Below are 72,089 nucleotides of genomic sequence, written 5' to 3'. Positions count from 1 at the left end.
TCGTGATATTGAGAGAGGAGGAACTTGAGTAAGTGTTATACATGGTACTACAACAGGTGGATGGATCAATAAATTAACAGGGAGACCTGAGCTATGAATTTGTTTTGGCTCTAAGAGCCCAGGCACAAGTTGAGCCATTTGGCAAGGAAATCATGAAACAAATATTATGCAACATATGATAAGGTCTATTCAAAAGTTGAAAAAGTATATTTATTCAAGAATTGTTTCACCTTAGTCCATCAAATTATATCACTGCATTAAGAGGAATTTTTAAAGGTGATAGTTTTTAAACATGAACTTAGAAACGTAGAACCTTGAAACACTCACCCCAACCTCACTAACGATACCATTAGTGAACTAAGAGGCAAGTCAGTTGTCATATGCACCCTATGTGTGGGTTATATTCTTATTTTGCACAGAGCCATATAGTAGTCCATTGAGTCAAGCACAAGAGAGATTTTTTAACAGCACAAATCTGGATGTATTTCAAGGGTTCTCATATGTCATAATGAATAAAATAGGAGGCACAATAAAATAAAATATTTGCCTAAGATTACACAATTTGGTTAAGTGATCAAATCTTGATTCCTGGCGTTGTGGTTTCACATTGTGTAGTTTAGCTACTAGATTCGTATCCCGTTCGTTCTCCTATTTGGCATCAAAGTTTAAGGGGCAGATTTATGATAACTGGCGCATCCCCAGGGATGCGCCAGTTATTTTGCGCCGCACCATGGTGCAAAAACGGCACAGATGCGTGACGCATCTGTGCCATAAAGGTGGCGTATTGCTGGAGCTGCGTCGCAAGTGCGACGCAGCTCCAGCAAGGCTCGGGGGTGCCCTATCTGTCCAATGCTGCCTCAAGCCTTACGCCTGCTTCAAGCAGGCACAGGGTTTTGACGCAGCATTGGCCTGTAAGTGACTGAGTGAAATCTTATAGATTTCACTCAGCCACTTTTGCGAGGCGCACCTGCCCCGGAACGCCCACCCTGCGCCGGAACGCCCACATGTGGTGCAGGGCTTTACAACGTGACGCATCTGCCTAGATGCGTCACGTTGTAAATTGGTCGTAGGGATGCGCCATGTTTACGCCGAAGTTGCGTGAGGCAAACATGGCGCATTACCAACATAAATCTGCCCCTAAGTCTTTGTCTTTCATTGTTGGCGCATGACGTTGCGTGGATGGCACGCAACAGTCACATGAAAGTTCAGCTTATTATGGGCTGCTGCCAAATTGATACCTGTTTTGTATGCGAAGACATCTCACCTTGCATTGCAACTGGCCATCCTGTACCTGTGCTCTGAGTGAGGAGATCTTAAATTTCTGCAAGATGCTAAACATTGTGTGTTTGTTTTCACCAGCCTCATGCTTTCGAAAAAAATACAGAATGTTGTATAGAGAAAATAGACTTTGGGTAATCCCACTTCAGATAGTCGTCAGACAGAGTGTCATTCATATATATTGATTAAGCCTTTCAGAACAGCATTGGTATAATTGTGCAGTGGAGCTGCCCTCGTCAGCCTTTGGCTTTGTTGCCAATATTTGGCTCTGTCTAGTAGACAAACGATGGTCTTTAGGATGCTGGTTAGTCTGAGTAACAGTATTTTGCCTTTTTACTCTTTAGTACTCTGCATCCACAGGATTGAACCTTAGGAGATAGTTCCTTTATTTCATCTCTTATCACTTTGCCTGCAGCTTTAGAGTATCTGTAATTGAGTAATGAGAGTACCAGTAGCTTCACTGTTATTGCTTCTAAACCACAAATTTCCTTTGCAAAGTGCCAGACATCTCTGCTGCAAGCTTCAAAATCATGTCTCCATCTTGATATGTTATTGTGCATACTGAATAATTTTTTACTGTTCGAAGAAAGTAGACCAGCGCAAAGTTTTACTTTTCATGTTTTTATTGAAACACTTGGCCTCCATTTTTAGTTGGCATATGTTTTGTTTTGTTTTTCTTTATGCCAGTATTTATTTCTTTTAGCATACACTAAAAAGTCACAGCCTTGTTTTTTACGAGGCAGGTGGGACATTACTTTCCGCCAAGACTCCTCCCCGCAGAAGTCCACAATAATGAAATCTTCAGTGCCTGTCCAAGTGCAGCTGATGAGAGATTAGATAGCCTCAGTAAATATTCAGACATCATTGTAGCTTACATCAAAGCTTTGAATTGCACTGGTGGACCAATGCACCGAATAGTTGAGCTATGTCTCCTATGTTGGGCCCCTGGTATTATGCAATTGTGCGGCCGCTGCATATTTGGAAGAATTATAGATTTGCTGCATTTGCCACATAATCCATCAACTTCTCCATAATATGCAGATAGGGCCGGACTGGCCATAGCGGGCACTGGGCTTTTCCCCGGTAGGCTGCTAGGGTGGGGGTTGGTTTTGGGCCCTTGGGGGGCCGTTTTAGTTACCGGGGGTCTGCAATGTCAGCCCCCGGTAAAAAAATAGGCCGAAAACGGTCCTCGGAAACTGCTCAGCTGCACTCCCCCTCACCCCAACAAATGTTGTTTCTAGCTCAAATGGTTCAAAAGTTACTAAAAATGCAGCCACATGTAATGCCACATAATGGAAGGCACTTTGTAAATGTTGACTGGACGACCTTTCTGTTGCCTATTTCAATATTTAGGTGTTAAACTAGTATTAATGAGGTGCAACCAATGCCCAGACAGTGTTAACAAGTTTAAAAATGCCAAAATAATGAATTAATACTATCACAAATTGTGACGCATGATTCCAAAAAATTAACCTTTTCCTGCCGCACAATTTACTCAACCCTGCCAGATAATCAGGCCCTCTCCTGCCACATAATTCCAGTGCAAAAAAGAAGTACAATAGATGGACAGAATGCAGAACAATGTCATACATTCACCCCATTAGAGACATCTGGGCCTAAATCCATTGTTTTTTTGCTCCCCATGCCATTCCAGTATGTTTGAACATATGCAAATCAATCTTGACCCTGCACCCAATGGGAACAGTCCAGCCCGAACTGCCAGGCCAGGTCCACCCTGGACTGGAAACAAGCATCCTAGGACCAGTTTTGGTGTTTCACCCCTCATCAGCCAGGATAGCTTGACTCCAGTGGCATGGAGATCACGGAACCCACATCTGGGCATACCCATCCCTCTCAGGGTGGCAAATGCAAAAAGAACACTTGATGGACAGAATACAGAACAATGTCATACATCTGCCAGAATGCCTGTGTGCATGCAGCGTGGTTGGTGTGCCTATGTGACAGGAGCAGCGTGAGCATGGGATCCCTGCATGTTATATTTTTCTGGCCATGCACTTTACAAGGGTCAAACTTATTGGATTTTGTACAGCTTTTCAGGGTTATGGCTTTGGCTTGCAGAAATGTAGTACAGGGTGTGCAAACACAACAGTGTGTGTAAGTTTGATATGGCAGATGCAGACTACGTCGAAAGAGGCTGAAGAGCGTCATGGGCAGCTGACAGACTGACATGTCATCCTAATGACATAGCCCATTTATTTTGCTTGCACTAAGGCCCAGGGCTCAAATTGGGGGTACACGTCGGTGGGCGTTGTCCACCCACTATTTTCGCAGGATGGGCGCCATCCACATTGCCAAGAAGCTGAGCTTCATTCAAATATTCTGAACTTATCCTGGTGTAATTTTCCACCTCTGCGACACATTCCGCAGTGCCTGCATGCTGTCTGCTCTCTGTTCTGAACAGAAATATGCAGATGGCGAAGGGGCTTTCCTGCTTTAGGCTCCAGCTGAGCCAAAGACAAAGGCATGATATAAAGTGCCAGCAGCACTACTTTTGTTCAAAAAGCACCCCAGCCGGGCGCTATCACAAGCCTATCACCTAAAACACCCGAAAAACAGAGGGGAAAAAGGCAGAATGCTGGTTATGCTTCACAGGTACTAAGGAGAAACTATGATTTTGAAGCAAGCTTTTAGTTTCACTAAATCCTATATAAAAGAGACATTAATGCACAGGAATGTCAGATGTATCAGTCTGTACGAGAATTTAAATGAATAACTGTTTAAAAAACACACATTTTAAAATGTAATACCTTTAATAGCACTGCTCCTCCCAATGTATGGTGTCATAGCGCTTTACATACTTTATACATTGAAAATAAATATGTAAATCAATGTACAGGGTGTGTTATATGAGACAACGAGGGCAGGGCCATTGGAATTATGTGGCGGGCGGACCATATTATGCTACATGGTTGCCTACATTTTTCTGACAATAAAAGGCAAATTACGGGGTGTAATGCAGCACATATCTAAGCAAAGGTTTTGCCTCATTAGTACCACTTTAACATCCAAATGTATTTGTCTAGCTCAGAGTATTGATTTATCAGGTATTTATAAATTGAGTTTTTATAAATAACATGTATTTTGATAAATTATACATTTTGTGGCAGAATGTAAAATATCAATTGTTTGTGTATTGTCTTATTAGCATGATATAAAACTATTCAATAAATACAATACAAAATACAATACAATACACTTTGACATCCAAATACAGAAATGTGACCAATTAACCTTTACAAAGGGCCTCCCACCTGAGGGCCAACAGTGACCTATTAGTAACTTTGTATCTGTTTGAGCTAGAAACACATTTTTGCTGTTGAAATCTGCAAATTATGCAGCAGATGGTGAATTATGTGGCCAATGTGACAAATTCATAACTATAAAAAAACACACAGAGAGGGATGAGGCAAAAGGCCCGCACCTACCACTACAAATGGCTAGCTAGTTTGGTGATGGTGCTTGAAAACCAGAAAGTGCACCCCTCTGCACTTCCTATTGGGAAGAGTCCCAAAAACAAATAAAAAAGAATGTAATCAGCACACATCAAGTTAAAGTATCCTTCTTAATTCAAATTAGATCAAATTGTCCATAGCAACTTGAAGAGGAATGCCAGGTCCAGATTGTTCTTTGTAATTAGAATTAATTTCTTTATTGAAAAATGGATGCAATCATTAAAATCTAATATTCACAAAATCCATAACTATGGGGAAATGCTGCGGCCGCAAAATTGCATAATTCCAATAGCCCTGAATGAGGGTTACATATCATCCTTCAGACCTCACTGTATCAGATTATAAGTTTATAAACTGCACGTAAAAGTAAAAAGCAGTTACTAAGGTACCTATATACAGTAAATAACATATTTGACCTGCATGTTACCTGATGTGCTTTGCAGGAGTTACATTAACCCTCTTTCCTACCTTGAGTAAGATATGTGACTAGGAAAAACACAGACCTCTCCAGCACATGCATTACCATCTCAGTTATTTTACCATTATTATTCCTGAGATTTACAGGGCACACACAAATTTCTGCAGCAAGTGTCTTAACCCTGTAAAATATTTTAAAATGCAGCCTTTGAAAAAAGGTAAGCATAAACAGTTATCTTGTCGTGCTTCTCCTTGTTACCAATTACTTTAAGGCAGATTTTAAAATTAATTAAATGTATAAATTGACTGTCAGACTGCTTTCCATGACTCAGATCCACTTGACCTCACCCCCTTTTAGTTGCCACACATTGACCCCCACTTTATTGGTTCCCAGAGCAAAGTGTTTCCAATTCCATTGATAGAGCACGCAGGTCACCCGACTATAAATTCATTCCTTTCTTCTGGAATTTCTTCACATCCATTTCACTACTACTCTGCCTACTAGGGCCACAGGAGCTCTTCCAGCACTGGGAGCTTGTTGTTAGCTCTGTGTGATTCCCTCTTCTGCAGGAGTCAGACTGCGAGCAGCAGAATCCACTGAAGCATCTGCAGGAACACTGCAAAGGCCTCATTGTGCATGCACTGAATGGCAGAGCAGTGCACATTCTCACTTTTGTAAATGCAGAATGCACCATTTAGCCCTGGTTGCCTTCTAGCAGCACAAGTCAATGGAGAAGGTATTCCCATGTTACTGTGTGGCTTCTGGAGACAAGACAGTCACAGAAATCACTTCGTTCAGCCTGACGGGTGGGCGCAGGTGATAGTGGTTAGTAAAAAAATACATAATTTTACTTAGGTCAGCGTGCTGAAACTGGTAAAATGAATTATTTAAGTTTTGTTTGTTTAGTTTTAATCTAACAAATGCACAGGTAACTTTAAAATAACTTCTTGGGGTCGCTAATGCACAGTTCTTCCTTATTAGAACCAGAAATAGGTATAGTTATCCTGCAGAGACTGAAGGAAACTGCCCAGATTCTCAAGAAAACAAGATGTTTCTCTCGTGATATTGAGAGAGGAGGAACTTGAGTAACTGTTATACATGGTACTACAACAGGTGGATGGATCAATAAATTAACAGGGAGACCTGAGCTATGAATTTGTTTTGGCCCTAAGAGCCCAGGCACAAGTTGAGCCATTTGGCATGGAAATCATGAAACAAATATTATGCAACATATGATAAGGTCTATTCAACAGTTGAAAAAGTATATTTATTTAAGAAGTGTTTCAGTTTAGTCCATCAAAATATATCACTGCATTAAGAGGAATTTTTAAAGGTGATAGTTTTAAAACATGAACTTAGAAACGTAGAACTTTGAAACATTCACCCCAACCTCACTAACGATACCATTAGTGAACTAAGAGGCAAGTCAGTTGTCATATGCACCCTATGTGTGGGTTATATTCTTATTTTGCACAGAGCCATATAGTAGTCCATTAAGTCAAGCACAAGAGAGATTTTTGAAAAGCACACATCTGCATGTATTTCAAGGGTTCTCATATGTCATAATAAATAAAATAGGAGGCACAATAAAATAAAATATTTGCCTAAGATTACACAATTTGGTTAAGTGATCAAATGTTGATTCCTGGTGTGGTTTCACATTGTGTAGTTCATCTACTAGATTGGTATCCCATTCTTTCTCCTATTTGGCATCAAAGTTTAAGTCTTTGTCTTTCATTGTTGGTGCATGGCATTAGAGCGTGGACGGCAGGCAACAGTCACATGAAAGTTCAGCCCATTATGGGCTGCTGCCAAATTGATACCTGTTTCGTATGCAAAGACATCTCACCTTGTATTGCAACTGGCCATCCTGTACCTGTGCTGTGCGTGAGAGGATCTTAAATTGCTGCGAGATGCTAAACATTGTGTGTTTGTTTTCACCAGCCTCGTGGTTTCGCAAAAAAATACATAATGTTGTATATAGAAAATAGGCTTTGGGTAATCCCACTTCAGTTATTCGTCCGATAGAGTGTCATTCATATATTGGTTAAGCCTTTCAGAACAGCATCGGTATAATTGTGCAGTGGATCTGTCCTCTTCAGCCATTGGCTTTGTTGCCAATATTTGGCTCTGGCTAGTAGACAAACGCTGGTCTTTAGGATGCTGGTTAGTCTGAGTAACAGTATTTTGCCTTTTTACTCTTTATTACTCTGCATCCACAGGATTGAACCTCAGGAGATAGTTCCTTTATTTCATCTCTTATCACTTTGCCTGCAGCTTTAGAGTATCTGTAATTGAGTAATGAGAGTACCAGTAGCTCCACTGCTATTGCTACTAAACCACAAATTTCCTTTGCAAAGTGCCAGACATCTCTGCTGCAAGCTTCAAAATCATGTCTCCATCTTGATATGTTATTGTGCATACTGAATAATTTTTTACTGTTCGAAGAAAGTAGACCAGTGCAAAGTTTTACTTTTCATGTTTTTATTGAAACACTTGGCCTCCATATTTAGTTGGCATATGTTTTCTTTTGTTTTTCTTTATGCCAGTAGTTATTTCTTTTAGCATACACTAAAAAGTCACAGCCTTGTTTTTTATGAGGCAGGTGGGACATTACTTTCCGCCAAGACTGCTCCCCGCAGAAGTCAATAATGAAATCTTCAATGCTTGTCCAAGTGCAGCTGATGAGAGATTAGATAGCCTTAGTAAATATTCAGACATCATTGTAGCTTACATCAAAGCTTTGAATTGCACTGGTGGACCGATGCACCGAATAGTTGACCTATGTCTCCTATGCGGGGCCACTGGTATTATGCAATTGTGCGGCCGCTGCATATTTAGAAGAATTATAGATTTGCTGCATTTGCCACATAATCCATCAACTTATCCATAATATGCAGACAGGAATGGACTGTCCATAGTGGGCACTGGGCTTTTCCCGGGTAGGCTGCTAGGGTGGGGGCTGGTTTTGGGCCCCTGGGGGGGCCGTTTTAGTTACCGGGAGTCTGCAATGTCAGCCCCCGGTAACAAAATAGGCCGAAAACGGTCCTCGCAAACTGCTCAGCTGCACTCCCCCTCACCCCAGGAGGGAGCAGCTGAGCAGTTTGCCAGGGCCTGTTTCTGTTGCCAGTCCGGCCCTGTATGCAGATAGTAACAACAAATGGTGTTTCTAGCTCAAATGGTTCAAAAGTTACTAAAAATGCAGCCACATGTAATGCTGCATAATAGAAGCCACTTTGTAAAGGTTGACTGGACGACCTTTTTGTTGCCTATTTCAATATTTAGGTGTTAAACTAGTATTAATGAGGTGCAACCAATGCCCAAACTGTGTTAACACGTTTAAAAATGACAAAATAATGAAGTAATACTATCACAAATTGTGACACATGATTCCAAATAATTAACCTTTTCCTGCCGCACAATCTACTCAACCCTGCCAGATAATCAGGCCCTCTCCTGCTGCACAATTCCAGTGCAAAAAAGAAGAACAATAGATGGACAGAATGCAGAACAATTTCATACATTCACCCCATTAGAGAGATCTGGGCCTAAATCCATTTTATTTTGCTCCCCATGCCATTCCAGTATGTTTGAACATATGCAAATCAATCTTGACCCTGCACCCAATGGGAACAGTCCAGCCCAAACTGCCAGGCCAGGTCCACCCTGGACTGGAATTAAGCATCCTAGGACCAGTTTTGGCGGTTCACCCCTCATCAGCCAGGATAGCTTGACTCCAGTGGCATGGAGATCACGGGACCCACATCTGGGCATACCCATCCCACTCAGGGTGACAAATGCAAAAAGAACACTTGATGGACAGAATTCAGAACAATGTCATACATCTGCCAGAATGCCTGTGTGTGTGCAGTGTGGTTGGTGTGCCTATGTGACAGGAGCAGCGTGAGCATGGGATCCCTGCATGTTATATTTTTCTGGCCATGCACTTTACAAGGGCCAAACTTATTGGATTTTGTACAGATTTTCAGGGTTATGGCTTTGGCTTGCAGAAATGTAGTACAGGGAGTGCAAACACAACAGTGTGTGTAAGTTTGATATGGCAGATGCAGACTACGTCGAAAGAGGCTGAAGAGCGTCATGGGCAGCTGACAGACTGACATGTCATCCTAATGACATAGCCCATTTATTTTGCTTGCACATTTGCCCAGGGCTCAAATTGGGGGTACACGTTGGTGGACGTTGTTTACCCACTATTTTCGCAGGATGGGCGGCATCCACATTCTCAAGAAGCTGAGCTTCATTCAAATATTCTGAACTTATCCTGGTGTAATTTTCCACCTCTGCGACACATTCAGCAGTGCCTGCATGCTGTCTGCTCTCTGTTCTGAACAGAAATATGCAGATGGCGAAGGGGCTTTCCTGCTTTAGGCTCCAGCTGAGCCAAAGACAAAGGCATGATATAAAGTGCCAGCAGCACTACTTTTGTTCAAAAAGCACCCCAGCTGGGCGCTATCACAAGCCTATCACCTAAAACACCCGAAAAGCAGAGGGGGAAAAGGCAGAAACTGGTTATGCTTCACAGGTACTAAGGAGAAACTATGATTTTGAAGCAAGCTTTTGGTTTCATTAAATCCTATATAAAAGAGACATTAATGCACTGGAATGGCAGATGTATCAGTCTGTACGAGAATTTAAATGAATAACTGTTTAAAAAACACACATTTTAAAATGTAATACCTTTAATAGCACTGCTCCTCCCAATGTATGGTGTCATAGCGCTTTACATACATTATACATTGAAAATAAATATGTAAATCAATGTACAGGGTGTGTTATATGAGACAACGAGGGCAGGGCCATTGGAATTATGTGGCGGGCGGACCAAATTATGCTACATGGTTGCCTACATTTTTCTGACAATAAAAGACAAATTACGGGGTGTAATGCAGCACATATCTAGGCAAAGGTTTTGCCTCATTAGTACCACTTTAGCATCCAAATGTATTTGTCTAGCTCAGAGTATTGATTTATCAGGTATTTATAAATTGAGTTTTTATAAATAACATGTATTTTGATAAATTATACATTTTGTGGCAGAATGTAAAATATCAATTGTTTGTGTATTGTCTTATTGGCATGATATAAAACTATTCAATAAATACAATACAAAATACAATACAATACACTTTGACATCCAAATACAGAAATGTGACCAATTAACCTTTACAAAGGGCCTTTTACCTGAGGGCCAACAGTGACCTATTAGTAACTTTATACCTGTTTGAGCTAGAAACAATTTTTTTTTGCTGTTGCAATCTGCAGATTATGCAGCAGATGGTGAATTATGTGGCCAATGCAACAGATTCATAACTATAAAAAACACACAGAGAGAGGGATGAGGCAAAAGGCCCGCACCTATCACTACAAATGGCTAGCTAGTTTGGTGATGGTGCTTGAAAACCAGAAAGTACACCCCTCTTCACTTCCTATTGGGAAGAGTCCCAAAAACAAATAAAAAAGAATGTAATCAGCACACATCAAGTTAAAGTATCCTTCTTAATTCAAATTAGATCAAATTGTCCATAGCAACTTGAAGAGGAATGCCAGGTCCAGATTGTTCTTTGTAATTAGAATTATTTTCTTTATTGAAAAATGGATGCAATCATTAAAATCTAATATTCACAAAATCCATAACTATGGGGAAATGCTGCGGCCGCAAAATTGCATAATTCCAATAGCCCTGAATGAGGGTTACATATCATCCTTCAGACCTCACTGTATCAGATTATAAGTTTATAAACTGCACGTAAAAGTAAAAAGCAGTTACTAAGGTACCTATATACAGTAAATAACATATTTGACCTGCATGTTACCTGATGTGCTTTGCAGGAGTTACATTAACCCTCTTTCCTACTTTGAGTAAGATATGTGACTAGGAAAAACACAGACCTCTCCAGCACATGCATTAACCATCTCAGTTATTTTACCATTATTATTCCTGAGATTTACAGGGCACACACAAATTTCTGCAGCAAGTGTCTTAACCCTGTAAAATATTTTAAAATGCAGCCTTTGAAAAAAGGTAAGCATAAACAGTTATCTTGTCGTGCTTCTCCTTGTTACCAATTACTTTAAGGCAGATTTTAAAAATAATTAAATGTATAAATTGACTGTCAGACTGCTTTCCATGACTCAGATCCACTTGACCTCACCCCCTTTTAGTTGCCACACATTGACCCCCACTTTATGGGTTCCCAGAGCAAAGTTTTTCCAATTCCATTGATACAGGGCGCAGGTCACCCGACTAAAAATTCATTACTTTCTTCTGGAATTTCTTCATATCCATTTCACTACTACTCTGCCTACTAGGGCCACAGGAGCTCTTCCAGCACTGGGTGCTTGTTGTTAGCTCTGTGTGATTCCCTCTTCTGCAGGAGTCAGACTGCGAGCAGCAGAATCCACTGAAGCATCTGCAGGAACACTGCAAAGGCCTCGTTGTGCATGCACTGAATGGCAGAGCAGTGCACATTCTCACTTTTGTAAATGCAGGATGCACCATTTAGCCCTGGTTGCCTTCTAGCAGCACAGGTCAATGGAGAAGGTATTCCCATGTTACTGTGTGGCTTCTGGAGACAAGACTGTCACAGAAATCACTTCGTTCAGCCTGACGGGTGGGGAGCAGGTGAAAGTGGGTAGTAAAAAAATACATAATTTTACTTAGGTCAGCGTGCTGAAACTGGTAAAATGAATTATTTAAGTTTTGTTTGTTTAGTTTTAATCTAACAAATGCACAGGTAACTTTAAAATAACTTCTTGGGGTCGCTAATGCACAGTTCGTCCTTATTAGAACCAGAAATAGGTATAGTTATCCTGCAGAGACTGAAGGAAAATGCCCAGATTCCCAAGAAAACAAGATGTTTCTCTCGTGATATTGAGAGAGTAGGAACTTGAGTAACTGTTATACATGGTACTACAACAGGTGGATGGATCAATAAATTAACAGGGAGACCTGAGCTATGAATTTGTTTTGGCTCTAAGAGCCCAGGCACAAGTTGAGCCATTTGGCATGGAAATCATGAAACAAATATTATGCAACATATAATAAGGTCTATTCAAAAGTTGAAAAAGTATATTTATTCAAGAAGTGTTTCAGTTGAGTCCATCAAATTAAATCACTGCTTTAAGAGGAATTTTTAAAGGTGATAGTTTTTAAACATGAACTTAGAAACGTAGAACTTTGAAACATTCACCCCAACCTCACTAACGATACCATTAGTGAACTAAGAGACAAGTCAGTTGTCATATGCACCCTATGTGTGGGTTATATTCTTATTTTGCACAGAGCCATATAGTAGTCCATTAAGTCAAGCACAAGAGAGATTTTTGAAAAGCACACATCTGCATGTATTTCAAGGGTTCTCATATGTCATAATGAATAAAATAGGAGGCACAATAAAATAAAATATTTGCCTAAGATTACAAAATTTGGTTAAGTGATCAAATCTTGATTCCTGGTGTGGTTTCACATTGTGTAGTTCATCTACTAGATTGGTATCCCATTCTTTCTCCTATTTGGCATCAAAGTTTAAGTCTTTGTCTTTCATTGTTGGTGCATGGCGTTAGAGCGTGGACGGCAGGCAACAGTCACTTGAAAGTTCAGCCCATTATGGGCTGCTGCCACATTGATACCTGTTTTGTATGCAAAGACATCTCACCATGTATTGCAATTGGCCATCCTGTACCTGTTCGTGAGGGGATCTTAAATTGCTGCAAGATGCTAAACATTGTGGGCCTCATTTATGAAAAGTGACGCATCGCTACGTGAAAACAGCGATGCGTCACTTTTCACTGCGCACTCCTTGCGACACCAATGATGCGTCATATTTAATGTATGACGCATCATGTCGCAAGGACTTACAGATACGTCAGTATTTCTGACGCATCTGTAAGCGCAAAAGTGACGCATTGCTGGAGTGTGTCACAAAAGTGACGCAACTCCAGCAATGCGTCCTTTCACATGGGGAAAGCCCCATGTGAAAGGGCTTGCGTCAGTCTTACGCCTGCTGTGAGGCAGGCGCAAGATTTTGACGCAACAGCATCCTAAAAGTGACGCAGTGAAATCTCATAGATTTCACTGCGTCCCTATTACGAGGCTTTTTGCAGGGGAACGCCCCTCTGCATACATTATACCTGACGCAGGTATAATGTGGCGCAGGAGTTTAAAAAGTGACGCATCTACCTAGATGCGTCACTTTTTAAATATGGCGCAACAAGGCGCATTTTGTACGCCGCTGGTGCGTCACAAAAAGTGACGCACCGGCGGCGCAAAACTGACGCAAGCCCTCATAAATAAGGGCCTGTGTGTTTGTTTTCACCAGCCTCGTGCTTTCGCAAACAAATACATAATGTTGTATATAGAAAATAGGCTTTGGGTAATCCCACTTCAGTTATTCGTCAGATAGAGTGTCATTCATATATTGGTTAAGCCTTTCAGAACAGCATCGGTATAATTGTGCAGTGGATCTGCCCTCTTCAGCCATTGGCTTTGTTGCCAATATTTGGCTCTGTCTAGTAGACAAACGCTGGTCTTTAGGATGCTGATTAGTCTGAGTAACAGTATTTTGCCTTTTCACTCTTTATTACTCTGCATCCACAGGATTGAACCTTAGGAGATAGTTCCTTTACTTCGTCCCTTATCACTTTGCCTGCAGCTTTAGAGTATCTGTAATTGAGTAATGAGAGTACCAGTAGCTCCATTGCTATTGCTACTAAACCACAAATTTCCTTTGCAAAGTGCCAGGCATCTCTGCTGCAAGCTTCAAAATCATGTCTCCATCTTGATATGTTATTGTGCATACTGAATAATTTTTTACTGTTCGAAGAAAGTAGACCAGTGCAAAGTTTTACTTTTCATGTTTTTATTGAAACACTTGGCCTCCATATTTAGTTGGCATATGTTTTCTTTTGTTTTTCTTTATGCCATTATTTATTTATTTTAGCATACACTAAAAAGTCACAGCCTCGTTTTTTATGAGGCAGGTGGGACATTACTTTCCGCCAAGACTGCTCCCCGCAGAAGTCCACAATAATGAAATCTTCAGTGCTTGTCCAAGTGCAGATGATGAGAGATTAGATAGCCTTAGTAAATATTCAGACATCATTGTAGCTTACATCAAAGCTTTGAATTGCACTGGTGGACCGATGCACCGAATAGTTGACCTATGTCTCCTATGCAGGGCCACTGGTATTATGCAATTGTGCGGCCGCTGCATATTTAGAAGAATTATAGATTTGCTGCATTTGCCACATAATCCATCAACTTATCCATAATATGCAGACAGGAATGGACTGGCCATAGTGGGCACTGGGCTTTTCCCGGGTAGGCTGCTAGGGTGGGGGCTGGTTTTGGGCCCCTGGGGGGGCCGTTTTAGTTACCGGGAGTCTGCAATGTCAGCCCCCGGTAACAAAATAGGCCGAAAACGGTCCTCGCAAACTGCTCAGCTGCACTCCCCCTCACCCCAGGAGGGAGCAGCTGAGCAGTTTGCCAGGGCCTGTTTCTTTTGCCAGTCCGGCCCTGTATGCAGATAGTAACAACAAATGGTGTTTCTAGCTCAAATGGTTCAAAAGTTACTAAAAATGCAGCCACATGTAATGCTGCATAATAGAAGCCACTTTGTAAAGGTTGACTGGACGACCTTTTTGTTGCCTATTTCAATATTTAGGTGTTAAACTAGTATTAATGAGGTGCAACCAATGCCCAAACTGTGTTAACAAGTTTAAAAATGACAAAATAATGAAGTAATACTATCACAAATTGTGACACATGATTCCAAATAATTAACCTTTTCCTGCCGCACAATCTACTCAACCCTGCCAGATAATCAGGCCCTCTCCTGCTGCACAATTCCAGTGCAAAAAAGAAGAACAATAGATGGACAGAATGCAGAACAATTTCATACATTCACCCCATTAGAGAGATCTGGGCCTAAATCCATTGTTTTTTGCTCCCCATGCCATTCCAGTATGTTTGAACATATGCAAATCAATCTTGACCCTGCACCCAATGGGAACAGTCCAGCCCAAACTGCCAGGCCAGGTCCACCCTGGACTGGAAACAAGCATCCTTGGACAAGTTTTGGTGTTTCACCACTCATCAGCCAGGATAGCTTGACTCCAGTGGCATGGAGATCACAGGACCCACATCTGGGCATACCCATCCCACTCAGGGTGACAAATGGAAAAAGAACACTTGATGGACAGAATACAGAACAATGTCATACTTCTGCCAGAATGCCTGTGTGCGTGCAGCGTGGTTGGTGTGCCTATGTGACAGGAGCAGCATGAGCATGGGATCCCTGCATGTTATATTTTTCTGGCCATGCACTTTACAAGGGCCAAACTTATTGGATTTAGTACAGATTTTCAGGGTTATGGCTTTGGCTTGCAGAAATGTAGTACAGGGAGTGCAAACACAACAGTGTGTGTAAGTTTGATATGGCAGATGCAGACTACGTCAAAAGAGGCTGAAGAGCATCATGGGCAGCTGACAGACTGACACATCATTGTAATGACATAGCCCAATTATTTTGCTTGCACTAGGGCCCAGGGCTCAAATTGGGGGTGCACGTCGGTGGACATTGTCCACCCACTATTTTCGCAGGATGGGCGCCGTCCACATTGCCAAGAAGCTGAGCTTCATTCAAATATTCTGAACTTATCCTGGTGTAATTTTCCACCTCTGTGACACATCAGCAGTGCCTGCATGCTGTCTGCTCTCTGTTCTGAACAGAAATATGCAGATGGCGAAGGGGCTTTCCTGCTTTAGGTTCCAGCTGAGCCAAAGACAAAGGCATGATATAAAGTGCCAGCAGCACTACTTTTGTTCAAAAAGCACCCCAGCTGGGCGCTATCACAAGCCTATCACCTAAAGCGCCCGAAAAACAGAGGGGAAAAAGGCAGAATGCTGGTTATGCTTCACAGGTACTAAGGAGAAACTATGATTTTGAAGCAAGCTTTTGGTTTCATTAAATCCTATATAAAAGAGACATTAATGCACTAGAATGTCAGATGTATCAGTCTGTACGAGAATTTAAATGAATAACTGTTTAAAAAACACACATTTTAAAATGTAATACCTTTAATAGCACTGCTCCTCCCAATGTATGGTGTCATAGCGCTTTACATACATTATACATTGAAAATAAATATGTAAATCAATGTACAGGGTGTGTTATATGAGACAAAGAGGGCAGGGCCATTGGAATTATGTGGCGGGCGGACAAAATTATGCTACATTGTTGCCTACATTTTTCTGACAATAAAAGGCAAATTACGGGGTGTAATGCAGCACATATCTAGGCAAAGGTTTTGCCTCATTAGTACAACTTTAACATCCAAATGTATTTGTCTAGCTCAGAGTATTGATTTATCAGGTATTTATAAATTGAGTTTTTATAAATAACATGTATTTTGATAAATTATACATTTTGTGGCAGAATGTAAAATATCAATTGTTTGTGTATTGTCTTATTGGCATGATATAAAACTATTCAATAAATACAATACAAAATACAATACAATACACTTTGACATCCAAATACAGAAATGTGACCAATTAACCTTTACAAAGGGCCTTCCACCTGAGGGCCAACAGTGACCTATTAGTAACTTTGTATCGGTTTGAGCTAGAAACACATTTTATTGCTGTTGAAATCTGCAGATTATGCAGCAGATGGTGAATTATGTGGCCAATGCAACAAATTCATAACTATAAAAAACACACAGAGAGGGATGAGGCAAAAGGCCCGCACCTACCACTACAAATGGCTAGCTAGTTTGGTGATGGTGCTTGAAAACCAGAAAGCGCACCCCTCTGCACTTCCTATTGGGAAGAGTCCCAAAAACAAATAAAAAAGGATGATATCAACGCACATCCTTTCTTAATTCAAATGAGTTCAAATTGTCCATAGTAACTTGAAAAGGAATGACAGGTCCAGATTGTTCTTTGTAATTAGAATTATTTTCTTTATTGAAAAATGGATGCAATCATTAAAATCTAATATTCACAAAATCCATAACTATGGGGAAATGCTGCGGCCAAAAAATTGCATAATTCCAATGGCCCTGAATGAGGGTTACATATCATCCTTCAGACCTCACTGTATCAGATTATAAGTTTATAAACTGCACGTAAAAGTAAAAAGCAGTTACTAAGGTACCTATATACAGTAAATAAAATGTGTGACCTGCATGTTACCTGATGTGCTTTGCAGGAGTTACATTAACCCTCTATCCTACTTTGAGTAAGATATGTGACTAGGAAAAACACAGATCTCTCCAGCACATGCATTAACCATCACAGTTATTTTACTATTATTATTCCTGAGATTTACAGGGCACACAAAAATGTCTGCAGAAAGTGCCTTAACCCTGTAAAATATTTTAAAATGCAGCCTTTGCGAAAAGATAAGCATAAACAGTTATGTTGTCGTGCTTCTCCTTGTTACCAAATACTTTAAGGCAGATTTTAAAATTAAATAAATGTATAAATTGACTGTCAGACTGCTTTCCATGACTCAGATCCACTTGACCTCACCCCCTTTTAGTTGCCACACATTGACCCCCATTTTATGGGTTCCCAGAGCAAAGCGTTTCCAGTACCATTGAAAGAGCGAGCAGGTCACCTGACTATAAATTCATTCCTTTCTTCTGGAATTTCTTCACATCCATTTCACTACTACTCTGCCTACTAGGGCCACAGGAGCTCTTCCAGCACTGGGAGCTTGTTGTTAGCTCTGTGTGATTCCCTCTTCTGCAGGAGTCAGACTGCGAGCAGCAGAATCCACTGAAGCATCTGCAGGAACACTGCAAAGGCCTCATTGTGCATGCACTGAATGGCAGAGCAGTGCACATTCTCACTTTTGTAAATGCAGGATGAACCATTTAGCCCTGGTTGCTTCTAGCAGCACAGGTCAATGGAGAAGGTATTCCCATGTTACTGTGTGGCTTCTGGAGACAAGACAGTCACAGAAATCACTTCGTTCCGCCTGACGGGTGGGGGGCAGGTGATAGTGGTTAGTAAAAAAAATACATATTTTACTTAGGTCAGCGTGCTGAAACTGGTAAAATGAATTATTTAAGTTTTGTTTGTTTAGTTTTAATCTAACAAATGCACAGGTAACTTTAAAATAACTTCTTGGGGTCGCTAATGCACAGTTCTTCCTTATTAGAACCAGAAATAGGTATAGTTATCCTTCAGAGACTGAAGGAAACTGCCCAGATTCTCAAGAAAACAAGATGTTTCTCTCGTAATATTGAGAGAGGAGGAACTTGAGTAACTGTTATACATGGTACTACAACAGGTGGATGGATAAATAAATTAACAGGGAGACCTGAGCTATGAATTTGTTTTGGCTCTAAGAGCCCAGGCACAAGTTGAGCCATTTGGCATGGAAATCATGAAACAAATATTATGCAACATATGATAAGGTCTATTCAAAAGTTGAAAAAGTATATTTATTCAAGAAGTGTTTCACCTTAGTCCATCAAATTATATCACTGCATTAAGAGGAAGTTTTTATAGATGATAGTTTTTAAACATGAACTTAGAAACGTAGAACCTTGAAACACTCACCCCAACCTCACTAACACTACCATTAGTGAACTAAGAGGCAAGTCAGTTGTCATATGCGCCCTATATGTGGGTTATATTCTTATTTTGCACAGAGCCATATAGTAGTCCATTAAGTCAAGCACAAGAGAGATCTTTTAACAGCACACATCTGGATGTATTTCAAGGGTTCTCATATGTCATAATGAATAAAATAGGAGGCACAATAAAATAAAATATCTGCCTAAGATTACACAATTTGGTTAAGTGATCAAATCTTGATTCCTGGTGTTGTGGTTTCACATTGTGTAGTTCAGCTACTGGATTGGTATCCCGTTTCGTTCTCCTATTTGGCATCAAAGTTAAATGGGCAGATTTATGATAACTGGCGCATCCCCAGGGATGCAGCAGTTATTTTGCGCCGCACCATGGTGCAAAAACAGCACAGATGCGTGACGCATCTGTGCCGTAAAGGTGGCGCATTGCTGGAGTTGCATCGCAAGCGTGACGCAGCTCCAGCAAGGCTCGGGGGTGCCCTATCTGTCCAATGCTGCCTCAAGCCTTACGCCTGCTTCAAGCAGGCGCAGGGTTTTGACGCAGCATTGGCCTGTAAGTGACTGAGTGAAATCTTATAGATTTCACTCAGCCACTTTTGCGAGGTGCACCTGCCCCGGAACCCCCACCCTGCGCCGGAACGCCCACATGTGGCACAGGGCTTTACAACGTGACGCATCTGCCTAGATGCGTCACGTTGTAAATTGGTCGTAGGGATGCGCCACGTTTACGCCGCAGTTGCGTGAGGCAAATGTGGCGCATTACCAACATAAATCTGCCCCTAAGTCTTTGTCTTTCATTGTTGGCGCATGACGTTAAAGCGTGGACGGCAGGCAACAGTCACATGAAAGTTCAGCTTATTATGGGCTGCTGTCAAATTGATACCTGTTTTGTATGCGAAGACATCTCACCTTGCATTGCAACTGGACATCCTGTACCTGTGCTCTGAGTGAGGAGATCTTAAATTGCTGCAAGATGCTAAACATTGTGTGTTTGTTTTCACCAGCCTCATGCTTTCGAAAAAAATACAGAATGTTGTATAGAGAAAATAGACTTTGAGTAATCCCACTTCAGATATTCGTCAGACAGAGTGTCATTCATATATATTGGTTAAGCCTTTCAGAACAGCATCGGTATAATTGTGCAGTGGAGCTGCCCTCGTCAGCCATTGGCTTTGTTGCCAATATTTGGCTCTGCCAAGTAGACAAACACTGGACTTTAGGATGCTGGTTAGTCTGAGTAACAGTATTTTGCCTTTTTACTCTTTATTACTCTGCATCCACAGGATTGAACCTCAGGAGATAGTTCCTTTATTTCATCTCTTATCACTTTGCCTGCAGCTTTAGAGTATCTGTAATTGAGTAATGAGAGTACCAGTAGCTCCACTGCTATTGTTACTAAACCACAAATTTCCTTTGCAAAGTGCCAGACCTCTCTGCTGCAAGCTTCAAAATCATGTCTCCATCTTGATATGGTATTGTGCATACTGTATAATTTTTTACTGTTCGAAGACAGTAGACCAGTGCAAAGTTTTACTTTTCATGTTTTTATTGAAACACTTGGCCTCCATATTTAGTTGGCATATGTTTTCTTTTGTTTTTCTTTATTACAGTATTTATTTCTTTTAGCATACACTAAAAGTCACTGCCTTGTTTTTTATGAGGCAGGTGGGACATTACTTTCCGCCAAGACTCCTTCCCGCAGAAGTCCACAATAATGTAATCTTCAGTGCTTGTCCAAGTGCAGCTGATGAGAGATTAGATAGCCTCAGTAAACATTCAGACATCATTGTAGCTTACATCAAAGCATTGAATTGCACTAGTGGACCGATGCACCGAATAGTTGACCTAGGCCGCCAATGCAGGGCCACAGGTATTATGCGATTGTGCCACCGCTGCATATTTGGAAGAATTATATATTTGCTGCATTTGCCACATAATCCATCAACTGCTCCATAATATGCAGACCGGGCCGGACTGGCCGTAGTGGGCATGGGCTTTTCCCCGGTAGGCTGCTAGGGTGGGGGCTGGTTTTGGGCCCCTGGGGGGCCGTTTTTGTTACCAGGGGCCTGCAATGTCAGCCCCGGTAATAAAATAGGCCAAAAACGGCCCTCGCAAACTGCTCAGCTGCACTCCCCCTCACCCCAGGAGGGAGAGGCTGAGCAGTTTGCCAGGGCCAGTTTCTGTTGCCAGTCCGGCCCTGTATGCAGATAGTAACAAGAAATGTTGTTTCTAGCTCAAATGGTTCGAAATTTACTAAAAATGCAGCAACATGTATTGCCGCATAATGGAAGGCCCTTTGTAAAAGTTGACTGGACGACCTTTCTGTTGCCTATGTCAATATTTAGGTGTTAAACTAGTACTAATGAGGTACAACAAATGCCCAGACAGTGTTAACAAGTTTAAAAATGACAAAATAAAGAAGTAATACTATCACAAAATTGTGGCACATGATTACAAATAATTAACCTTTTCCTGCTGCACAATCTACTCAACCCTGCCACATAATCAGGCCCTCTCCTGCCGCGTAATTCCAGTGCAAAAAAGAAGAACAATAGATGGACAGAATGCAGAACAATGACATACATTCACCCAAGTAGAGAGATCTAGGCCTAAATTCATTGTTTTTTTGCTCCCCATGCCATTCCAGTTTGAAACCAGCCATATGCAAATCAATCATGACCCTGCACCCAATGGGAAAAGTCCAGCACAAACTGCCAGGCCAGGTCCACCCTGGACTGGAAACAAGCAACCTAGGAACAGTTTTGGGATTTCACCCCTCATCACCCAGAATAGCTTGACTCTAGTGGCATGGAGATCACAGGACCCACATCTTGGCATACCCGTCCCACTCGGGGTGACAAATGAAAAAAAGAACACTTGATGGACAGAATACAGAATAATGTCATACATCTGCCAGAATGCCTGTGTGCGTGCAGCGTGGTTGGTGTGCCTATGTGACAGGAGCAGCATGAGCATGGGACCTCTGCATGTTATATTTTTCTGTCCATGCACTTTACAAGGGCCAAACCTATTGGATTTTGTACAGCTTTTCAGGGTTATGGCTTTGGCTTGCAGAAATGTAGTATAGGGTGTGCAAACACAACAGTGTGTGTAAGTTTGATATGGCAGATGCAGACTACGTCGAAAGAGGCATGGGCAGCTGACAGACTGACATGTCATCCTAATGACGTAGCCCATTTACTTTGCTTATACTAGGGCCCAGGGCTCAAATTGGAGGTACACATTGGTGGACGCTGTCCACCCACTATTTTCGCAGGATTGGCACCCTCCACAATGCCAAGAAGCTGAGCTTCCTTCAAATATTCTGAACTTATCCTGGTGTAATTTTCCACCTCTGTGACACATCAGCAGTGCCTGCATGCTGTCTGCTCTCTGTTCTGAACAGAAATATGCAGATGGCGAAGGGGCTTTCCTGCTTTAGGTTCCAGCTGAGCCAAAGACAAAGGCATGATATAAAGTGCCAGCAGCACTACTTTTGTTCAAAAAGCACCCCAGCTGGGCGCTATCAAAAGCCTATCACCTAAAACGCCCGAACAACAGAGGGGGAAAAAGGCAGAATGCTGGTTGTGCTTCACAGGTACTAAGGAGAAACTATGATTTTGAAGCAAGCTTTTGGTTTCGTTAAATCCTGTATAAAAGAGACATTAATGCACTGGAATGTCAGATGTATCAGGCTGTACGAGAATTTAAATGAATAACTGTTTAAAAAACACACATTTTAAAATGTAATACCTTTACTAGCACTGCTCCTCCCAATGTATGGTGTCATAGCGCTTAACATACATTATACATTGAAAATAAATATGTAAATCAATGTACAGGGTGTGTTATATTAGACAACGAGGTCAGGGCCATTTAAATTATGTGGTGGGCGGACCAAATTATGCTACATGGTTGCCTACATTTTTCTGACAATAAAAGGCAAATTACGAGGCGTAATGCCACACATATCTAGGTAAAGGTTTCGCCTCATTAGTACCATGTTAACATCCAAATTTATTTGTCTAGCTCAGAGTATGGATTTATGAATTGGGTTTTATAAATAACATGTATTTTGATGAATTATACATTTTGTGGCAGAATGTAAAATATCAATTGTTTGTGTATTGCCTTATTGGCATGATATAAAATTATTCAATAAATACAATACAAAATACAATACAATACACTTTGACATCCAAATACAGAAATGTGACCAATTAACCTTTACAAAAGGGTCTCCCACCTGAGGGCTAACAGTGACCTATTAGTAACTTTTTATCTGTTTGAGCTAGAATCACATTTTTTTGCTGTTGAAATTTGCAGATTATGAGGAAGATGGTGTATTATGTGGCCAATGTGACAAATTCATAACTATAAAAAAACACACAGAGAGGGATGAGGCAAAATGCCCGCACCTGTCACTACAAATGGCTAGCTAGTTTGGTGATGTTGCTTGAAAACCAGAAAGTGCACCCCTCTGCACTTCCTATTGGGAAGAGTCCCAAAAACAAATAAAAAAAGAATGGAATCAGCACACATCAAGTTAAAAGATCTTTCTTAATTCAAATGAGATCAAATTGTCCATAGAGATTCGAAGAAGAATGTCAGGTCCAGATTGTTCTTTGTAATTAGAATTATTTTCTTTACTGAAAAATGGATGCAATCATTAAAATTCAATATTCACAAAATCCATAACTATGGGGAAATGCTGCAGCTACAAAATTGCATAATTCCAATGGCCCTGAATGAGGGATACAAAGTGTAGGAGTTACACATCATCCTTAAGAGCTCACTGTATCAGATTTTAAGGAGTACAGTTTATAAACTACACGTAAAAGTAAAAAGCAGTTACTAAGGTACCTATATACAGAAAATAAAATTTATGACCTGAATGTTACCTGATGTTACTTTGAGTCAGATATGTGACTAAGAAAAACACAGATCTCTCCAGCACATGCATTAACCATCACAGTTATTTTACCATTATTATTCCTGAGATTTACTAGGCACACAGAAATTTCTGCAGCAAGTGCCTTAACCCTGTAAAATATTAAAAAATGCAGCCTTTGCAAAAAGTTAAACAAAAAAATTATGTTGTCGTGCTTCTTCTTGTTATCAATTACTTTGAGGCAGATTTGAAAAATAATTAAATGTATAAATTGACTTTCAGGCTGCTTTCCATGACTCAGATCCACTTGACCTCACCCCCTTTTAGGTGCCACACATTGACCCCCCACTTTATGGGTTACCAGAGTAAAATGGTTCCAATTCCATCACTACAGTAATGATCATGCACAAGGCAGTCACCAGACTGGAAAACTGCTTCTGGCCTGCTTCGCTTCCGTCCTGTGATTTTGTCCAGTTTGCCCAGTGCCAAAAGCAATCAGAAGGAAAAATGTCCACTCTGTGATTCTCCCAGAGTGCAGCATGCCAAGAAGCTGAAAGATCAGCATGCATTGCTCGTGGAGATGTTCTAGCCAACAAATTAACAGGGAGAGCTGAGCCAGAGCAGAGAAAACCCTCTGGTGTGGCTCTGAGTCTATTCACCATCCGAGACCTGAAAATGTATGTGAAGTAAATCATGCAACAAACATCATGATAGAATACGGTAAGTTGTCTTCAAAATTCAAAGAAGTGTAGGGACATATTATCAAGGGGGTTTATCTCCGCTTTTTTGGCTTTAAAAGCCAAGAAAGCGGAGATAAAATGATCTCCCTATTACCAAGCTGTCGCTAACACCAGTTAGTGACAGCTAATAGGAGATAGCGACCATCTTGGGCCCCGCTTTGCATGTCAGTGATATTTATCACTAATGACATGCAAAGTGGGCGTGCCAAGATGTTAGCGACTGGAAACAGTCCCTAACATCGCTATCTCCTATTACCAACTTTTGGAGATATTCGCGCTAAGCACGAATATCTCCAAAAGCTAACACCTGCCCTGAGCAGTTCTTAGCCATGTTATCCAATGGGAGGTGGATAACATGGCTAAGAGCATTTGCTCGATAATGCATGAATATCGCTGACTTTTCAGCGATATTCATGCATTGCAGCCGTTTTCTATCGCATTTGCGATAAACCTTGCTAATAGCAAGGTTTATCTGCGATAAAAATCGCCGATGTGCGGCGATAATTTTTGTCTCTAAACAAGTTAGAGACAAAAATGATCGCTAGTTGTTGGTAATATGCCCCTGTATTTTATAGCACAAGGAAGCGTTTCACCTCAGTATTTCAGATTATATCACTGCATTGAGGAGGATTTATTAAAAGTGATGTTTTTAAGCATTGACTTAAATGGCACAGATTCATATATTAAATGGAGTTGCATTGTAGTCTGATAAACCAAACACAAGTGGTTTTTGAACAGCTCACATCCTGAACTGTCCTATCGGAAGTTGCTCTCATAATTGATAAAAGTAAAGGAGGCTCAAGGAAATAAAATGCCTGCTTGGGATCACTTATTTGGCAAACATCACAGCCACGATTGACCTTTGATTTTTTTGTTGCATATTGTGCAATTCAGCCCTAGATGGGCATCTTTTTCTCTGTTAAGGCTTTGTCTTCAATTCTCTGTCCATAAGCTTAGGAAATGGTGGCAATCAGAAGCCACAAGAAAGCTCTGCTTGTTTTGGGCTAAAGTGCCCAAGAAGAACTCAAGTGAGCCAGAGCCAGCCACCCGACTGGAGCCTGGAAAGTGGCTCTCCCACTTCTAGTTGTACATCATTTTAAAAGGTTAGCAGCCAGAACTTTGGTCTTTTTTGTAACTACGCCCCTACACCTGCTTTAGCCTGCCAACATCTTGCCTTCCATTGGAGTTGGAGCACTCACTGCACATGGAGAGAAAATGAGGAAAGGACCAGGTGGAGATTGCTGGTGGAGAGGAGTCGGTGTATCCAGTTCTTCATTCCAGCTCTTGGTAAGTATTACTACCGCAGCCAGAATTCACCCCATCCCTCCTCAAAAGATACATTACATCTTATCTTTGGAGAAAATATTGACCCTTGGATGTGACATCTGCTTGGCATGCAGCCCGATTTTAAGGAAATGTTCCAACTCCAAAGGCTGGGCCCAAATATACTATTACAATCACCCCATCCTTGCTTTCAAACCGTAGCTTCTTTAGAAATGGGTGAGCTAACAAGTAAACAGGGAGAGCCCATGCATGAGCTGAGCCATAAAACTAGGAAGTATACAGGGGTGGCTGGTGACATTTTAAAGTGGTGAGGCGCAAACTGATTTGCGAGTGCGGGCCCCAGGCCACTCAGGCTGGCGGCGACCCCACCGCCCCCACCCACGTACACAGCACTCAAAGAAATGTATTCACATACACAATACTCTCCACCACACATTCATGCATACACGCACGCTCGCACCAAACACTTTAAAATAAAAGAAAAACACACACTCTTACCTTGCTGCCAGTCCCGGTCCGCGCCACCTCTGGGCTCTGCTCCCCACACGTCACAGGCTCACAGCACCCCTGGCCAATCCTGCCACCAGGGGTACCTTCTCGCCCGCAGAACGCCCATTAGGGCTCCTAATGGGCATGCGCAATGTCGCAAAAAAACAAGTGCGCATGCGTGGGCACGGGTAAAAATTCACCCTCCGTCCCCACTCATGCGCACTTGTGTTGCCGCCTGTACAATCATGTCAATCAATCAACATGACACCAGACCGCCAGGCAGGGCAGTCTGACATCATGTTGATTCATTGACATGATTGTCACAAACGCCGAGGGAGCTGCGGGCGGCTTCGGGCAGGGGGGGCTACGCCCCCACGCCCCAATGGATGAACCACGCCTGGAAGTATACCATGCAATGAAATATACAAAGTTGCATCACAATACAAAAAGGTGAATTTTGTTAAAAAATAGAAACATTTCATGATAGTAATTCAGATTTTATCAGTGCATTGACAGGCATTTACTAACATTGATAGCTTGAATTTAGTGGGAACCTGGAAACATTCATGCCCACCCCTACTTTGAAAACAATGCTGTAAATGGCCTAAGAGTCAATATCAAGTATAACATAAATCTTTGGGCCCCATTGGTGACAAATGTTTATAACAGTCTGAACAGGTCGCTGATCCGCTGCTCCTGCGCTTCCTCAGTCATTGTCCCAATTTTAAAATGGGCAATAGGGCAGAGTCTAAATGCTATGGTCCGATCTCCCTGTTAGAAATACCAGCCAAAATCTTAGGCACAGTTTTGTATAATAGAGTATTAGATTGGGTCAGTGAAAATAACGTGTTAAATAAATGCCAATAAGGATTTCGAAGAGGCATAGGGACAATTAATCAATACCTCAAATTAAACCTGATTACCGGGAAATACACGGTGGCTGAGCAGTCTGTACTGTATTTAGCCGTTTTGATTTTGAAAATGGCCTTTGACTCTGTTAATCAGGCTAGGTGGTTGCAATCCATTATTAATCTGCAACTGGATCAATCCCTAGTTCACCTGTTGTCCTTGCATACGAACACTAAGGCTCGAGTCAGATCTGGGAACAAAGGAGAAATCACTGATACATTTAGTATTGGTTGGAGGTTTGCTAGGGGTGTGTTTTAGCATCACTCCTTTTTATTTTGTACATTAACGATCTTACGAGGGAGCTTAAATGCACTCCAGATGGGCCTATGGTAAATGGTGCCCCCATCTAGCCTTATTGTATGCAAATAACGCAGTGTTAATTGCTCGCACACCTAATGCCTTGCGTCATTGAATTGTATTCCTTTGTTCATTTTTTGTCCCAGCTGGATCGATTAACTCATTTTTCAAAGTCTTTTATAATGACCTGCGGCCCAAATGCACTTGCATCCCTTCACTATTACGGTGGGTGAGGAAGTGCTATTGGCACTAGCTCCTTCTCTTATCTGGGGGTCACTTGTCTGGACAAGGTCTGTGCGCACAAACTGGAAAGGGGCGACCACTCGGTCCCCCCGAACGTATGGTTGGGGGCCCGGACCCTCCCGGGAAACCATTTTGGGCGGGGGGGCGTGTCACGGCTGGTATGCCCAAAGCGGCGTAGCCGGGGCGCGCCTTTTTCCCGCCCAAGAGGGGTTGTCCTAGACACCTACACCGATGGCCACGCCCAGTAGGCGTATTGGCGGAGGGTTTACGCCCTCCCGACGAGGAATAAAGAGAGCGGGAATCCGAAGAAGCATCCTCTTGTTCCTGTGCTTGGAAGCTGCACCCACTCGTTGCACGGGAGCCCTCGACGGAACAAGGAGCAATTTTGGGAATTTGTAATTCTTGTGTTTCTCTTTCAGCGGCTTTGAGGCTAAAAGATCTAGGACCGTTTTGATCGACTTGGAGCGACTATTCGAAAGGAATGTCTGGCAAGAAGGCAGGAAAGAAGTCCGAGGCTGACCAGATGCTTCGTATGTTGGTGAGCAGAATCGCGAAGATCGAACGAAACGTTGGTATGGTCCCAGCGCTTGGCCGAGATATGGCGAACATGAAGAAGCAGATGGCTGCGAGGAACAATCCGGGTAAACCAAAGAAGGTAATAGGCCCGGCATTGCCGGGAGTCGCCCCTGAGGGTAGGGGGAAACGGGTCAGGAATAGGGCGCCAGGGGGGGAGGTCCCGGTCCCCGAGGTACCCCCGGTGAGCCCTGCCATTCCGGTCGAGGCCCCGGTACTCCCAGATGCGGGTCAGCCGATTCCGGTTGTGACTACGCCCGCCAACGAGGAGGACATGCCACCTGAATTGGCCGCCCAGTTGGCTGCATGGCTCGGCAGAAAAACAGGGGGTGCTACGGCACCTGGAGACACGGCCGAAGAGGCCAGGTTACTAATTCAGCAGTTGCGGCAGTCGCGAGATGCCGCAAAGGCGAATCTCCCTCTTGTCCCCCCACAGGTGACCCCGGAAGGACCGGCAGCTGGCGTGGAAAAAACAGCGGGAACGACAACCGAACCGGGTAAGCAGGCATTGCCAATTGCGGGGGAGGGCTCATTGCCCTCAAGACGGGAGAGAGTGGTTCAACATATCCCGCTGGCCACGAAAGAATTAATTTGGGCTGACAAGTATGTTAATATGTTTTCTCTGTTGACTGACCATCGCAAGATGGAGTATGCTAAGACGCAGAAAGATTTGTGGCACCCGAGTGTTTGGCGAGCCAAGATGGCGGGATTCAGGGTGGATGAGATAATAACAAATTGGGCCAAGGCCTTTGCGATGTTTACTGCAATTATTGGGGAGCGTAAGCCCGAGGCATTACCCGAATTGTCTTGTTATCAGGCACGTATAATGGATTTTTATGAAACATATGAGGGGAACGAATGGATGGGTTACGACATGAAGTTCTGTAAGGCCAAAGAGTACGATTCATCTCTGACGTGGGATTGTCTCGACTCGATTTCTTGGCAGAAGCAGCTCCTGCCGGGCGCGACGAAGACGTCCTCACCAGGCGGGAATGGGTCGGGGTTTTCCCGCCAACAGCCGACGGTGCCCTTTCGAGCGGGCGCCGGTGGCGATCACCAACCAAAGACCGGTGGGAATGGGGGAAAGCGGGGGGTCTGTTGGAGCTTTAATAGAGGTAACTGCTCCAGACCGCAAGGGGCATGTAAGTTCAGGCATGCGTGTGTGGGTTGTGGGAATTCCTCGCACCCGGAAAGTTCGTGCAGATCCAAAAATGGCGGGTCGGGAGGTAAAGGAGGGTCCAAACAAGACTGAGGGGGACCACTGTGTGCCGTTACCTAGCCCCGTTGATATCATGGCAATGATCCCCTGGCTAAACAAATACCCTGATCATGTCTCCGCTGGGGTGTTGAGGAACGGATTCTTATATGGTTTCCACATCCCGGCGGGGGATTTTCGTGGGGAATCACTTTGTAGAAACCAACTATCGGCTCGGCATAATCCAGCGGTGGTAGAGAAGAAGATTGCAAAAGAGGTCTCCCTGGGCCGGGTGGCGGGCCCATACCAGCACCCTCCAGTAGCAAATTTTATCTGTTCCCCGTTAGGAGTAGTCCCCAAAAAAGACCCAGGGGAATTTAGGCTGATCCATAACTTGTCAGCGCCAAAGGGTCTCTCGGTGAACGATGCGATTGACCCGGGAGTTTGTTCGGTGCGGTACGCATCCTTCGATGATGCCGTCACCATGTTGAATCGCCTGGGGCCCGGAGCGCTGATGGCGAAGTCAGATATCGAGTCGGCGTTCCGGTTGCTCCCGGTACACCCACAGGATCAGCGTCTGTTAGGCTTTGTGTTCCAAGGACGTTACTACATGGATAGATGCATGCCAATGGGTTGCTCCATCTCTTGTGCTTATTTTGAGAAATTCAGCTGTTTTTTGGAATGGGCGTTCACTGAGGCCACTGGGCATAGCCATGTTATGCATTACTTAGATGATTTTCTGTTCTTGGGGGCAGCCGGCGACACAACATGTGCGCAGGCGCTACAAGAGTTTTGCATCCTCATGAGGGAATTCGGAGTGCCATTGGCACCAGGTAAGACGGTGGGACCATCTACTTCACTCGAGTTTCTGGGAATCGAGCTCGATTCTGTGGAGGGATGTTTCCGTTTGCCGGTAGGGAAAGTAGCGAAATTTAGGGCTTCCCTGGAACTGTGCCTTAGCAAGGAGAAAGTGACCCTGCATCAGTTACAACAAGCAGTGGGTCAGCTTAACTTTGCCCTGAGGGTGATACCAATGGCCCGCCCCTTTTCACGCTCTATTGCACAGGCTATGGTTGGTCTCAAAGAAGGACACCACCGCACGAGACTGTCTGCAGAGGTTCGCCAGGACATGCGCATCTGGTTGGCATTCCTGGCGGACTTCAACGGTCGAGTAGTGTGGAACAAGCCGCCAGCGTCTTCGGACGAGCTAGGTTTGTGGACGGACTCGGCGGGGAGCGTGGGATTTGGCGCCATTTTTGGTAAGCGATGGTCGGCGCAAACATGGCCGACATGGTGGCACACCAGCGGTCTCACAAGTAACATTGGGTTCCTCGAGCTATTCCCTATTTTTGTGGCTCTGATGGCATGGCCGGACGAGTTCAGAGATCGCTCTGTGGTATTTTGGTCCGACAATATGACTGTTGTTGAATGTATAAATAATCAGGCAGCACGCTGCAAGTGGATATTGAGATTGTTGAAGGAAATTGTACTACTTTGCATGAGACTGAATGTACAGTTCAGGGCGAAACATGTGCCGGGTGTACTGAATCATGCTGCTGATGCACTCTCTCGTTCACATATGCAGGCGTTCAGGGGTTATCTACCTACTGCGGACCTAGCGGCGGCACCATTCCCCGAAGTACTCTGGCTACTCGGTGCCCCAGATTACAAGACCTCGTGGCAGCAAGCTTAGCCCCCAGGACGAGGAAGGCATACGAAGGAGCGTTTCGTTCCTATTGTGCATTTTTTGTTCCGGCAGGGGATCAGAAATGGGGTCAGAAGGATTGCTTCCTAAGGTTTCTGGTAGCATTACACAGGGAAGGCCGATCAGTGGCAACGGCCAATAGGCACCGGGCGGCCATTGCATTCATGGCGCAGGTGCATGGCATCAAGGACCCAACATCTTCCTTCTTGGCAAGGAAAGCCCTTCGTGGCTGGCAGCGCCTTGAGGGTCGTAGAGTAGACGAGAGGCGCCCGATTGGGTTAGAAAGGTTGTCCCGGCTTATGGTGATACTACCCACGACATGTTCCTCCCAATTCGAAGCAGTTCTGTTCCGGGCCGCTTTCGCATTAGCTTTCCATGGGGCTATGCGGGTGAGCGAACTGGTCGAAAAGAACAAGAAAGATGTGGAGGGAGGTCTGCGTCGGGATCACATCCTGATCAGGGGTGATTCAATGGTAGTCACAATAGCTAAGTCCAAGACTGATCAGGGAGCTATGGGAGACAGTGTTGTTGTCCAGCGCATGCGAGGGTCCCCCATGTGCCCGATAAAGTGCATTGAGGAATATTTGGTGCTGAGGGCGGAGACATGGGGTGGGAGCTTGCTGAGACACATCGATGCCACCCCACTGACGAGGTTTCAGTTTCAGAGGGTGCTAACAATGGCAATCGCAGCGGCGGGCCTGGACCCGTGCGATTTTGGGACCCACTCCTTTAGGATAGGGGCTGCTACTGAGGCTACAGCCAGGGGTCGAAGTGCTGAAGAGGTGAAACTGTTAGGACGATGGTCCTCGAACTGTTTTAAAAGGTATGTGCGATTGCACATGTTGTGAAGTCAAGTTACATTCACTCACGCTTCTTGTCTTCTGTTTGATTTACAGTTTCGCGAGCATGTTATGCGGGGCGGAATTTGCAGTCGACCCGGCACCAGGGGACCAGCGGTCAGAGATCACCGGCTGAGGAGAGAGTGGTGTGGGTCGTGGGCCACTCATACGTGAGGCGGGCCGGGGACGTATTCAAAGCAGGTGACGCGACTCACGCAGGGGCGGGCTCTGTATTGACCAGTTTGAATCTTTTGTCGAGGGACTCTTAGGGCGGCAGAGGTCACCGCCATCTGTAATTATAGTACACCTGGGGGGCAATGACATGGTGACACTCGGTAGGCGAGTATTACTCGAGCGAGTTTTGACTACCGTTAGCTGGCTGGCGAAAAGAATCCCGGTGCATGATTGCATGGTCCCACATGATTCCCAGGAAGGTATGGCGGGGGGGCCTTTCGGTGTCAGCACTGAACCATTCAGTGAAGAAGGTCAACAACAAAATTGGTAGGTTGTTTCGCTGGGCGCAGTTGCACAGTATTCCGCATGGGTGTATTCGGGGTGATCACATGTATCTAGATGATGGGGTTCACTTGTCCCGGGAGGGGAATGTCTTACTCATAGGAGACTTCATAGCATGGCTAAGGGGTTTGAGGAAGCATGACCTTTAGGAGGAGTTGTGGGGGGGCCGGATAGCCGGTCAACTATCCGGCCTGTGGCGGTAAGGTCATGATTGGTGAGCAGTAATTTCATGGTCCCTAGAGGGGGGGGCGCCACCCACTATGGATGGGAGCGCCCGGGGGGAGGCGGCCATTGGCACCTCCCACGGGGAGGCGGCACCCACTAAGTATGGGTCGCCTAGGGGAAGACGGCCATAGGCCCCTTCCAGGGGAGGAGGCGGCTATATGCCCCTCCTACGAATTTCCCGGGGCCCGGATATCCGCGACGGCGGATGTGATAGACAGTGTGGGGTGGGGGGGGGGAGTCCACGCTGCCTTCCTACAGACACCTCACACGGGTCCTTGGACGACCTCTAAGATGGCGTCGAGTTGAAATGGGGGGCCCCCAACAAGACAAGGGAAATTGGAGTTGCCACAGAGGGTACAGTCTTCTGCGCGGCCGCCACTCACACCGTGAGGGCGAGAGTTTTGGTAGTAGGGATCTGACACCGGTTGCGACCTTGCCGTTGGCCCGTAATGCTAGGATGTACAATTTTAATTTAGAAAGTATGCATTTGCAGGATGTTAGACTCGGCTAGGAAAACCTTTGTATTAGAGATTTGTTAAGGTTAGCCAATGGACATGTCTTCATCGAAATGTAATAAATGAAAATTGTACATGATATGAAACTTTTATTTAATGTTTTAATTTTGTTTCATATTTTAATAAATACGGCCGGGAGGGTAACTCCCTCCCGCCTTCCAAAAGTTCAGAACTGCGTCCGTCTTCCCATCCTTGGGGACTGTGTTGGGAGGGGGTGTCAGGCATCCCGGCCATAAAAGACCAAGTTCTACAGGGCTGTTGGCTTTTCTGCTTAGTCTTCCATCACCCAAGGGATATAGGGTCCTCACACCCCTCATGCAAATATATTTGGCACAATGTGTTCCTATAGCAGCCTATGGGACAGGCTAATGGGGTCTGGGTGACTCAACTACCCTCCAAAGAGAGATACATCAATTCTGTCAGAGAGTATTGTCAGCCCCTAAGTGAACCTCTAGCTTTATTTGCCACATTAAACTAGGATTAGACGTTCGGAGCGATTTTATTCAAAGCAGGCTAATTCGCCTGTGGCTATCTTATCTAGAGCTCGGCAGAATAAAAATGAATAAGAGAGATAGTTTTAGACTGTTTGTCATGTAATAAGTGTCTTTTGAGCCTCTGGATAGCATACATCAAAACATCTCTGGAAGCTATTGAATTGGCTGATATTTTTTTAGATAGAACACCGCTGGCAACCCTTGTCATAAAGCAAGTGCAAGTCTTGTTGCTTGAGCAAGCCCAAGAAGAGAGGACGAGTGCTGAAAGACAAAAATCAAGTGTTACGCATTATTTATATCTAGGTTTTTTTTTTTTACATTTCCGTCTGTATTTATCCATATTTATTTTTTGTCAACTTTATCTGTATTTATCCATATTTATTATGGGTTTTGTAAAACAATACGTTTGAAACTGGTATATTTCCACATTTATTTAACCAATAAATATGCCACCATGCTTGAATGCCTGCCAGGTTTCAGTGATATGAACACCCGCAGAAGATAAATGAATGCACTTATATGAAAATATGCACATTTCAGTATCTGCCCTGTGCATATCTACTGCTGTTCAAGCCTCTTTTCTAAAAGTTATTTTTTTTAACCCCCTTATGTATCAATGCGCGCAGGTATCGTCCAGGAAGTCATGGCAAAGTGTATTTAGGATCACTCAAAAAGCACCCAATTTCCGTTTTTATCCACATTTAAAAATAAATACAGACAAGAAAATAAATTGTTTTCTGACTGTATTTATCTGTAAACATCAGTAAAAAGAAAAACAGGGAGCCTTATTATTTCTTAATCTCAGGGCCATTTCTACCAACTAACTGCAGAATACTAATAAGAGCTGGGAAAGGCTTTTATTGTTCAGCTTTCAGGCTGGTATAGTGAAATATTTGTTTTCCGGCTGGACACCAACCCCCAGCTCGACTCTAGAGTATGTCCGTGTACTAATTTGCACATAACAAACTATGGTACATTTTCTCTTCTTTTGTGAATATTATAAAATGTAGATCAAAAAAATCCTCATACCATTTTTGAGGCTTAGGAATTCAACGCTTTGTATGCAAACATATACTTCTTTACTGGCATTACCTGATGTGGATACGTGTGGACATGTCACTTTATTTCTTAAAGCCGCTGTCCGCTCCAGGAGGTCGATGTTTTTAGATTAATTTTAGTAGACTGATGAATTAAAACCTGGCTCTGTTTTAATCTTGGCTTTGCTCATTCAATGGTGCAAATCATGCAGTTTATGTACTAATTGGGCCAAGATAAAAAGTAAGCAACAGTTAGAATTAAAGTTACATAATGACTGTGCAAACTATGCAGTTTATGTACTACTTGGGCCACAAAAAAACTTGTACATTACAATATGTCTGCAGTCAGACCATTTTTATGCTCTAATGTGAAAGATAGATGATTTGGGGATTATTCATGAAGAGCTAGCACTGCCAATGTGAAAAAAAATTGACGCATGTGCTGCACAACATTTGCTCCATATTTACAAGCTAACATATCCGTGAGGATGTGTCACTTAGTCTCTGTGTCAAAAATGAACGGTATTGTAATTTCATGCACCACATAAGTATTAAAATGTGCAAGGTAGACGTTCCATCGTAAACTCCTGCGTAAAAGTGATGCATGGATATTTATGATTTTTTTTCAATGATGCAGCTGCTGCTGAAGTTGTGCGGTGTTGCGGTAATGTCAAAATTGCTGCACCTGTAAAACACATGCATAGGAAATGACTCATCTGCTTTGCTATAGGATGAGAAGATGGACAGGACAGTTCTACAACTAGAACCACTGCATGGAGGTAATAATTTTGCATCTGGATGTCACACTGAGACAACCACCACCATCCACCTCACCACAACCACCCCCCCCTTACCCCCATGAAGGCAACGCAGGAGAAAGGAGTGCATATTTCGCCAAAGGACCAGCCTGATAGAACTCTGGGAGGAGGAGGTCATCACTCTTTTTTGGCAGAAGAAGCAGTCCATTGCAGACCAGCTACACCTGATTGCCCCAAGGTTACAGCCAACGGCTAACAGGCCTATCAACATGCCATCACATGCAAAGCTAATGACACTACTACATAAGCTAGCTTTAGGCTCTTTCCAGACAACTGCTACCAGAGTGGCGGGAATATCCCAGCCATCTTTCTTCTCATTCCTTCCCACTGTCCTGGGTGCCATCATCTAGCTGACACCCTGCTACCTCCTCCTGCCCAACACCCAGGAAATTCAGATGGAGATAAAGCAAAGTTTTTATGACATCTTGGGTTCTCACACAACTGCTGGATGCCATGGACTATACACATGCGCAAGTTGTACCTCCTGCAGTGAAGTCACATTTTTATAGGAACCGGTTTTATGAACCCCAATGTACCCCTATATAGGCCTAGGTAGCAATAAAACCTTTTGCCTACATTCACCCTACCTTGCTCTACGTAACGGTTCTGACACTGACCTTTTACTTAGTTATGTGCTGCATAAATGTTGATCAGTTTTCTCCAAAACTGTCCTCATTTTTTATGCATGAGGATTCCTAGTATCATATCTTAATCCCCTGCCCTGGGCTTATACAGCAGGATTACCATCCTCTGTGTAATATCTCTGTACAAACGTCACTGTTAATGTCATTCTTGAATGTCAGGCCCACTATACATATTGGCAAGCCATTTCATATCTAAGTAAAATCCCTGAGGGTATTTTGTGGGTATAAAAGAACCACATCTTCGTTGGAGAACCAGAGGAGAAGCTTTCACGCTGTCACTAGACACTGATGTCCCAGCCTGCAGACTCTCCAGCGTGCAGTGGTCTGACAACTCTTGCAGGGTGCCCAACTCAAGACCAAGACGGGGTGCTTCGTTTTCTCCCATCAGGTAATGGTGTTGGCTCTTTCCTAGGGAATTCTTGGCTTTACACCCACATGCATGCTAGGTAAACTTAGGTACACTTAGATAGGATTGCATCATAGGAGCACAGATGATTACTGACATGTATTAATATGCCTGCATGTATTTATGTTTTAGCGCCATGGTAGAATTCTACCTTTTATTTACTCTGTTGGTGCTTGTAATCCTTTATATCTGTTTCTGTCTAATGATTGTTGCAGCAAACATGTTTTATACTAGAATGACACTGGTTCAATAAATGCTTATTGAAAACATTCCCACCATTTATTCTGTGTATCTCTCTGAGACTGAGTGAGCACGATTGATTTAGCGAAAAGTACTGCACTGTCAGTCAGTCAGTCAGTCAAAATATCTTTATTCGATTTAGTTAAAAATCATACAAAGAGATAAAAACATTTCATACATTTTAAAATATAAAAACTATTTACAATATCATACAAATCAGAGCATACATAGGGTTAAAAAAAAGGTCAATTTAAGTTCATTAAGCCAGGGTCAAGTGCAATAATTCGCGCAATGTTAAAGGAGCCCATTATTCCGATGTATTCTTTTTGGTTCTAACTGCTGCCACCAAGAAATTAGCCATACAGAATATAATACGTATGTTATTCAGTGATTGTAGGTAGAGCAGGGCTGGTCTCACTTGTGTAAAGCCAGCCTCCTTTAGGACAGGTAACAGATATTTTTTCCTTGGCTCTAAATAAAACCCACAAAACATAACAAAGTGCATGGTATCTTGGGTAGAAAAGTGATCACAGCAACAGGGAGGGGCTAAATCAGGTTTTTCCCACGATTTAAAATTACCCAAATGAAGATGTAACAAATTAAATCTAAACTTGGTCAGGAGAAACCTATGAAAGGGGATTGTAACTAAACCAAGATAAGGTGATAGTGAAAATGAGTTTACGAGCAGATAGTGTCTCCTCACTGCTGGTTTCACTAGTTCCTTATCCTCCCGACATGCTCTTGCCCTACCCATGAATTGCTTTTTAATCAGGTCAATATCCTGGGTCTTAATGTCCCGGGGGGATGTAAAGAGCTCTGGTCGTCCCAAGTCTGAAAACGCCTTCATCATATAGGCCAACCATGGGACCCTCTTAAAGTGGTCTAAAGACAAGACATCAGCCATGATCTTGTGGTTGAGGGGCAGATCTTCATTGAGCCAGGTCTTTAGCCAAACGATCAGGGGTGCCATGTTCAGCCCGTCAGTGATGAAGTCTAAGCCCACCTCCATATGTATGGAAAAAGTCAGTGTGGACTGGGGGACGGACAGGAGGGTCCGTATAAATCTGTTTTCGGCCTTCTGAATTGGTTCTAAGTTTAACTAACCCCAAAGGGGTGAACCGTATGAAGCCTGGGCAAGTGATTTACTCTTGTAGATCTTCAACAGGGCTTCCATAGGCCTAGCGCCTAGCCTACCCACAAAGCCCATGAGGGCAGCCGATGATCCAATCATCTGCACTGTACTGCACTGTTTCCATGAGCCCTGAAGGGTCAAGTATTGGCATGTTCGATAGTTGCCAGAAACCATTCGCCAACCCCATTTTACTCTTCCCCTCTATATATTATGCTAGGCTCCTGTAACTTACGTAATTTTGCAACTCGCTAATCCTCACGTAAAGCGCTCTGATACTTACTGGTCTAGCCAGCGCTATATAAAACTCTGCAAATAAATAAAAATAAAACCAACAAGATTACAATGTCAAGACACATAAACTAAAAGCACTATGGTGTAAGTTCAATTGTGGAAGGGTCTAGAGCAATGCATGTCTGGGAAAAATGTGATGTAGCATCCATGTGTGTAACTAATTGTTTCCAGGGGAGATGTGTGTGTGTCTACATGGAACTCCCATGGTTCATCTGGCATGTCATATATCCCAACACCCACATGTGTGGTTAACCATGGACATATGCATGTTTCAGTGTAACACAGGTTACCCATGTTGTGTGAGCACATAACATGTAGTGTACACAAGGTCCTCCAAATAGATATCAGTGAAAATTACAGGATCCACATCACAGTCATGATGTAGACATTTATGATCTACCAGCCCATGCCCAACATTTACTTTAACACAGAGTAATGGAAGAGAAAAGTGTCAACCTATCAACAAATGGACGACTAACATATATTGTGTAAACAATGTTTGTGATATGTATGGCACTGTAACAACATATACCACATATGGCCAGCCTTGTATCAGTAACTGTTTATGAAGTATTGATAGTTGTTTTCAGTCTTATTTTTTCAGCTGGCCAGGGATACGGGATCCAGCCTTGGATCATAACACCCTGTGCTAAACCCCAGATGGACCCGGAAAAGGCCTATAACCAGGCTCTGAGCAGAATATGCAACATTGTGGAAAGGACCTTTGCCCTGCTGAAGGCAAGGTTCAGGTGCTTTGATATTTCAGGGGGAAGAATTCTGTACTCCCCCCAATGCTTTCCAAAATGATATTGGTATCTGCAATACTGCACAACATATGTGTGCATATAAATGTCCCCTGGGATGGTGAGATTCACCTACCTGACCCAATGGAGGAGGAGGAGAATGCCCTGGCTCAAGGCAATCAAAATCCAGCTGCAGGCAATCGCCGACGTGCACACATTGTGCATATTTTGCACATTTTGTTTCATGAAACATGTTTGTGAATGTACATCAGATGACGTGAATGGAAATTTCAACATCGTAATAACTTGTCTTTGTGTCCATTTCATATTACCAGGAAATATCAAATTACATACATTCTGTCAACCAGGAGTAGCCCTCAGAAATGCACAATCATGTTGGATGCCAGGCATAAACACCAGCAGCTGAAAACTATGTCCCTTTACAATGACATAGTATTTAAATAAACATGGTACATATGTGAAGGTGATACCATTGTAGGAAAGGTCACACTATAGTTTGAAAGATGACAACATTGTATGAAAGGAGACTACACTGTCGGAAACATCAATGAATCTCATTCAAAGTCATGCATGAGCATCAACAGGGACGTTGTTGGAGTTAAAATGAATCAATGGAATGAAAGTTGATGTTTGCCATCAAAAGTCATGTAGACACATACAGAGTGCCATTGGTCAAGTTAAAATGACTCAATGGCAATGAAGTTGTCTTCAATCTTTTGATTGTGAAAGTTTTGTATTGTAAATAACGCTTTCATACTAAATTTGGCGCTTGAGTCAAAAGAGTGTTCGTCGGAAAACACGCTTCAGGGGAGCGTCTGTCTGAAAACACGCTTCAGGGGTCCTGCATAAAGAACTATGCACTGTCCATTGTGTAACCTGCATTTTTTACTTATGTCAAGCCATTCGTTTGAATCATTTCACGCACATGACAAAAAATTACGCATACGTCAAAAACGTGTTGCATCCAAACAGGAAATTATGTCAAGGCCCAGCCATGCTGCAAACCAGGAAGTTTCAAGTTCCTTTCACTTTTACAGTATTTTTGCTTGCGCATGGTGTTGGAGGTGAATGCACGTTGCTAGAGATTTCAGTGGCGATGGCTTGTTTTTGTGTCTGTGCATTGTGTGTCCTGTCCTTACATTGTTACTTTTGTTGTGTTTTGGTATTTTGTGTACTTTTGTGTCGTGTAATAAGGGGTGTCTGTCCAAATAGGGGTAATTTGTATTAGTTCTTTAGGGAAGAGGTAGTTTCATTTAAATTTTTGTTTGGGGTGTTTGGTAGTGTTAGTGGGTGTAGGGAGATGTCGCACAGGTCTAGGAACCTGACGAGCAAGAATTTGGAGGACCTCTGTGGCTCATAGTCCACTATCTACCCAACATGATTAGAAGTGGTGGCAGGATACCACAGGGGTACCTAACACAGGAGAGGCGGTACCGGTGGGAGAAGATGCGGTACCTAATGCAAAGATTGTATGGTGTGGACAGGAACCTCTGGCAGTATAAGCATCAGTGGGCTGACATTGTCAGCTGTGAGCGGGATCTCCTGGGTCATCTGGGCCTTGAAGTGGCCGGAAATGTTTGTAAGTTGGCATATACCATGAGCTTTTAGCTGTTTTCTGTTGCCATATACTCTTGTTGCTTTTGGAATTGTAGGTACCAGATATGTACATTGGTGAGTATGGCATTATAAATCATAATTTAATTCTAACCACTGATTATGGCACAAGGGCCTGCCCTCAAGGGATTCATATAGTCTAAAGTCAGATCTATGGGGTGCAGTGGATGACCACATATATGAGGTCGGACACATCAATTACTCAACAGGGAGTTTTGTACTCCTACCTTCTAGGTCATAAGTGACCCTGAAATGTATTGCCACCCCTCCCCACCTAAATGATGCAGGGGAGCTCACTTACATGTCCACAGACCAGAGGTTGCATAGAGTGTCTGTGTCCCCCCAATGATCATACATATGTCTCTGTTATATAACCACATCCCCATACCTTAATGCACCGGTACATATCAAGATTGTATACTGTTAATTTACAGTGCACTGGTCAAACGTAAGGAGCTAAGTGAATGAGACAAACAAGCTTTGGCATAGACTGATGTGTTTTTCCTGGCAAAATCTACATTTGTACCTAAGAAGGCACTAGCACTGTCATACTCTGCAGAGTGTGGTCATTAATGGTCCCATTTACAAGGGCATTGTGCCACAGCTGAGTCTATTCTTTAGGTGCACCGGCATCACAATGGGCCTGCACATATTGACAAGGCCACGTAAATCACCCTGCATGATTTATCATGGTCTTGTAAATGTGGGCCCCTTTCATGCATTACTTTGTGTGACAGGGTCATTCTATGGGTGTTGATGTGGGTGTTCCTACGCAATAGCCATTGAATCTGACACATTCTCAGATTTACTAAGTATTGTAAACCAGGAAAATGTGTCTGAATCCAAGGCCTCCCAAGGGGAGGCATAGGAATGTACCAACAAAGAGATATATGTAAAGATCTACTGCTATATTCCTCTCTCTATGTGTGCTGAATTCGGCAGCACATATAGAAAGAGGAAAACACCATCAATGATTGTGTCTGTACAGGGAGGTGACAAATCTGGACAGAAAGTTTGGAACATAACCATAGACATGTCATAGAGCACATGCTGTTGTCTAATATTCTGTAGGGCACCTGCGCATGCGCATTCCTCACGTGAAATACGCAGGTGCCCGCCCATGCACAGTTTTCATGAAGAAGTCTCGATAACGGAAGAGGGCAGCCTGGAGACGCCGCCGATAAGGTAAGGAGTTTTCTGGGTCTTTAAAATTGGTTTTTAAACGTGGGGGGGCAACTCCGCTCTGTCGTGAGTGTGTGGAGATTTGCCTGCTCCGCCAACTTCGCGGAACGCGGAACAGGCAAAATTCTGCACATTCCGTGGGCAGAACGGAGTTGTCCGCCCACCCTTAATCTTGAATGTGAGGCAGATGGCAGTAATATGGTAATGTATTAAATACCTGGCACTGAGTTTAACTAAGGTGCTAGGTGTATGGCCTGAGTATATGCCATGACAATTAAGCATGGTTTGCTCACAATACCTGTATGTGCTACCCGTCACTCATTTCAATTACCTGTTTGCATATAGATTGTACCCTCTGCCATATGTCATGTCTTTCACTGGAATGTACATAGATGAACTATGTGTACAATTCCATGCGTACATAACTGCATATTTCAACTTTGAGCATCATATGCACATGGGTACATGGTTATGAGGCCTGTCACTGGCTGTCCATGTACCCACACAGCCACATCCTTGTTTATTTACCATTTTCATCTTGTTGAAGACCTATTCTTATGATGTTAGTTAATTGGATGTTAGATAGATGTAAGTTTGTTGACCATCACATGCCACTTGTGCTGATAATAGTTAATAATGCATGTAAATGTAGGCAAGTGTGACAAATAAGCATTGTCTGTTTCATGTGTCATTCCTCTACATCAGCCAATATATCCGCAGCAGAGGAAATAATATTAGTCTCCGGCTTGAAAGATACTGCCACGTCTGCCATGTGGCAATGGCCTTTCGAAAGATGGACAGGCAATACGGGAGAGCCAAGGCAGCAGGTAGCTGGATGTCTCCACCTCGGCCAAAGACAGTAAAGAGCAGAGGAAGAGGAAGACATCCTTTGGGAAGTGGACCTGGTGTTGCCCCTGGACCTGGTGAAGGAGCCTCCAATTCACCACAAGCTGGACCCTCAACCTAGACCCTCATCTGCCACACCCATTGCACCATCCACTGGCCTACAGCCCAGAAGCACCTCTGCCACACCCTTTGGATCCTTCATTGCCCCACAGCTTGTACTCTCCTCTGCTACACCCTCTGCAATACAACCTCACCAACCAGTGCACATAGTGCAACAACTGCAAAAGGGCCAGCAGAACTTGGGCCTGAAGATATCAGGGGTACAATTGCAGCTGGCAACACTGCTGCAAATGGTTGCCAGCTTACAGTCGTCTGTGACCTGCACAGAACAACAAAAGTAGTCCCTCCCTCCCTAATTAGTTAGATTTGTTCTTACTAGTATAGTTGTAGGTTAGTTAAGGTCTAGTTTAATGATTGTGTTTTTTAAGTGATTATTTTTTTAGGTGACGATCTTGGTGTTTATTTTGATAAGTGGGAGGGGTTAATGTTTAGTCTGTGTTTTTAGGAAATAGTTGATAAAACATGTTAATAAATACCCCCAAAAAATATTTGTTTAGCTTTTCATGTTTAGGTAGTTTGTGTATAGCAATAGTTGATGAGAGCCAACTGTTTAATTGTGTTATAAGGGAGTGGAGGTTGATTTTTAAGCTGTCTGTTGTGATACATGTGTAGAGTAGGATAAGGTAACGTTAGGGAGAGTAGTTTAGGTATAAGTTAGTATAGTGCAGCTCCGTTCGGTGAGAAGAGTCTAAGCATAGTTTAAATAGGTTATACTAGTGTAGGTTTCATTTGATAGGCTTTTACTTGAATATTTTTTATAATTAAACCTGTTTTACAGTTTCACAACTGCTGACTTATTTAAAATCTTGTCAGTTGTGACATTTGCTTAGGGTGTTTTTAAGCACATGCTGTGTGCATATCCCAAAGTCTATTGAGTCCAAGGAGTTAGAGACCCTCATTTACAGGCCCTACTGTGGCCACCAGGGCAACACATTTTCCGACGCATTGGAGACGAAGTATGGCTGTCCATATTGACAAGGCCACCTAAAGCCATCTTGCGTGAATTTTCATGGCCTTGCAAAAATGTGTCCCCGTTTTACATTACTCTGCATAAAAGGGGCATTCCACGGGTGTTGATGTGGGTGTTCCCATGCAACATCCATGGAACCTGACACATTCCCAGATTTACAAAGTGTCATAAACCTGGGAATGGGTCAGATTCCCACACCTCCCCAGGAGTGCGTAAGGGAGGTGCAATGAGGAGAAACACCTTTTTTCCTTCTAATTTTTCCTTTTTTTATGTGTGCTGCATTCTGCAGCACACATAGAAAGAGGAAAACTCCATCAATGATTGTTTTTGTGCAGGAAGGTGTCCTTTCCTACCCAAAAACAATCACCTCTGCAACACAGGCACCTTTGCACCATGGTGCTTCGATGTCTGCATTCGCACACACCAGCTATTTGGGCGCCCGCGCAGGGGATAGGGACAGGAATTGGTGGTATCTTGTAGATATGTCGCATTCCAGGCCTTCTATTTTGATGCACGGCATAGCAGAAGGAAGGTCTGCTGCGCTGCTGTGCGTCTATATCTTGTAAATGAGGCCCACAATGTGTTTGCTAGGTAGTAAGGGACAGTCAAATGTCCAAAGTTAACGAAAGTGGCAACCTTTGCTATGAATGGACACACATGCGAAGACAGGTATTGTGGTATGGTTGCAGTGTGTGTTAGGAGATGCAACAAGTTCTTTATTGGTGATGTTGTTAACACATTGTGAAAAATCTAGGATGTGTTTTGTGGCACCCTGATGGCAGTCACTTAGACACCATCCCAAACACCTAGTTGCAGTAGCATCACATACATTTCTAGTCTAATATAAATGTTTGTTTTAGCCACCTGGGCAAAAGCTACATTTGTCTGTACCATTGGTAGTTTAATTAATATTTTACTTAATACATTTGTGCCACGTTTTTCAAATATGCATCATTTTTCATCATGTGCGTGAAAAGTTTCAGACGCATCGCTTGACAAAAGTAAAAAATGCAAGTTACACAATGGGCAGTGCATTGTTTTTTACGCAGGACCCCTGATGTGTGTTTTCTGGCGGATGCTCTTTTGACTCAAGTGCCACATTTAGTATGAAAGCATTATTTACAATACAAAACTTTCACAATCAAAAGAATCAAGACTACTTAATTGCAATTGAGTCATTTTAAGATGACCAATGTCACTTTGTATGTGTCTGCATGACTTTTCATGGCAAATTAAGATTCATTTTAACTTCACCAATGTCCCTTTTGATGCTCATGCATGACTTTGAATGAGATTAATTGATGTTTCCCACAGTGGAGTCACCTGTCATACAATGTTGTCACCTTTCAAACTATAGTGTGACATTTCCTACAATGGTATCACCTTCACATATGTATCATGTTTGTTTAAATATTATACTGCTCACACAGAGTATAGGGTAGCGTGGTGCATTGGGAACAGGGGAGGATAAAAACAAATGTGGGGACACAACAGGTGTTTGGACGAGAAGCCTCACTCACCAAAGGGTGACATGCTTCATCATTGGGTCCATCCACACACCGGGACCGCAAGGTACCCAGTGTGGGTTACAACTTCCCCTCAGGAAAGGAGCGGGAGTGTTTCAAACTATCTCACTAGGGACACTACAAATTTATTATATGTCCTAATGGATAGGGGTTAACAAAACACCAGTGTATTAAAACATTAATGCATTTGTTTTGAAACATGTCTTCTTGCTATATCATTATAAGGCCACCTAACCTACCAGACAACTCGCCACTGTGACTGTTTGGTCAAGAATGTGGGTTTGAGTATATATTTGTACTTCTTATTATTATTGTACGCGTTATTATAGCAGAGTGACACTACATTATGGTCCTGAAGGATGTCTGGAACATCTAAAATCATATAGGGCAGAAACATGTTGACCATAACACAGTTTGAATACCCATAACCCTGTATCACCATGCTTTTACCCCCTATCCATTAGGACATATAAGAAAGTTGTGATGTCCCTAGTGAGATAGTTTTAAATAACTTTTTTGTTGCACTCTGCCCCTTCACCTTATCCTAGAGGCATTAATACATTGACATGCTACTTTAAAATTTTCCTTCTTCTTTCCTGAGCGGAAGTTGTAGCCCACACTGGGTCCCTTGTGGTCCCTGTGTGTGGAGGGACCCAATGATGAAACATGTCACCCTAAGGTGAGTGAGGGTTCTCGTCCAAACACCTGTTCTGCACCCACAATCCTTTCGTCCTCCCCTGTTCCCCATGCTCCACGCTACCCTATACTCTGTGTGAGAAGGATGATTCTTTAAAGTAGTAAAGGATAGATATTTCAAATGCTTAGCCTATGCTTCCCACTGACCCATTTTTGTGAGTTACACTGTTTAAATACTATGACATTTGTTAAGGCACAAGTGACAAACAACACTTTACAGTGCACAGCGCATAGTTTTCAGCTGTTGGTGGTTTACGCCTGGCATCCAACATGATTGTACATTTCTGAGGGCTAATCCTAGTTGACAGAGTGTTTGTAATGTAATATTTCCTTGTAGTATGAAATGGAGACAAAGGCAAGTAATGGTTTCTGACATTTATTATGATGTTGAAATTTCCATTCATGTCATATGATGTACATTCACCAAGGTGTTTCCTGAAAAAAATATTGTACAATATGTGCATGACCACAATTGCCTGCAGCTGGGTTTTAATTGTCTTGAGCCTGGGCATCCCCCTCCTCCTATCCTCCTCCTCCTTCATTGGGTCAGGAAGTTGAATCCGACCATCCCAGGGGACATTTGTCTGCACACATATTGTGCAGTATTGCACATACCAATATTATTTTGCTAAGAATTGGAAGGAGAACAGCAATCTCCCCCCTGAAATGTCAAGGCATCTGAACCTGGCCTTCAGCAGGCAAAGGGTCCTTTCCACAGTGTAGCGTGTCCTGTTCAAAGCCTGGTTATAGGCCTTTTCTGAGTCTGTCTGGGTGTTAGCATAAAGTGTCATGATCTATGGCTGGATCCCATATCCCTGGTCAGCTGAAAAAATAAGACTGAAAACAACTGTTAATACTTTAGAAACAGTTACTGATTTCAACCTGATAGCTTTTCTGGAATTGGGGATCACATGTACCATTTTGCATGCAGTTACTATATTTACCACTGGTTCTCAGACAGACATTATACATTAGATGTCATGTTGTGCCTTGAGAGTCAGCATATTCATCATGTACTACTTACTTCACTCACAGCCAGAAATATAACATGCATGCTGATAAGTGAATGTAGATTTATTTACACAACAGCCAAGGAGCAAGGGTCAACTGGCAGTCCATGTGGCAACAACCCCAACTTAGTGAGTGAGCCAGTGGATGTTCAGACACAGTCCATGGGAAATACATGTCATGGGACATGTTGAGCAGAGGAATGTTCCAGTTATTGGGAATATCCAATCGCCATTACCAAAAAAAGTCCACATAGACAGTCCCCACCGGGATGAGATCAGCCATTGGTCTGGTAAATGGAGGACAGTTCCTGCTGAGACGTACACTGGCATGGCCATTAGCAAAGGTCATTGGAGAAAGTGGCCATGTGGCAAAGAGATATGCTGCCGAGCTGTTTTCCTTCACAGAGAAGTGAAGTCCACATCTTCTTTCTCTGATGTACGTGTTGCCTCACATGAGGGTGTTATTAAAGGTCCTGGAGCCAAAGGAGGTATGCACAGATCAGGGCTTGAAGATGTAGAGACCTGGTTCCCAGCTGCATTTCCCTCTGCCACCAGGTAAGGCAGCAAAGCATTGAGGAGGACTTGCTGGTTTGCCAGCACAGCAGTTACATTGTGGTGGTAGGCACCCATTGTAGCAATGTAGTTGTCTTGCTTCCACTCCATGGACTCCAGGATGCACTGGATTGCCCCCAGCCTGTTGGCAACCTCGCTGGTGCCACTTTGACTGGTCATTTGCTTGTGCCTCTGCCACATGACACCAGCGATGTTAGCCAGGAACCAGTCCAAGCCACGAAGCAGAGAGTAGGGGCCACTTACTGCTTCCGAGCTGCCCCTATTGGGGTTAAGGCACCTACGGACTCCCTCTAGGGTGTCCCCCATGGTCTCCATCCCTATTCATGCCTCATCCACCAGCTGACTCTACACTGCTACCTCACGATGTTGGAAACCATTTTGGATGTCCGCAGAGTCCGTTGCTAGTGGTGTGCTGGGAGGTGGTGTTTGATGTGTGTGAGGCAGATCATGTTGGGACCCCACAATACAGCTGACCCAGAGAGGGGGTTCAGATGGTTTTGGGAGTTTCCTGGAGGATGTATTGATCCAGACTTGGTACACTGTCATCCTCCGCAGGATCCACATCCAGGACAGGTAGCTGCTTAGGACTAGCTGTTTCCTCCTCTGAAATGTGAAACAATGTTAGTATTTTTCTTTGACAGCTGTTCCCCAGAGTCAACAGGTTGAGGTTCATGGCATCATTTACAAGTTTAAGGACTAGATCAGCATTGCAAGGATCCTGCTACACAGCATTACATCAAACAGAAAGGGCACGACTACACCACATCTAGGAGAAAATGGGAATTCCTGTCCTCTTCCACGGCGCTGGTCCACAAAGGGCTGCCATTGCCCAACAAAGACCCCCTGGCACTATGGTGCTCGAGTGAATATGTTGTTGGATAGGGGTTTTTGTGCATGTAGTTTCAACTTCCTGATCAGAAACAATATATGGTGGGTATTTCTGTTTTTTGATTGTGGTGCTGTATGCAGCATGCATAGTCAGAGGCCAATGTGTGGAGATATGAGCTGAATACTCCTTTTCACACCACCCCTACATCTCCACTGGGGATGTGTCAGATATTGCCACATTCCCAGCATAAAAGCTGGTAGTGAATCTGGGAATGTCAGAAATGTCATGACTGTTACCTGGGAGCACACACCTTGAGGCACATGGCACACCTCCTCATCGTAGTATGAGGCAAACAACAACTTGCACAGCGTTGATTCTATCCATGTCTAAAAGGGCATGAAGAGCCACCCAGGGTGTATTAATGTAGGCTTGTAGATATCTGTTATGCTATTGCACATATGCAACATCTTCATGTGTGAAGTTCCAGTGGTACACTGGATTTTGATTGTGCAACAATAAAATTGGATGGATTGAAAGCACTACTGTGCACATTAGACCATCGTCCATGGGGAGGCAGCATTCCCTGTGACCAGTACTCAGCCCTTTGTAACTGTGAGAGTGATATGGTTAACTAATTTGTTTAGTTTTGTATCTGCCGTCTGCCTTTGTCACAGTACACAAGAGCTCTCCGGCCTGTTCTGGTGTCTAGGAAGCACAAAAATCAGGATGGGGAGAACGGATCACTTGTCCTGTGTCACCACGGTCTTAGCTAACGTGGGAGACCATCGTTGTAAAAAACCCTCATATATGGACAAAGGCGTTGGGCGGTATATGTTGATTCCCTGCCTTAGTGTACCGTAACAGCATGATCATTGGGTCTTTTCCTTTGCTTAGTATGCTGACCTCCGCATGGAGGAAGACCAACTCGGTTGACAGTAGTGGCTAGGAATAAAAAAGAGGGCGTGCTTGTGCTAAAAAATGTGAAATATAATTCCTAACATCAAATCTCGTGTAATTTCTTCCTGAGATCTGTGATGTGGGAAGCTAAAAACAAAGTTGTGCGTGTATAGAACCAGTTACTGGTCTATCGCACTGGTGATGGTGGTCAACATCTTTCAGCCTCTTGGAACCTCTAGAGGCTTTCGTCAGGACCAGTAGGTAAAGAGCCCTATTGTGGCTCTTAAGGTGAAAAAGGGGGAGATTTGTACTCACCACCCTTGTTGTTTAAGGTCAGATCCATGGTAGCTATACCTAAAAGGAAAAGGATTAAAGAAAACATTAACATTATGTCATCAATTTGTAACATGATTCTCAAGTGTTAGTCTACTGTGAGCGTCATGTGCTTTCGCTGTCCCTGGGTATCCATATTGGGATAGGGTACAAAAAAGGTAGGGGCATATTATTTACGCTTAAGCTTGGTGCAGGACTGGAGAAAAGTACATACGGGGAATATTATATATGTCATGTACATGAGTTAATAAAAGAGTCAAAATGTACCGCTCAGCGATAAAACGATGGATTGTTTACGCCAGTCACAGAGAACTAATGCTGGTCAGCTATCGGCGGAGGCTCTCTATGACAAAGTGCGCTGTAGTTGGAGTAGAAGTTGTGCGAAGTTTCAAAAAATTGTGAAACCTCATTGGTGAATTTGGCTCCACAGGAATATGCTTTCTATTGCTATGCTGTGGCTGTAGTCACACATTAGGCCGCTCTTAAAATATTTTGATCAGCCATAGGTTGAGGGGCTCTATGACTAAGCGCGCTGTGGTGGAATTAAAAGTTATGCGCAGTTTTAAAGGGTTGATAGACATCATTATTATATTTTGCTCCACAGGAATATGCGTACAATTGCTGTGCTGTGTCTGTAGTCGCTTATTGTGCCGCTCTTAAAAATATATAGGACAAAGGTGAAGTGAATGCCCTCAAGTGCTGTCCTTCACATGCGCGCCATTGTTATCTCATAAACGTTAGGTTTGGCTACATAATGACGGTTGTAATTAGAGATCGGCATGGTGGTTAAACAAACTGTATTTCTCGCAGCTTCAGTTTCATGCTTCTACGGCGCTAACAGGACACTAAATATATCATGTGTGCCTGTTCTGGCCATTGTGTGGCATCTTTATATCTAGTAGAATAATCGAAATGAATAGACCCTAGGAATATTTACTCCCAACGTTTGCCACGGAAAAATATACATCAAATGCCACCAATTACACGTGAAAACTAAAGGTTATTCATTACCACCGATCTTGGTGTATATTGCTACATTGGGGACATTATCGAGCCGGAAGAACCTATTGCTGATTTAATAAGGGAGGGATCAAGTTAGTAACCATCTACTCACGGTTTTTGTTCCATCGAGGAGTATGCCTCTACGTGGCTTACCGGTTCTCTGTGAGAAGAACTTGTTCTAGCTCTGGTTGTGGTTCCCCAGGTGACGTGGGCCAGTTCAGGGTCACTTTTTGCATCATCTCAAAGAAAAAGACAAAGGACTATAGTCTACTAGTGGTTGGCAAAGTTGGTTGGCATATAGGCCAGAGTACACGGGTGGAAAGTAAAAGAGACTATAATTAACCTTAGTGGAAAAAAGTTGCAATAAATTTCAGCGTTACTGATGTATATATTTACATATGTGGAGGAGTAATATTTCTACAGTTTAATCTCAAAATTAAAAGTAATCATAGATAATGATTGCGCTCTTCTGGGATATAGAGCTAGTTTATGTATGTCATTATCTTTGTTGGTTAGCATTGATTGTTGGGTGTTTTCCAGGATCTTCATGGGGAGATTGTGCAAGCATCTTTGTTTGGGTTTTTCTTACTGACAGTCTGCTTAGAGGCAAAGGTGTTGGTGGGGGGGTTCATAATGTACGCCTATGTAAGTGAATGCCAGGGAATATTGTCATTCAGCCCTTCCTTGTCTGACTTGAGACGATGGACCCAATGTTGCTCCTTCTCATACAGGATTCGTTCAGCATTGTAGTTCTTGACTAATAGGGTCTCTAGAACCACCCAGTTAATGTCCTCTGGGAGATGGTTGGTCTCAATGAAGTGTCTGCTCATCTACGTGGTTGCCTTCTTGCATGTAATGTTGCTCGTGTGTTCAATAATACGTTTTTGATCTTGCTTCAAGTCATTCCAATATATTTTAGTACGCATGGGCAGACAATCAAATACACTACATGTGTGGTATTGCAATTTGTATGGTTACTTAAATCCCATTTCAGAGTTGGGAGGAGTTGTAGATTCTTTGTCACTTTTGTCAGTTTGCAGACAGAGCAGGAGCCACAGGGATAGTGTCCTATTATAGGATCTAAGTTCCATGCTGACGTTATAGTGTCCCTCTTTGTCATAGTGCTAGGTCTTGTGTGTACTAGGATGTCTTTTATGTTCCTGGTTCTTTTGTTAGCAGACCTAGGTTTTGGCCATTTCAGGGTGATCGAGGTGAGAATCCTCTAGTTCTTGTTAATGATTTTTGTCACGGTATTAGATGATGTTTTGTACGTGGTGACACAAGTCAATAGATCTTCAGGTTCTTTATGTATTGCTGTTTGCAGTAGGTTTTCTCTAGGCTGATTGTGGGCTCTTTTTTGGCATTTCTTTATTATCCTGACTGGGTAGTCTCTCTTCATGAGTTTGTTTTCCAAATCCTTTGCCTGTTTCTTGTAATCTTCCAAATTGCAGCAGTTTCGTTTCAAACGTAGGAACTGGCTGTAGGGTAGATTATCTCTCAGAGGGCAGGGATGGAATACTGATATGATTTATGTGCACATACATATTAGTGGGAGTATTCATGGTGTAAACACTCTGAGTGAATGGACAGAGTGAACATATTACAATTGGTATTACAAACATTCACCAGATTTGTTCAATGGAGGAGTAGTTTATCTCCAGAGTATCACACATAGGGGTCTATTCACAAGCCCTTTGTGTCACCCGTTGTCACTTTTTCCCATGTTAAAAGTGACGAATACCAGCGGCGCAATGGGCTTGTATAAAGCCCAATAGTTTGACTGTGGTTCCCTCAGTTGGAAATGTACATGTCTCTTCTGCCACTTATCAATTATGACCACGGTTACAACTTACTGCCACACACTGATATCAGCCGGATCTTACATTGATTGACATGTGCCTAGCACTACTACAATATGTATGGCCATAGCCAAGGGACTTACATGGCAGACAGTATTTGTTGGCTGTGGGTCAAGTGGAACCGCAAATGGGATAGGTGTTGGCATTGTGATATGTACCTACCCAGGTTTTGCAAACAACTGGGGACATCTAACTGAGCCTCCTATGAGCCCTTCCTCAATGGCTTAGTGGTGGCAGACTATTCTTCCTATGCCTTACAGATCCCTGTTTCACTTCATCTGACTTTGATATATGTGGCATGGTGAAACCATTTGCATACAGGCTCCCTCCTACCACATGCACCATTTGCAACCTATCCCACATCACATATATGATGTGGTGCCCCAACTGACTCCTCTCTGTCATGGCTTTCCATGTACAACACAAGTGAGATGCTGTCAGACACAACAGTGGATATGTTTTTGTATGGCTGCCTTGCTGCACACATCTGCCTTTTCACATCCTTCCTATGCAATGTATCCACATCCACACACACTGGCAGTTGGATGTGCTCAGCCAGCACCTAAATACTTTGAAGCCCCATGGTAAATGGGCCTCACTTACATGGTTGGGACACTGGGCTGCACCACAGAAAATTCTGCTGTGCTGCCCTGGGTCAAGAGGAGAGGTCATGAATGTGCCTTATGTATGTGATGGATCACATTATTGTCCTTTTCCCCGGCACTGGAAAACAATGGTCCTCCAAGCGCAAATGAAGGCAACCATGGAGTAAGGGTGTCTGTGTTGTAGGGAGTATCTTATTTGGTGCAGAAAGAACACCATCCAACCCAAAATACATACCCACGAGGTGTTCGTATCTTTCAATGTGTGCTGCAGAATGCAGTACACATGTTACACAGAGAAAAAGGAGACATGTAGGTACTTCTCTTTATTACACAACTGTTATGCCTTACTTGGGTCAGCGTAGGAATTGTATGCATTGCCAAGTTTACAACACCTAGTAAATCTTGATTCACATCAGATTCCTTGGCTGTAGTTTGGGAACACATAAAGCCACACACATGGAACACACCTTTCACACAGTGTATTGCTCGGATGGTGGCCATTTTTACAGGGCATGACAAACCACACAGGGTGGATTAGCATTGCTTTCCATATGTTATTGAGTGTCATACATCACAAAAGTGTAATGAGATGTAAGTTTCACACAGCACAGATCTCTGGTGCCGTCAGTAGTACTGCGCGCCTCATTTACTATATTGTGACGCACAGCAGCGGAGCACGCCTTCAAGCTGCACTGCCGTTTGTCAAGATAAAAGGGCAAGAAAGCACCATATATAGAAGAAATGGTGCATTCATGTCCTTCACCACTGCTGCAGAGAACAAGCAGCAGCTGTGCACCAATGCAGAAACCGTTGCACCATGGTGCCAGGGTGCCTGCGTTGCATGGGTGATTGTTGTTGTGCAAGAAGGGGCACCTTCCTGCAGAAAATATAATCATTGATGGCATTTGCCTCTTTCTATGTGTGCTGCAGATTGCAGCACATATTGAAAGAGGGAAAAACTTGGAAATATCAACCTTTTTCTCCTCTTTGTGCCACTCCTACACCTCCCCTGGACAGGCGTAGGATTAAGACGCATTCCCAGGTTTACAAAATCCCTTCCCTGGTTTACAAAATCTTGTGGAGGTTGTGTGGGAACATCCACAGCAACACCTATGATAGGCCTCTTTCACACAGAATACTGCATGAAAAGGGACTATAATTACAAGGCCACGAAAAGACACTCAGGGTGACTTTACATGGCCTTGTAAAAATAGGTAGACCCATTGTGCCACCAGTGCATCTAATAAAGTGGTGATATGGACTTGTTAATGACTCCCATATGTTTTTCGCAGGGTGTTGTGGGATTTGTAGTTTTGGTGAGTACTGTTGTAGGAACAACTATATGTGGCAGTGTTCAGATGTGATGGTGGCCTGGTACTGCACTTAACACATGTAAGTAAGTTACATTATGGATCTGGAGTGGGCTGGGCAACATCTGACTGGCCAGTGTATTTGACATTTATATGTCGCTTAACAGTAAATAACAAACATACCTGCCCTTTGCCCTGCGCATTGTGCTGCATAGCTATGGTACATAGCTATATGCACTGAATGACATAAGCTTGTTGCTAACATTGCCCCTTGTTGCAACTTACCCTGTAGGTCTTGCAGTTCCTCATGTTCAGCACTGTCCTGGAAGTCCTGCCGCCAACTCCTCTGGAATGACAGCTGCCACCCGCTCTTCCAGGGCATCCAGCTCTTGGTCTGCTGGGCATCTTTCTTTGGTCTGCATCGCTGCCTTCAGCTTGTGTCCCATTTTCTCCTTTGTCCTGCGCTTAATGCCATGTGAGCGTTTCTCCAAATCATTAACTCTTTGCTTGAGCCACACAGTTGACCTTTACCAGTATAGAGTGCCAAATGGCATCTTTTTTTGGTAATGGCAACTTAGCGGTAACAAACAGCTGGTGTTGGTGATCTGTCGCCTCATTAATTAGGATCTTATTCTCCTCTGCACTGAAGTTTAATTTTGTCTGCCTGGACTTCCTGGCTGGTATTGGGGTTGTTATCCTGACTGCAGGTGTCTTCTCCATGCTCATTGGCTACATGCTCTGACTTCAAATATGCCTTTTGTTGATTGGCATCGATTTTGGAGCAATCTTTCAATTTTAACGCAAAGAAAAATGGTGCAACGGTTGTTTGGCTTGTGTGCATTTTTTTCTGCACCATGATGGCGGCGTCAGCGTGATTTAAAAAAACTTTACTCAATGCTTGCGACATGGCAGCACAGATAGGCGACACTTCTCTTAGATGAGGCCCTTTGTCTTTAATTCTTGGAGCATGAGGTTGGAGTGTGGATGGCAGGCACAAGCAACATGCAAGTCAATTGTGAAATGCTCCCTTGATTGCCGTAGATTCTTATTATACATGAAATAACATTATAGTCAATTAAATCACTCAAAAGAGTTTTCTGCCTCCCACTCATAGCTAACACCCATCTCAGCTTCCACTTATTGCTGTGTGTTTGTGAATGTGCATACACCCATGTATGTATGTTACACTTGTCAACTTGAAAAAAATCATTTAATGTGTGGTCAGTACTTCAGACTGATGTGCACTTATTTGCCGACTTGTAGAAACTGTATGCTTATCTCTGCTCATATCCATGCTGCATTTTTCCATTCAAATAAGGGCTGTCTTGCTGTCTTGTATAATCCATCTTGCCATATATTTCAGGTTTGTGCAGAAGTATCTAAATTCATCATTCCACAACAAAAAAAGATTTTAAAACATTTGAAATTATGTGCTTTATTTACCAGTTCCAATCACTAAATGTTGAAGAGCTGTTTTTCTTGAAAAGGAAGAGAAGTTATGTTTTTTATAGCTCAGAAAATGTGAGAATGTTGGAAATGGCCATGTTAAAGTTGCCAAATTTTTCGACCATGCCTGGGTATGGCTGGTCTTGTTCTTTAGACGTATCCTCCCTACATGCTGGAGCGATTCTGCACAGTTTGTGATGTACTGTATAGTTACACTATAAAACAGAGTAGCGTTGCAGTTACAGTGCTCTTAGGTCTGGCAGGCCGATGTGATTCAGAGTTAGGCTATGTATCAGATGAAAGATCACATGTGCTTACATAGGGCTGTGTCTTTCTGGTTGAGGTTACAGTGAATAAGTGAATAGGGGAGACCACAGATTAGTATTACTGTAAATAAATAGGCCTTCTACACTGCTCCATTTTGGCAGTGTGTCATGTCTAGGATATGCAAAGGTCTTATTAGCAAGAGTAGTCTAATATAGATTTTAATGACTGGTCTTAGTTTGAAGTAACTCTCGCTGTTCCTACATGTCCACATGTGAGTAGTTTTTCTCTGCAAACCTTCAATATTTCCTTCTGAAGGCTAATATTTTCTTCAAAGAGCTTGTTGGAACCAGAAGGGCATATGTCCGTTTTTTTTGTGAGTTAACTTTATCAAAATTTCCTTCTCATCTTTGGACACTAGGAAGCTTACACTTATTTTGATGTGGAACTGATACCTCTTACTGAGAGATTTATGGTCCATTCTTTCTGTGAGTATTCTGGTGGGACTGATTCCAGGGTGAGCTGTCCTTCGGTTCTGCTGGTAGGAATGTGAGGGTGGTTTTGATATCGTTTTGCCAATAATAAGAACATGAGGGATGTCTGCTGCTAAATGTGGAGGTTATAACCTTTGTTTGGAGGGGTGGGCACTGTGTAAATTGTAAAAACGTAAATTCAGGGCCCCAAGTGTTTTCTTATGGTCTATTGCTAAATGCAAGGGTCACAATTTCCTTTTGCTTTCACTACCTTACACTTGCTTTGGCATTATATAATTCTTGCAAATATTTTCCATTCACTTTCCTCTCCACATCGCGGTTTTCCTATCACACCTTCTTTCTTCCCTTTCTGTCTTTCTATCTTGCTCATGGTGAGGGTATGTTGGTGAAAACGAGCCCCAATCTCCTAAAATGTTATAGGTGCCCACCACAGACACATTGAGTGGGGGGGGTACGGCTGGGTAAGCAAACCACACTTGGGTAAGCATACCTCACACAGAGAATGCATGCATCTAAAGCAATCCCATCTATATGGAAATGTGCTGCACACTGAATAGTACTCCTGGTAGAATGGGCTGGTGGCGGAGTTAGTTTGTTCATTTCTTGGGCAAAGAAAGATTTACACTGACAAAAGCCAGCATTGTTTTGCATGTAGCTATCAAACGTGTGAGTCCACTGCCTAAATCAGGAGTGTTGGCTTCTGTAGTTCTTGTTCCTTTACTTCATAAACTACTTCACAATCTCTGCAAGCATGCTGGATGTTTTCCAAATCTGGCAAGGTTGGCACTCACTTAGCGCCCAATTACGATGTTGGATGGACGCCACTGGGGGCCTGTTGGTGGGGGTCCATCTGACATCTGGTGCTGAGGTTCGACCGCCGCATCATGATGCGGATGGTCGGAGGCGGCGAGTGGAGGGACCGATCAACATTTCCAATGGGCTCAAGGAGCCCGTTGGGCCCTCAGTCAGAGCGTAATACCCTACAATAGGGTTAGTGGCTGCTCAGGCATCGCCGTAGGGATTACGATCTCCCTTTCGATTGCCTTTCTAATTTCTATGATGGTGCGACTACCATAGAAAGGCTCAACCATCATGTCAATGCACATACATAATAACTTTAGAAGTTCCTGATTCTGCTCTGCAGTTCTGATTACATCACTTTTCCATAATGGTGAAAGTATGAGGTGGTGTGGATATGATTTAAATGACTCTGTATCCTACCCATAGGCTCTGCAGTAGTACACTTCTAACTCAAACTTCTACATGATCAGTTCACCACTATGTTCAATATTTTATTTTGTATATATGAACATTTTAAGGATTTCAAAATCCCCCACAATGTTATATATTTTCTTTTTACTGATGCCAACAACTGGCTTCTTGGATGCTGAAATTGGAGTGTAGTTCCTATATTCCCAATAGGCTCTGCGCATTGGAATAATATATACTATAGTTTAGACGTAGGACTAAGGTCGACTAGGTCTCTATCGAATATATTAAACTTAATTGTGAGTGCCAGCTAGCTCAGAGGTCACTAGAAACTTTCTCGAATTCACAAGAAGGGATTAGTTTCTGACAACCGCATAAACATGACAACTTTGTTTCCCAAGAATAAGAAATCAATCTCTAGAGTCGCGGAAACAATAGATAGCTATTTTACTCAGTCAATCGAGCATGCTTCGTTTCGCCAGAGGTGCTGAGAAAATAGAGAGACGGTCGTTTTCAATAAAAAGTATTTATTGAACAGTCTTCTTTCTCAAGCATAAGCAATGTACTGCTACAATACTGGTTATAAAGTACAAGGCATATAATACGAAGAGTATTATAAAATAGTACTGTAAGAGCATGATATGGTTTCTAAGCCATAAAATGCCTAAAATATATAAAATACATACAGTGATAAAATGATGACTAAAAGTACTCAACTGGTGCTTCTAAAATACGCCTACCCCGGTATACCTAACCTAAGTCTAGTACAAGGAAAGAAGTAAGTGAGGAGTAGCTTAAGTTTAGTATTTCTTCTGCAAGAATCTATCTAAGAATTCTCTACGGGTCTAATTAGCTTCGTACTTTGGTTTTAGAGTGAAGGAGGTCTTGTATCTCTCTCCCAGGACTCGATTTCCCAGCAACCCGCAAGGGTAGCCTGGAAACACTGGAGCTGGATTTCTCGGCAGGAGAAAAGACAGCGTCTCTCAGTGCGTCAGCTGGAGGGTCGGCTTCCTTCGGTACTTGCTGCAGCAGGGCGCGTCGGGCAAGGAGATAGTCGATCTGCTCCAAACCACTGTGCGTTTGTCTGGGCAAATGTAGGCATATTTATACCTTTAAGGTGCCGAGTTTGACGTATGATTGGACATAATAACGTCATCAAAGACTCAGTTCTTTGAAAACTCCATGATTTCCTAGATAAATTAGTATTCAGGCAAGGGGAAGTCCCTAGCTGCTGAAGGCGGGTTTTTCTAAGAAATCGTTTTGGATTTTTGGAACTTAGTGGAAGTAGCCATGCCGTATTTGGGCTGCATAGGCTCAGTCTAAATATGGGTATGATTTCTATGCCCATAAGGATCGGGTAAATTGTACCTATATATGGGCATGAATCGGGAAAATAACACTAGGGTCCTAGATTGGTACATAACACCCACTCCACGATATTAAGTTCAATAAGACTAAATGTGTAAGCACTGAACATATCTAAGGCAAGTGTTTACAATCCCACCCAAAATACAAGTTCCTTTTGAAAACGTTGGTTCACATGAAAAGAGTATAGACTGTATGAAAAATAAAAAACGAGTCTCAATAGATATGAAGCATTTTATAAGAGCATACATTCTAACTTTTACGAAATACGACATTACATTCATGAAATGTCTCTTAAGTTACAGAAAGAAAAAGGTCGAGACCATCCCATAGCATAATATTCAAACTGTTTTGATTGTTGGACAAGGCCAAATATTGTCATTAGGAAGTTTTCAAAAGAAATCTTGTTCTCTAAGAATAGTTCTACTTTAAGCAGATTACTCTGTGCCAAAAGTTCTATTTTGGAAAAAGTTCAAATTGTTAGATGGTTTGTTTTGAAAAAATGAAGGCCGAATTTCAGAGTTCAGGAAACGCTGTGTGCATGAATCAAAAGTTATTCTCGGTGTCAGGAGAAAACATCAGATCGTCTGGCAAAGAAACTGTCGACCATAGTAGGCGAAAGTGGAGCCACTTCAGTTAGCAGTAGGTGGTACCTGTGTGCCTGTAGTGTCACGTATCTCACCCTCAGTTAGACTTGTCGGTGAGACCTCAATGAATGCCGTCATCAGAATTGGCAGCCGTTGGGAGCAACACGATGCATGAGTCGTTACCGGACCTAGCAAAGCGTCAACATCTGATGGCAGGACTGATGGAAGTGAAAGACAAATGTCCAACACGCATTCCTCTCCGCAAAGCAGGCATCGTAGAACAGGTAAGATGCAATCTTGCCAGATTGGTCTGAAAAAAAGGAACCAAGTGGTGTTCAGATCTCTTAAACGAACCAAGCCAAGAATCTGTGTAATTCGTTCATGATACCTCATAGGAGGGCTTGTTCCATGGTAGTCTGGGTATCGCAGGTGACTGGACTTGCCGTATCGGAGCAGAAGGAATAAAAATAGAATTCCTGCTATGAGTCCCAAGATGAGAGGAAGGCCGCCGAACATAGAGTGCACGAAATTTGGAAAAATGCCAAGGACTGCTTCAAATGGGGTTAACAGTCCCGAAAAACTAGTCTTAAATACATGTGCGATGCCACTGGTATCAGACATGTTTAAGATTTGAGATAACATTTCTGCAAAATGTACTGGGCAGTTTGTTGATAATAATGCATGTATCTCTGCAGAAGTCCTTGCAACTTGCAGACTATACGTTTCTCTAGACGAGGTCAGTGGCACAGTTTTTAGCAAAAGAATGACTTTCATTCTGCTTAAATTATCAATTCATATAGAAGAGATATTCAGTGAAGGCCATAATGCCGTCTCCCTGTCTGTCTTGCTCTTTGGATACAATACTTGCACACAACAAGTGACCCTGGATGACACACTAACTAGATACGCTTTTCCTGGCAACATGCCACAACAGCTGTGGTCATTGAGCATAACGTAGCTGCCATTGGATAGCTGCCTGAAAATTGGTTCTATCACTGTGGAGGGTGAACCGTGCAGGTGGCATGAAAGGTTATTTGCAGAACCTTTGCAGGCTTCGTGTAAATTAATACCTTGGCACAAAAGTGTACCACTCAGTGAGTTCTTACAAATTATACCACTAAGGAATACCTCCTCTCCCCCATTCCAACATTTGTGTGTGTAAGGTAAAGTCCAGGTTGACTTAATGTATTCTTTACCCAACCTTTCATACAGGCCCGCTGGTATATGCTGTAGACAATACAGAAATTGGAAAATCGTCACTGGTATCGTGATGGTGCCATTCCATGACAGGCTTCTCAGAAACTGTCAATGGTCATCTTTCCAGTTTTTCAATGCTCAGCATCGTATAGGCTGCTCCTTTTTGTGCCAAAGAGATTTGTTTTTCTGTAAAGTTAAATACAGAAAATAATGACGGTGTGTTGATTAGACGCCATGGCACGTAGCCTGAACGAAGATTTTGTAACGTCCAGCCTAGCTGCATTATAGAACATAATTGAGACTAGCCATGTTGTAACATTAGCAAGTCCTGGTCTATTATGTCAATTGCAGAAGATACAATGCTGTCCAAAGAATATATTCTGAAGGACAGAGTTGTTAACCAATTGTTCACTACAGAGAGAGCTTTCTCTAAATTAATACGATCAATTTCTTGTATTCAGTCTGCAGTTTTCATTTGCAATATTTTCCAAGCTTCGTTGTATGCAGCGTATATACCGGCGTATATGAAACGTTTTTGTTGTGGTTTGCGAGGCCCTATTAAGAAATCTCACAAATCATTGCCTTCTTTAAGTAAAGATAAGTGTTGTTTGATTTCTGGAAGTGTATATTTCTGTAGCCACTCAAGGCATAGCTTTCCTACACTGTAAGTAGTTACTATCCCTGGATGTTGTCTCTGGAAATATCTTGGATCTGGCTTATTCACTGTGAACCCTTGTGTTTTGTTCAGGAATCTATCTTGACAGTTATTCGTGTCTGTGGGCCAGATTAACAATTTTTACCAATCAGGATTAGTTCTGTTTTGTTTCAAAATATAGGGTACGTCTATCTCCTCTTCTGTAGTATCATTACTGTCAGATGTGGGTTTAGGTATAGACTTTTTTTTAAATATTTTATCTTATCCAGGCCAAGACAAGAAGTTTGTTTAACAGTGTCATTTAAAAACATTATTTGTTCTGGTATAATGCAGGCTCTGAAAGTTTGCAGAATAAAATTGTTTTGTATTGGTCAACATATTTTCATTCCTGTCTTATTCACATTTTGGAAATAAAACGTTTCTGGATTTGTAACATTAAACCCTGAGAAGTACGGAAACTTTTCATAAAATGTTTTTGAGCTACCCTTTGGTGGTGTTGGACAACATTCCCATTGATTATAGGTAAAAACATTTCTAGGGTTTGCAGATTTATGCAAATAATGGTGACCATAATGATTAAAACAATACATTTGTTCATAATCTGATGAACCTTCTAAGTATTCATGTTCTGTGAATTTAGCTGACATTTCTAAGTCTGGCATCATGTTATTAACAGTTTCAAAGTCCCAATCATCAGAAAATGTGCTGGGTGATACAAAGTCACTCAAAGAAACCTTGAATTGGTGTAGAATCTTCAGCAGTTCCACCGGGCCATAGATGTCATAATCAGTCCTGTCCCATGCTATACCACCAGGTATAGGAACGGCTGTGATGTTCACTGATTAGAGGGCTCTTCATTCACGATGGGATGATTTGTGAGGTTTCAGGAGCAAGTTGATTTTCTTGCTTGCTGTGTCCATTGTACTGTATTTTCCATCTATCATTCTTCCCAAACTTAACACTAGTATGAGCAAGAGCAGGAGGAACAGTAAGCCTAACACAATCCAAAATTCAACCCAGGGTGAAACCAGATATGTATTTTAAAGCTGATGGAGGAGTTCTGTTATTTTTTCTTTGAAAGTTTTATTTGCTGGCGTATTTTCAGGTTCACTGGGATCCTCAGAAAATGTATCAACGTTGATGAAATAGCCAGAGGTGGTTCTGTCAATTGTTGGAATTGCACCAGGATTGTTGTTAATCTTTGGATCTGCTTCTTCCTTTGTCATATTTGTATAGTCAGAGGTGACATCATTATAGACAGGAGTTTCTTGACAAACTGTTATTTGGGTTTCAAGAGGCACAAGTTCCATAGCTTTGTTGCATAGTCCTTCTTTTTTTACTGCAGGTTTATCAAAGGTGATAAGTCTTTCAGTTTTAACCACTTGGATTGTAGCAAGATTTGGTCGTCTGCTACCTCTTGGGAGTCCACTGGGCCTACTACTTATTATTGGCCACATGATGTGGTTTGACCAGGATGATGGACACAACTCTGTTCTCCCTTTTACCAGCAAGGGGCGGTAGTAATACTGATCTTGTTCCGTGGATTGCTAAGACAGGTACTGCTTTTCTGTATGAAGGCCCAAATTCCTTCTTTACCGCGATCTTTTCCCAGACTAAATCCCCAATCTTTGGAATCCATACAGGTCTTGCTGGGACAGGTGGTTTCTCTTCAGTGGTCGTTGGCTTCTGTATCGTGTTACTCAGACTTCTTCTTGTTTCATTTAAGTCCTGTCAAACAGCCAAACGATCTTTGACATCAAAGGGTTTTAGTTCCATCACTGAAGTTTGACAATCGAGGTCTTCGATAATCATTCCAGTACCAAACAGTAATTCGTATGGAGTGATTCCACCCAGAGAATTCCTTGGCAGATTGTTAAGACTACGTTGGACACTTAGATGTTTGACCCACCCATCACCCGAACCTAATACCTTAGCTGTTATGGATTGCTTTATGTCACGGTTTTTTCTTTCCACTACTGCATTACCCTCAGGATGGAAGGGACTAGAATACTGCAATGCAACGCCCAAGCTAGCCATGGCCTCTTTGTAAGCTCGAGAGCTAAACGCAGGACCCTGGTCAGAATGTAGCGTGCCGATTGCGTATGTGCCGATAAAGACTCGCAAATCCTTTATAACATTTCTGGCGTCAGCCGAGCCTTGGAGCAATATCCAAATACATCTTGTCCTAGTAGTTGTGGGACCGCATCTGTCCATGGTGACGTCTGCGTGTAGATAGTCTAATGCTGTCCAACAATGGTGTCTGAACTGGGCTGGCTACACTGTAGTCAGGTATCTGGTGATCTTCAAAGCTATGATATCTGTAACAGGTTTCACAGTTTATCCCAAATTCGTAAACTTGGACGCTCATTCCTGGCCACCAGTACATCTCTTCTAATTCTATTAGAGATTTTAAGATCCCTTGATGTGTCAGACTCTCCCACATATGTGCTTCTTGAACCAAAGCACCTCTCCGGTTCCTGTTTGGAATTACTCTGTTAACCCACTCCAGGGATTCGAGCAAAAGGAACGGAGTTTGCATCAATTATGTATGTATACGAGTGTGGATATTTTAGAGGTAATGCTGCATAGTTGCCTTCCATTGAGTCTTTTACCGCTAGTAACGTTTCAACGTCTATTACTCTTTTTGAGCGAGCGATTGTAGCTACGGAAGCCGTTTGTACAGCTGCCTTCGCGGCTTCATCAGCCAATGAATTCCCTGCAACGTGAACGCCATCACGCTGATGACTCAGTGTGTGAATCACGTGAGTCTTTTGTAGTTCTTTCTGTACAAGAACTATTTGTTCCCAAAGCATTTTGTGCTTTATTGTGCCACCTTTTGTATTTTTTAAACCGTTTCGAACCCAGTTCTGTAAGTTCTCGTTGTAAGATTCATGGCAGAAATACGAATCGCACACTATCAGTGTGGGGAGTTTGCAATCGATATTTCCAAGCGCCATCTAAGCCTGTAGTTCAGCTCGCTGAGCTGTACAATCTCCGAGTGATTGAGTTTTTGTGACCATCGGTCTAAATTTACCTTCGTGCCAGCGACCTTTAACAATCGCGCATGCAGCACTATAGGCCTGTTTACCCCCAATTGCAGACTGTGCTGATCAGTCTGTATAGATTATTCATCCGTAATGTTGTAGAGGCAGAATCTCGGTTGACAGAGGACATTCGTGTTCGTATTGTAGGAATTCTTGTGTCTTCAAGTAGGGGTCAAAGACGTATTCAACGTCTGTTGCCGCAAGAGAGTTAACTCATTGTATCCATCTCGGATGTAAAGCCTTAGCATTTGGAATGCTTGCTTTCGTCACTGCCTCTAAGGCAGGTACAGGTGTAACGATCATTATGCGTTTTCCCGGAGCGAGAGCTCTCTCTTTTGCTACTGCAGTTTGAACCGCTGTCAGAATTTTTTCTGTTGAAGTGAATTTTATTTGAGCTGTGTGTACAAGTGTTATTTATATGCTATTGGTACCTTTTCACCTTCATTAAAGGTCAGGTATGTGAATCTGCATCTCCCTGGGATGATTTGAGATCACAAGATTGCGCACATTGTCGCGTGTTTCTAACTGTGTTTTTGCTAACATGTCTGTTTGCACTGAACACAAAATTTCTGTATGGTTTTGAGTCCAATTTGTTGGTTTGAAATCAGGTTTGATTAGTTCATAGAGAGGTTTAACAATTTCTGCGTAATTTAGAACATAAGTTCTTTCGAAATTCAGGAAACCTAGAATTGATTCTAAGTTTTTCAGCGTTTTTGGTGGTTGGAGTAGCGCACATTTCTCTAAAAAGTTAGCTGCCAGACTTTTGCCTTCACTTGAAAGTTTGTATCATAAGAATAGAACGTTGAGGTGGGCAATTCGTTATTTCCTAAAATTGAATTTGTACCCTTCAGAAGCGAACCCAAGTATTATGGTGTTCAATCTTTTCAAGTGTACCTCCAAATCATCGTCTTTAAGATAGATGTCATCGACATAAGATAATGCCTCATCATCATACATTTGTAGTAAATCAGTTACTCTGGCTGAAAATAACCCTGGACTATTCTTGAATCCTTGGGGCAGATGGCAAAATTGTCGCTGTGTCCCCATTATTGAGAAAGCGGTCAAATGCCTGCTTTCAGGGGCAATGTTTTGACAGAAAAACACATTTGAAATATCTAATGTGGTTTTATATTTTTTCTGCACGATGTAATTCATCAATGCTGCACTGTGTGCATTTTGTACTGCAAATATTTTGCAACAGGAGTTTAAATGTCTGTAATCGAAAACTAGACGATATGAATTGTCTGGTTTGGAGACAGGAAACAAAGGACTGTTCATTGGCGAGGTGCATGTTTCAATCACCCCTTGGTATTCAAGTTGATTTAAAATCTCCCTGACTTGTTTTTTTGCTTCCTGTTTAACAGGATATTGCCTTTGTGCAGTAGGCTGATTTTTTAACTGGATTTTATGGTGAGGAGAGTCCTCATCCCATCCTGCGTGATTTTTATATAATGCTGGAGCTTGGGCTACTGCCCATTTTCTGGCATATGTGTATTTTTTATGAATTGGAATATGATTTGAGAAGGCTGGCATAATTATTTCTTCGCCATGTGGGCACTCCCTGACAAATTCAGGTGGCCAGTCTTGTTCAGCTAGAAGAATGTCATAACCCTTTGATAGCTTCTCCCAAAAGAGTGCTTTTATTTTTCTAGGTATGTCCCCCTCCATCCGGAGTGTTATCTCATATAACTTGTGGGGTACACTAACCCTGGTGTCAGCAGTTTCAACTTGAATGGATTCATTCAAGTCCACTGTCTCCAGATGATCCTTCAGGATCTTACAAGCTATGGTTACTTCTGCTGCGCTGGCTAGCATTATCTGGCCCACTCCCCATTCTTGACTTGTATCCTCAAGATCCTCGGCATGTCTGATCTTTACGCTTGCTACCTTCTTCTTGGTGAATTGAGTTTTCTTATTTTTTGGAACGTGCTATTCGTCTTTGGACTTCACGCGTTCTTCTTTTTGTTCTGATCGTCCTCTCCTCTCGGATTTCTGCGAGGAAGTATGAAAGGTACGAGAGGAATGTATATCAGTATCTTGATATCTGTCCGGTTTTCTCAGATTATCCCTATTTCTAAGGTTATATCTTTTTTCAGAGGGCTCCCGTTGTGGAGACCTACCTCCCCGTTGGGGAGATCTTCCTCTGGACTGAGAACGTTTCTCTTTAGGAAGTGTCTGTTTAGTATTTTCCCACTTCTTTTTAGGAGTAGTGAGATTATTTTGAATAAATACCTTTTCAGGATTTTCTGTTAGTTGGGGTTTTAATGGTTTACCACTCAAACTATCTCTACCTAGTTCTTCATATTATTTTTCAATAATTCTTGCAAGGTCATATGGTTGGTCTGTTATATCTGTTTCTTTTAGATTTTGGCAGATTGCCACGGATGCTGCTTCACCTTTAATGTTGGCTGATAGTATAGCCGAGACCTGTTTGAAATCTTTTAGTAATTTCATACCAAGATTTAAGGCAGGTTCTGGTCCGTATTCTATTTGAATCTGTCTCAGAACGTCTGGTATTACCGCCAAGGACGGAACACCATGTGTTTTTGTGTAGAAGCAAAGACTGTACCCCAAGTGTCACATTCATCCACATGTGGTGCTATCCCCATTGGTAAACAGATTGTCAGAATTCTGTGTTTCTCATGAGGTGTACTATCAGGGCATACTGCCTCTATCTGAGTCATTTATTTGTGCTAGCCAAAAAGGAATTTGTTCCCTCTTTGCGGGCAGTTTACCAATGACTGATTGTATAGTCTGTGGTGTGATTTTGTTTGTGTTCCCCTGATGAGGGGTGTGCTGTGGAATCCTTACTGTAGGTTGGACTGTTAAAGTCAGCATGACATATTGAACCAATTGTCTATGTATTTTAATGAACTGCTTTAGTTGTACAAACAGTTCTGGACCTGTCATTTTTTCATTGTCAGGATGTGGTGTATAGCTGGCTAGTACCGGCCATGTTGCTCCTGGTCTACCTAGTGGACCGAGCCTGGTTATGTGACTTTCATGATGTAGGGCGCCTTTAAACCAGAGCTGATGCTCTTGGTAAGTTATTGGAATTTCAACGTTCTCGTAAGGAACGTATTCCTCTCGAGTTTCCTCTACTTTTTAGTAGTGGAACTCATGTGTCCCTCCATCTGCTGGATGAAAATGAATCCATGAATAGAATACTTCTGTCTGCCGATATTCATGTGCCTCTATAACAAAGATTACTTTACCACCTCTCGAGGATACTACATTATTTATGAGTTTGTAAGTTATAGTTTTTCTTATATTTACCGGGAGGATTATAACCTCCGGGTCATTCTGTAGCAGATTTCTGTAATCTAAAACTGCTTGTGCTGCTGCTGCAGCTCTTATTCTTTCTCTCTCGTCGTCACTATCCTGCATTTTGTTGGCCGAAAGTTTGCAGAGCAAGTTGCAAGGAAACAAAGATTAGGTGCACAATATTTTGGAACACTGTATCCTTCAACATTGAACAAACCAAAAACTAATACATAGGATTTTCGTCCTACTCAGTTTTGGCGGATATTATCCTTTTACCCACTTCAGACGTCTATTGGGGTATTTTACGGAAAAAGGTCTGTGTGAAAAGCACGACGGAGTTACTCTGGTATCTAGCGTTAAATTATCGCCGTACCAAACATTGGGCGCCATGTAGTGTAGTTCCTATATTCCCAATAGGCTCTGCGCATTGGAATAATGTATACTATAGTTTAGACGTAGGACTGAGATTAACTAGGTCTCTATCAAATATATAAAACTTAATTGTGAGTGCCAGCTAGCTCAGAGGTCACTAGAAACTTTCTCGAATTTACAAGAACGGATTCGTTTCTGACAACCGCATAAACATGGCAACTTTGTTTCTCAAAAATAAGAAATCAATTGCTAGAGTTGCAGAAACAATAGATAGCTATTGTGCTCAGTCAATCGTACATGCTTCGATTCACCAGAGGTGCTGTGAAAATAGAGAGACGGGCATTTTCAATAAAAAGTATTTATTGAACAGTCTTCTTTCTCAAGCATAAGAAATGTACTGCTACAACCGTAATACTGGTTATAAAGTACAAGGCATATAATACGAAGAGTATTATAAAATAGTACTGTAAGAGCATGATATGGTTTCTAAGCTATAAAATTCCTAAAATATATAAAATACATACAGTGATAAAATAATGACTAAAAGTACTCAACCGGTGCTTCTAAAATACGCCTTCCCCGGTGTACCTAACCTAAGCCTAGTACAAGGGAAGAAGTAAGCGAGGAGTAGCTTAAGTTTAGTATTTCTTCTGCCAAGAATCTATCTAAGAATTTTCTACGGGTCTAATCAGCTCTGTACCTTGGTTTTAGAATGAAGGAGGTCTTGTATCTCTTTCTGAGGACTCGATTTCCCAGCAACCCGCAAGGGTAGCCTGGAAACACTGGAGCTGGATTTCTCGGCAGGAGAAAAGACAACGTCCATCAGTGCGTCAGCTGGAGGGTCGGCTTCCTTCGGCACTTGCTGCAGCAGGGCGCGTCGGGCAAGTAGATAGTCGATCTGCTCCAAACCACTGTGTGTTTGTCTGGGCAAATGTAGGCATATTTATGCCTTGAAGGTGCCGAGTTTGACGTATGATTGGACATAATAACGTCATCAAAGACTCAGTTCTTTGAAAACTCCATGATTTCCTAGGTAAATTAGTATTCATGCAAGGGGAAGACCCTAGCTGCTGAAGGCGGGTTTTTCTAAGAAATCGTTGTGGATTCTTGGAACTTAGGGGAAGTAGCCATGCCGTATTTGGGCTGCATAGGCTCAGTCTAAATATGGGTATGATTTCTATGCCTATGTAAGGATCGGGTAAATTATACCTATATATGGGCATGAATCGGGAAAATTACACTAGGGTTCTAGATTTGTACATAACAAAATGTTCTTACTGTATTCCTTTACTATGTTTTAGGACATTGTAACATGTGGGGTTAAAGCTGAAGGGGTTGCACCCACATAGCAGGCACGGACAATTTATGTATGCTCGGCAAGTGCTGGTGCCCAAGTACCTAAGGACCTTGGCTACACTAATGGCTGCAGAAACATCTTTCTAGCAGGCCCCTAAGAACAAATGCACAAGAAAGTACATTGGAGTGTTTCGGATTTGTGTTCATGTAGAGACCTGTGCAGGAGATTCCCTCTTAATTATTAACTCATATGAATAGGCTTCAGAAACTATATTGGCTATGTTGGGAATTAGATTACAGAACTGCAACATCTTTTGAGGGCAATAAGCATATTACCAGTGATCTCAAGTGACTGTGAAAGGGGGTTTAGCGCCATGAATTTGATAATGCCAGGCATACAAAACTATCTTGGTATCACATGTCTTTCTTCACTAATGTCTTTCTTCTCATGGGACCTCCTCTCAGTGGGGGCTAGTGACATTTTAAAGTGGTGCGGTGTAAAAGTTCTAGATGAGTGCCTGGTAGGAAGCGAGTGTAGCAAGCCAGCCTGCCCATCACAAGTGGGGTCTGGTGTGGGGAGGGGGTGTCTCCCCCGAGAAATGTTTGAAAAAAGAGTGAACAACTATTGCATTTTCAAGCATATTTGAGAAAGCAAGACGTGACTTTGGTAAGAATCTGTGGCAACTGCTGAGAAATTCATCTCCCAGTCCCTCCGCTACTAGAAACCAACCTCAAGTAAATGAGTGTGTAACCTCAAAATTATGAATTATGATCTTTCAAAAAAAAATCCCTGGCATGGCAAAAATATCCTGAAGTGTGATGCAGCGAGAGGGGTCTGTTGCAGCTGGGGAAAATAGCTAGGCTCGTACCTGATGTCTTTCCAGTGCATTATACAGGGACATCTTAAGGATTTTGGGGGCATTGGGCCAAACATTTTTTAGGGGCCCCTCTTCAGGACAGCTTTGAATTCATGATCCAATTTCAGCTTGTTCATGCCCAGTTGCCAGGTCACTGACAGTGCACGGGCCCACTCATCCAAATCCTAAATTTGTTTACATCTAATATTCAGGGATAGTGGTGTGTGTTTTCAATATTGTAATACAACAACAGCTCACTAATATTATTGCAAATAATCTCTAGGACCCCTCTCCCATTCCTCATTTGTGAGGTCCTCTTTTGATCTAAAAGACACCTTTTTTAAAGATGTTGTATGAAACACAAAAACAACATTTCTCAGCAAATGTCTGTAATAGACTCCACACTAATGGTGGGCAGAGAACTCCTCTCCGCTGGCGGAGCTTGCGGATTTTTGCATACTCTGCGTTCCGCATAGACCGCAAAGTTTATGCAAACCTCCAACTCAGCAGCGGAGCGGAGTTCAGCCGTGAGCCTGCCTCCACCCCTATTCAATAAATATTTTTAAAAGAAAAAGTAAGAATAAAGTAAAAAACGCCCACAGTCCTACTCACGAAATATGTCTGACGTAGAAGTTTTGGTTTCCAGGAGAGACCATGGTGAGCAGTAGGAGGCCAGCCCGGAGACTTCACGATAGAGATACGTTTTTTTATATCTTAATTTTTATTTTAAAAATATTTACTGAGGGGGTGGAGGCACAGACAAAAGCAGAGCAGAGCTCCACAGAGTTTTTCCTAACTCCATGGAGCTCCGTGTAGAGCAACTACGCCAGCGTCGCCCAGGCTTACTCCACACCCACATTAAAAATAAGGTATACAGTATTTAAAACTATCTGTTTAATAATTATTTACGGTAATCAGGGCAAGACTCTACAGAATTGAGTTGGCTCTATCAGGGGGCCCACTGAAAGTTTGGGGGCTTGGGCCAGAGTCCACCTTGCCTATGAATTAAAACACATCTGGCATTATCTCACCTGAGTGACAGTCTGTATTCCATAACCCTGTGGCCCACGGCTTGCTATTGTTCACACTGCATGGCAGTGATGACTTGTGAAAGGGTGGGGAGAGGGTTTGCCATTGCCCGCTTTAAACAGTGCAGCCTCTGGAGGTACAGGGCTTATACTCTACCTGCCCGAGGCTTCCTGGAAATATGACACCAAAACAGTGACTACCTGTCTGGCACCATGTTAGCCCGGTTTGCTAAACTTTAATGTGACACATGGGTAAACGCGCATGTGTCACAACTTCAATAGAAACCTGCTTATGCCTGTGTCTGACTCGAGTGTCATAGGCAGGAAGGCAGGCAGCAGGACTGGGGCAGGCTTCCACATTCGTTTTAAAATGGTAACATTGCTTCTGGTGTTACTTAGCATTTTAAAACATGCAGCATGCTGGGCGGCACAGAAAGAGGGTGGTTGCAGCCCCCCAGCCCATTGAAGGATACCGCTGCTGTCTCCTCTGCCTCTATGGAATCCATTGCCGTATGTTAACAGCTGACAGCTCATCACCTTGCAGATGATATTCAGTTTAGAAAGGTAGATCCTATTGACCATCACAACAAAATATAT

The sequence above is a fragment of the Lissotriton vulgaris genome, chromosome 1_1, assembly GCF_964263255.1.
Source record: "Lissotriton vulgaris chromosome 1_1, aLisVul1.2, whole genome shotgun sequence".
NCBI lineage: Eukaryota > Metazoa > Chordata > Amphibia > Caudata > Salamandridae > Lissotriton > Lissotriton vulgaris.
The sequence above is the reverse complement of the archived record's forward strand: the minus strand, read 5'-3'. Positions refer to the sequence as shown.